Raw genomic sequence first — 72,089 nt, forward strand, 5'->3', positions numbered from 1 at the left:
ATCAAGATTGTGATTAAAAAACTGAAACTAGGTTAAAACTGCTATTAAAGAGCTCAAGGTGGCTATCAAAAACTTTATAGAACTCATTGTCTAGAGTACCCTGGCAATTGTCACCTGGCTACTTGCCATGGCATTTTCCTTGAGGAGTTTCCTAAAGCCACTTGTTCGAAATGGCCTCGATCGCCAGGCTCTCATAATTGAAGAAATAATCATAAGGGCACAGGGTAGCCCTGTGTGTATATATATATATATATATATATATAATATATATATATTACACCTTTCTAGTCAGATTAAGGTACTATTTTCCTGGGTACTACAAAGGACATATGCATAATCTATACATCATTATTCCATATTGTTTTTTAATTTTGAGCTCATTGGCATCTATGAAAATTCGTAACAAAAAGTATAAAGTGTTTAATTTCAACTCTGCTTCAGTAGCTGTAGGCATTAATGCAAAAAACAATGAACTGGTTGTCTTGCAATGCATAGGAAATGATGGTACCTATATGTACTAAAACACAGCTTTGGGATTATCAAGTTGAAAAATGACTGGAAAGTGAACAGACTTTGTCACAAGTGTCATTCAACGACTTTATTTAGTAGCCATAGCCTTGATAATCATTCCTAAAGTAAGTTTTTCACTTAGAGCTTCTCATTATGCTTACCTTGCTTTTTTTTGTGCGTGAGCTGTCGTGCAGCTCTATTTGCAGTGTATCATCGAGGGTAGTCAACGTTTTCTAGCGGATCGACTGTAGTATTGTCAGGCTTGAATAATGACTGTTTCATAGTTTAGGCTTGTGTGATACTACCATCAATAAATGCAAGAATAATATTCAAGGTCGCAATTTTTAAAACCTTGAACATTAACAAAGACTGCAATGCCATTCCCATTTACTTAACACTTGTGCTGAGCAGCTAGCATGCGCAATTTCGGTCTAACGGCATTGCAATATAATAGTCCTGTCCACTGGAGCATACCTGTTGTCGCCTTGCACGTGGTTCACCTCGAAGCAAGCTGAAAGCTGCGAAGTTCACCGATGGAGAGCTTGCCGGTTGAGCGTTCAGCGCCTCAGTACATCACTGATAATTATTCACATTTACAAAACCGTATGGGCTGCCGCAAAATTCACACTTGCTGAAGGCTTTCTTTACTCTCAGCACCGAGCCTTAGACAAGCACGACCAACTTGAGGTATGATAAAGCTAGAAGCTGAAAGTGGTCTAGGCGATGCACTTCCTAGACGAAGCGTGAATATAAAGGTGCACAGTGTCTTTCAAACTGTCGTGTAGAAGTTGACTGACAAATTTATATACACAGCTGACTCTTGGCTAGCATTTTGGCTCAAGGATATAAAGGTTTTTTTAGAAACTTAGACTGCAAGCACCGTGTGCATACGAGGAGTTTGCCCTAATGTGCGTTTTCACTCGCAACTTGCTTTCGAAAGAAACGGTTTTGAGGCAGGAACGTAGAAAATATGTGAAAAGATACACCCTTTCCAAATTGGAAAGAAAAACAAAAGGGATTTTTCTTAATGTTGCCTTATCCTGTGCCCTTAAAAAACACATATTTCTTGCATAGATGAGCTTTAAAATGACCTTTAAAATGTGCTTTTTCTCAAGATCCATTTTCATGTCATGTAATTTTCACGTTTTTGGTATTTCTAATAGCCCGATCGGAATCACGTTTTGCCCACATATTGCTTAACATGTGAAGGGCGCAGGTATCTCCTTTAAAACTTGATATCACCAGTATAATTATTGTGAACCTAAATTTAACATTTAGTATGGGCTGAGGATTCTAAGCACTCTCGCATAACAATTTTTCTTGTCCATTAAATTGTCTCGTATGCACTTTCTTGATAGTTATTTACATTCTACTGTCAATGCAGAGCAGCATGAGCCATTAATGGCTGTGAACCATAAATGTTCCGTGGCATAATAAGTTTGTCCAAAACCAAGTATATATAACACTGTCATGGCATATAACTGAAACTGTGCAACTTACCATAAAACTAATTACATATTTGAAATTAGCATAACCGGCTACATTTCCGGTGGAGGCGGAAATGTTGTAGGCCCGTGTACTCAGATTTGGGTGCACGTTAAAGAACCCCAGGTGGTCGAAATTTCCGGAGCCCTCCACTACGGCGTCTCTCATAATCATGTAATGGTTTTGGGACGTTAAACCCAACAAATCAATCAATCAAGTTGAAGCTCGGCTGCTCTCAAGACCTATGAGTAGAGACCAGATTATAGGCAAATGCCTATTTTGTTCCTTGCATTCCTATCGTGCCATTTTGATAGGTGAGTATAAATTAGAGGATAAGAAGGGCTTTTATGGTGTTTTTATATGCCTATAAATGCCTATTTTCCAAATGAGCACGTTTATGAGTGCTATTCAAGCCCAAATGTTGTTTTCGAGCAAGGTGTGAAACTGTTATTCATGTAAAAAAGGGAGCGTTGATATTTCCAAACACTATAAGGTTCAACGAAGACAAAGTTGACATGCTGCGAGCGATTGGAGGAGGAGTGCAAAAGATGCTAAAAGGTGTGCCAAAATTCACAGCTAACAATGTTTTGTATCAAGAAGCTCGGATACCCACCCTTGCTTGCAGATTTCGTATTTTAACAGTAAATACCTATTTAAAATTTTCTGAATCCACTTTAAGAAGGCGAAATTTGTATTCTTTGCCGAGCCTGGTGTCTTTTTCAATGAGCATTGGTCCCGTGTATATAAACCCCAAGTGCTATTTGTTCAAACACTTCTAGATGCTTTAAACGTTAATATATTCGAGATCACACCATCTGTCGAACCAATCGGCCAAGTGCAAATAAAATTTGACGATATCTTCCCCATGAACGCTAAACACTTAGCCTCTAAATATTTGATTGGTTTATTAGAGCAACACCTGTCTCAATTAGGTACTAATATAGTAATTGCAACGGATGCATCTATGAGTGGCGAGAAGGCAGGTGTGGGTATTTTATCTCACATTATTCTGGTCATTTTCATTACGCCTCCCATATTATACACCAATATTTGAAGCGAAATTAATGGCCGTTATACTAGCTATTCGTAAACTTCCTGCGACTCATTCGACAGCTGTGATAGTGTCTGACTCGTATTCCGTGTGTTCATTCTTATCATCGTCGTCAACATCAGCAGTACTAGAAACTTTTAAATCATTAATCCCAGAAAACATTTGTCTAGTGCGAATGATATTGGTGCCAGGCCATCGTAGTATATTTATAAATGAGATGGCTGACACACTTGCGCGAACATCTCTTGATCTTCCGATTGTGCCAATCATGCCTCCTACAGCTTATGTAACAGCAGCGAGGTTTAGAAAACTTTCCTTTCTTGAAGACTCCTAAAGAATTATGATACGGAATCCAGATTTCTCGCACCTGCACTTCACATGGAATAATAAATGGTGTCCCATGCGTAAATTGGAAGTCTTGATAACAAAATTACGTTGCCATGTACCACCTCTTAATTTCTACTTAAACAGGTCTGGTCTGGCGCCATCCCCTCTGTCTGTGCTCAAGTTGTAACGAACCTGAACATATCGACCATTTTCTTATCACATGTCACCGTTTCAAAAATCAAAAAAAAAAACTGCTTCAAAATTTTATTCAGAAAATTAGGAATATCACTTAATACTCCCAATATTTTGTCTTTAAGGGCCACTTCATTGGGACACAGCGACAGGAACATCTGCGGGGCTCTCTGCGAATTCATATACAACACAAGAAAATTACCTTGCTGAGTCAGCGATCAGCTGTCGAATTTTACTAGCCACACTACCACTTATTATTTAGGTGATAGACTGCGATGATTCAACTTTCAGGAGAATTTCATATAACGTTTCCACCTCAGATATTCAACAAATTCTATTATTTCTCTCTCCCCCTTTTTCTTTTTTTTTACATTGCACCAATTTAATTTCACAGTCAAAACACAGTAATCATATTCCCCTAGTCTAGAAAATCTATAGGTATTGACTTGCATTAACCACCGGCTTCTTGGCCTATCCCCCTTAGTGGGTGAGAGTAACAAAAGAAAGGAACAAGCAAGCAAGCAAGATGCTATTTCTGCAGCCCTAAGTGGAAGAATGTCTCAGCGTCTGCATGGGGAAGAAGGAGAGAGAATTAAAGATGGGACAAAAAAATAAAAGTGACGTCTAAGGCTGAGAACATGGTGACCACCATCTACAAATAGCTGTCCAGTGCCCTGAAGGAACTGAAGAACCCCCCTGAAAACCTGGGTGTTGCGGTGGAAAAGGAAGAGCAGGTTTTTCTGGGTAGCCGTGGGTAGCTGGAGAACGAATGAAAAACCATGGAGGACAACTCATGGAATGCCCTTGCTGATTCAGTGATGGCAAAGGTTGCCAAATTGTTATACTTTTTAGAGCGAAGCCTGGGACAGGCGCCAGCATGTTTACAATCAACGGTGTACTTAGCATACCTTTGCCATATGCTTGTTCCGTATGAGATCCATTGTCATATCTCTTTAAGTGACAAACATTAAAAAATACAGAACAGCGCTTCAAGGTTTGTCCTAAGCCATTACTCAAAAATGACAGCTGTAACAATATAAAATATTAACTAGGATGGGAATTACTATCGTCGTGTCGAATTAAACTACGGTTAAAGCTCCTATGTCAAGCATTTCATGCTAAACTCACATTTGAAAATGAATGTACCTAAACAGTCCTCTTTGCGCAATGGTAATTAACATTTTAGAATCTCGTATCAGACAATTTTTCTATAATTCGTTTTTTGTTAATTTTATGGCAGAATGAAATGGCTAATAAAAAGAACAAAGTGTGTTGTGTCAATGAAGGTGTGTTTTCTTTCACATTGTAACCCATCTGCTGTAGCGCCTTCAGGTAAAAAATGTGATGTGCACGTGGCTTTTGTTTTGTTTGTAATTTACTTTTTAAGCGACTCTCTCTGTAGGTGACATAATAAGTTGTAGTTAGACACTAGAAGCTCTTGCGTGCCCAATGAAAAGCGTTCTACTATGGTAATTTTTCAAATTGGTTCGCTACAAGCCATCACAGCATGATGCGAAGAAGCACATGACGTGTACACACCAAGAACAACATGCGTAAGCAAGGTCATGGGCGCATGACGTGCCCCAGCCTACTTGTGCGCGAACGCCGTCGATGTTGTGTTGATTCGGTGCTCTCTGTTGTGTCTTACCAGTTTCTGTGGCATGGATCAGTCAGTGCGTGTACTTTAGGAGAGGCTGGTAAAGATCATGTATTGTGACCGCGATACACCACGTATCACGTCGCTCCGCTGAAACTGCGGTCAGAGACGACGCGCCAAACACAAGGTAAGCGTTGTCAGGGCTGGCGAAGGCACGATGCAAGAACGACGAGAAGACGAACGTAAGCGAAATGGGGTAGTAGTAGTAATAGCAGTGGTAGTAGTAGGAGTAGTAGTAGTATGTAGTAGTATGTGTGGTTTTACGTAAAAACCAACACGATATGAATATGAGGGATGCCGTAGTGGAGGCCCCCGCAAATTTTGACCAACTGGCGTTTTTAATGTGCACTAACATTGCACAGTACATGGGCATCTACTTTTTAGCCTCCATCTAGATGTGACTGCCGCGGCCACAATCAAACACCCGGCATTCGGGTCAGCAGCGGAGCACCCTATTGCAACAGGTCTACCGAGGCGGACGCTAAACAAGGGCCGATTAGTGAATAGCATCTCAAGGCTATTCAAAACAAAAATAATAACAAACTGAGATTCCGTTTGCATGTTTTATTATTTTTCTTAGCGTTCGTTCATTATACTGATTTTGAAAGGGCAGTGCAAAGACACAGGAAAAAGAAAGACATAAAGACAAAAAGTTTTTCTTTTTGCTTTGTCTTTGCACTTCCCTTTCAAATTGATATGAAGCAGCTAGCCCAAATCAAAGTACTCCTCATTCATGCTACACAACAGAACACACAAATTGCACATGCCAAGTAGAATAAAGTCACGTTCAACACTCTTAATGAGGTACCATTTAAAAAGCATGGTACAATCAGGAGACGGAAATTTTTTGTCTGTTTTTATAGATACAGCTAGCATTTAACGAAATTTTGATGAAGAGCGTACAGTATGGGACGTCAGCCCACCAATGTCAACGTAAAGGAGCGACGTAAAAACAGGACCATTCCTTGCTGCACATCACTCCCTATATCTTGCGGGGCACGCCCGTGAGAAGGGCAAGTGGCATTCATTAGAAATTGAGCGTTTTTCCACAACATATTGTTTTATAAATCTTAACGGGAATTATTCGATGTACCCAGTGCAACGCTTGTCAGCTCGAAATGCCCAAACCTAATGAGGGGCCCTTTAAGGTGCTCACCGATTAGAGAGAAATTGGTCCTACGCGATTAGACCTAGCATGCCTCTCTGCTGGGGTATCAGTGATCTGGTTATTTGCTCCTGCGCTGCTCCTCCCAGCCACAACGAAACAAAAAAGACCCATGAGAGTGTTCATTGAATGGTGGACACTTGACGAACAATGCTAGACAATAAAACGCAAGACCACATACTGCGAATCCCGCAGGAAATGCACGCCTATGTTCAATCGTTAGTACCTTTCTGCTATCTTAAACATAATTTTTTTGCTTTTTGCCGTAGATAGAAGTCACCAACACCGTTGTTTTTGAATATTTCAATTTTCATAGAAATTTATTGTGCCTATAATTATGATTTTGAGGGCCTAAAATGGTGTTTTACTTGCCTGTCTTTGGTGCCTAAAACACACTTTTTTAGTGCCTAAAAATCCGGCCTCTACTAATGAGCTATAGCAAGCAAGTATTCTCCATCTTAAGTTTTGAGACCAAGATACACGAGGAAAAGTGGAGTATTACCATTGCATTGGCAGGCAGCCTTGAATTTAGATTTTTGTCCAGTTTTAAAATATCTGTGTCTACTATGCAGTTAGACTGAATGCAGTCTTTAGTTAATGGAGAAGTTGATATTTTTCCAAACCTAAAGGCCTGCCTGTCATTGATTTTTTTTCCATGTTTGACAATAAATTGACCCTTTGAATGCCTTACCCACACACATTTTAAGTCTTTTTGAACCGTTGGCAAACCTGATGACGATGATGATATATGGCGTTTTTTGGCGCAAGGGCCATCCGAGGGCCAAAGAGCGCCAGTTCATGGGACATGGAATGTGGAAAATATTTGTGATTAGCGGCTGTATAAGGGCCATAAAATTCCTCGCGGTAAGGCGGGTAAGAACATACAAGTAATAAAATCATGACCATGCCGTGAAAGGTGTGTGTGGTGTGAATAGATGACGAAAGTTGGTGATAATAAAAGACGATGGTGAATATGTATGGCTTTAGCACAAGTGCCTCACTCGTTTATACCCTTGCAACCAAGGGCCGTGAGGCAAGTGCTTACTTGTGTAGCCACCGCAGCGAAAACCTCTCTGGAGAGGTCGTGCTATGGAATACCCGGGTATATAATATGAAAACTATGAATTTCTTTTAAAAACGCTAACAATGATTTATGACTAAAAAGCGGGTCCCTATCGACGAACATTGCAGGGTGTAAAGGTATATGTTGTCGGTAGGGTAATGGAAAATGTTGTTTTCTTATAGTGTCCAATTGTTTGCACTGAATTAAAATGTGAAGAACTGTTAGTGCTTCACCACATCTGTCACACAATGGTAGATTGCCACCGGACAAAAGATATGAGTGTGTCGTGTATGTGTGTCCTATCCTGAGCCTCGTTAATGTTACTTGTGTATGACGTGATTTTGATACTGGTGGCCAATGGCCAAGGTGTGGCTTGATAACGTGTAGCTTGTTTTGTATGTGTGTATCCCACTTGCTCTGCCAGTAGTCCCCGAGATTTCGTTTGAGAGACGGCTTAAGATCAAGGGCCGGGATTGATGTGGGTGCAGTGTCGGTGCTTTCGTGGACGGATGCAGCAAGCTGATCCGCCATCACGTTGTCTTGAATCTCACGGTGCCCTGGCACCCAGCACACTACAACATGTTGGTTGAGTGTGTACAGTGTGCATAAAATGAAGTAAAGTGAGACGAGGACAGGGTTTTTTTGTTTTTTAAGACTTTGCAGAGCCGTTACCACACTGAGGGAGTCTGTATGAATTGCTGCTTTTTGTATTTGAAATTGTTTGATGTGTTTAGCTGCCACAAGTATCGCGTAAGCTTCCGCTGTGAAGATTCTTGTGCCTGGATGTAGAGGGCCAGCATCCGAAAAGGAAGGGCCAACAGCAGCGAAGGACACAGAGGAGTTGGACTTGGAGGCATCTGTAAAAAACTCAGGACGTGTGTATTTGTGTTGAAGTTCCAGGAAGTATGTTCGGATATGGGCAATAGGTGCATGTTTTGTAACTTCTAGGAAAGACACATCGCAGTCTATAATCTGCCACTGCCATGGTGGCGGGTATGCTACAGGAGCCATTAAACTGTGTTCAAGTGACACTCCAGTTTCTTCAGCTAGACCCTTCAGGCGTACTGAGAAGGGCTGCCTCATCGAAGGCCTGTTTTGGAACAGAATGGAGCTCGACAGATCATTAATAGTAGAGTATAAGGGGGGCTTTTTGTCTGCTTTCACCTTCAGGAAATATACAAAGGACATGTAAGCTCTCTGCAGATAAAGCGACCACTCATTTGACTCAACATAAAGGCTTTCTACGGGGCTGGTGCGAAAAGCACCCGTAGAAAGGCGGATGCCCAAATGGTGCACGGGGTCCAGCATCTTCAAAGCACTTTGAGTCACAGACTGATAAACAACGTCCCCATAATCTAAGCGGGTGCGAATGAGGCTTCTATACAGGTTGATGAGACATTGCCTGTCACTACCCCACGTAGTACGTGACAACACTTTTATAACATTCATGGCTTTTAAACATTTTGTTTTTAAATACTTGATGTGCGGTACGAAGTTCAACTTGTTGTCCAGGATTAAGCCTAGGAATTTATGCTCCACATTGACAGACAGACGTTGACCGTTCAGTTCATTGTCGGGTTCTGAGTGCATGCCTCTCTTTCGGGAGAACAAGACACACGTGCTTTTTCCTGGGTTCAGCCGGAATCCGTTTTCCTCTGCCCATTTGGAGACCTTGTTTAAACCTAACTGAACCTGCCGCTCACACATTGCTAGGTTGCATGACTTAAAGCCAAGCTGGACGTCATCGACATATGTGGAATAGAACATGTTGCGGGGGACGGACAGGTGCAAGGAATTCATTTTAATAATAAAAAGTGTACAACTAAGTACACCACCTTGCGGTACTCCCGTTTCTTGCACAAATGTTTGCGAGAGAATATTGCCCACACGGACATGGAATTTCCGATTGGACAAGTAACTCTCGTTTATGGAAAGCATTCTACCGCGCACACCCAGGTGAGACAAGTCTCTTAATATGCCAAAACACTATGTTGTATTGTAAGCCTTCTCGATATCGAGAAATACTGAGAGGAAGTATTGTTTGTGGACGAAAGCGTCTCGGATCTGTGCCTCGATACGTACCAGATGGTCGGTGGTGGATCTACCCTCTCGAAGCCCACACTGAAATTGGTCGAGCAGATTGTGTGTTTCAAGGAAATGTAAAAGTCGGCGGTTTATCATTTTTTCAAAAAGTTTACAAAGGCAGCTGGTTAGTGCAATGGGCCTATAACTTGAAACTGAGGAAGGGGACTTGCCCTTTTTCAAAATAGGTACAACAATAGCCTCTTTCCAGGAAGCAGGGATGGTGCCTCAAAGCCAGATACCATTGTATAGAGAGAGTAAAGTTTTTCGCATTTTGAGCGGCAGGTTTTTCAACATTTCATATGTGAAACGGGTGTAGCCTGGGGCAGAATTACTGCAAGAGTTTAGTGATGTTTGTAGCTCAGCTAAGTTGAAAGGTTGGTTGTATGCCTCGTAATTTGTGCACTTGAATTCTAGTTTCTGCTTTTCTATCTTTGCTTTGTATCTTTGAAAAGCCTTAGTGTAGTGTGACGAGCTAGACACCTGCTCGTAGTATGCACCGAGGAAGTTCGCTTGATCTTCCAGGCTGTCACCCTGTGTGTTTACGAGTGGGAGTGAGTGTACTTGTCTTCCTGCTACCCTACGGACCATGTTCTAGACTTTAGCCTCTTGTGTATAAGCATTTATCCCTGATAAAAACTTGTGCCAGCTTTTTTTTCTGGCCCGCCGACGTGTTCTCCTGCCTCGAGATTTTATTTTCTTAAAGCTCTCAAGGTTTTCATCTGTCGGCGAGTTCCGCAGCAACCTCCATGCCCTGTTCTGTTCCTTTCGCGCATTCTGACACTCAGTGTTCCACCACAGAACGTGTCGTTTGCCGGGCAGTCCAGATGTTTGTGAAATGCACTTGGTTGCTGCGTCAGTTAGAAAGGCCGTGAAGTGCTGCACAGCTTCATCTATGCGTAAACTGCATATGTCAGTCCACCTTAAGTGGGTAATCTTTTGAAATTGTTCCCAGTCGGCTTTGTTTACCAGCCATTTGGGAACAAGTGGAGGACATTTATATATTATTGGTGTACTCAAAACTAGAGGGAAATGGTCACTTCCATATGGATTATTTATGACTTTCCACTGAAGTAATGGTACAAGTGAAGGAGATGCGATACTGAGGTCTATGGAAGAGTAAGTTTTGTTGGCAAGGTTATAGTATGTTGCCTCTTTTCTATTCAACAGACAAGCACCTGATGAAATGAGGAATTGTTCAATGAGACGACCTTGTGCATCACAGCGAGAGTCACCCCACAGACCATTATGAGCGTTAAGGTCCCCAAGGACCAGATAAGGTTCAGGGAGTTCTTCTATTAAAGACTGGAATTGAAGTTTTTCAAGACGGCGGTGCGGCGGTATGTACAAAGAGAAGACTGTGACAAATAGGTTTAGAATAACTGCTCGGACAGCCACCGCCTCGAGGGAAGTTTGAAGGGGTAATTGTGTACATGCTATACCTTGACTAACTATAACTGCTACACCACCGGATGGTGGCATGGCATCATCTCTATCCTTTCGGAAGATTATATAGTTACGTAAAAAGTTTGTGTTTGTTCGTTTTAAGTGTGTCTCTTGTACACACAGCACTCTAGGATTGTGTTCATGGAGGAGTTCTTGTAAGTCATCCAGGTTTCGAAGAAGGCCTCGGATGTTCCACTGTAATATTTCTGTCTGCATATTAAAAGAAGATATGCTGGTGTGTGTACAGAGTATCCTGTGTTAAAGTGAGCTTGTTATTTCAGGTGGCAGGACGGTCGTCTGGCCCTGTTATTGTTTTTTTATTTTTCTTGGCGCGCTCCAAGGAGGCGCGCCGCTCTTTCGGTACCAAGGGTACCGTTGCATCCATTGCCTCCTCAGAGGCACTGGATGCCCTCGCATGCGAGCTGGTGGTTCGGATTTTAGGCCTCGCCTGGTGAGGGGAGGCCTTGAGACCAGAGGACCCTGGAGTTTCCGGCCTCAATTTGCTTGGAGGCGGAGTAGACTGAACTACTGCCGCCTTGAGTGCAGGCGCCACAACCGATGGCTCGCTCTGCGCTGGCCGAAGGGGTGGCGACGGCTGGTGCGGCATTGCCCCCTGACGCGCCGCATCAGCATATGTTGCGCCATAAAATGGCGACACCCTTCTTCTTGCTTCTTTGAAAGTGATGTTTTCTTTGACTTTAAGAGTGATTATTTCTCTTTCTTTCTTCCAGTTAGGACACGAACGCGAATACCCGGTGTGTTCCCCGTCACAATTCACGCAGTGAGGCGTAGTAACACAGTTATCAGATGGGTGGCCGCGGCTACCACATCTTGCACAAGTTTCCTGACCCCGGCAGTTCTGCGAGCCATGACCAAATCGTTGACATTTATAACACCGTCTTGGATTGGGAATGTAGGGACGGACAGAGAGTTTGATGTAGCCTGTGTCTATAGATGAAGGCAGTGTCCTAGATGCGAAAGTGAGTAATAAATGTTTGGTAGGTATTTCTTTGTTATCGCGTCTGATGACGATTCGTTTCACATCTGTGACATTTTGCTCTTTCCATCCTTCAAGCAGTTCCTGTACAGACATTTCAAGAAGGTCTGCTTCTGAAACAACTCCGCATGAGGTGTTCATTGATCTATGAGGTGGAACAGATACTGGGATATTACCAAATGCTACGAGAGTGCCAAGTTTTTCATAGTGGTGTTTTTCAGGCAGTTCAAGGAGAAGGTCTCCACTAGCCATCTTTGTAACCTTGTATCCTGGGCCAAAGAGTTCAGTCAGAGATTTAGCAACAAGAAATGGAGATATGGCTCTGGCTTGTTTTGTTGGGTTTTCGCTGTGCACTACATGGAATTTAGGAAAGCATTGTGTGGGTTGGCTGAAAATTGATATTTCATCGTTGCGTCCTCTCTTAAGCGGAAGACGACCTAGGAGACGGGGAAATGCAGGTGTTCCCATAGTAGTGTACTTTTTTTCGGCAGCAATGGCGACCACCCACCATGGAGTCCAACCTGGGAACGCTGAAGCACTTAGCATAAGGCTGCAGACGCCAGTCGTACATTGCCACTATAACCAAATATAACTACTCAAGGTTGAGTAATTACACAAGGTTAACCCTTGCCACCAGGAAAATCGGAAGTAAACAGAAGAGAGTAGAAGGCAGGACAGATAAATAGTGAGAGATAAAGACGAAGATGTAGGGAGAGAGAGATAGGAAAAGGCGACTGCCGATTTCCTTTGGGTGGGTCAGCCCAGGGGTGCCGTCTACGTGAAGCCGGGACCAAAGGGGTGTGTTGCCTCTGCCGGGGGGCCTTAAAGGTCCAATCACCCAGCGTCGGCTCAACCCCCAGGATCCCCTTTTCCCCAGACACGGCAAAGCCACGCACCGCTAGGCGTGGGAGGGAGTCGAAACTCCCCTGTTAGCTCGGGTCCGTGGTGTCTTGTTTAAGTGCGCAAACAAAGAAAGGGACGTGTATACGAGTCTTGAGGTCGAAAGACGTTATCACACGTGTGAAAAGGATGAAAAGAGAGAGAAGACTCTCGTTTCGGCTTCGCGAAAGCTTGAAATCGATAGATAATAAAGACAATTTTCTGGCCCAGCAGACGTCAGGGAAGGTCTCCGCAAAGCAGCGTCAGATGCTCGGAGAGCATAAAAAAGTGGAGTAGACGTTATATGGGAGTGACAGCCACTCAGAAAGCGAGACGAAGTGTGACTGTCCTTAGGTGTGAGAATCAATGCTAATTAGGTGAGTTGAGTTAATGAGCCAAAACTTTCCTAAATAACAATAATGGAAGCAAACTGAGCATTCATCTAGTGAAAGTGACACTAGTGACAGTGAACTCATAATAGTTGATTAGCGTTGTCACATGCTGATATATATTTTTATTTTCTTATTTATATTTAGCAAACTATGAGAAGGTAGCCTACGTTAGAGCCGGCTATCCCAACGTCATGACAGTAATGTACAAGAATAAATAGCGCACGGTTATACAGTCACACGTGGCAGTTTCTATCTTCTAGTAACCTTGGGCAAACGCATTCGAACTATTTTTTCTATTTTTGACAGAGTTTCACCGGACGTTTTTGCATTTGGCTTCATTCGAAGGAATGACGATATATAAGCAATAGGGCGAATGCAAGCACTGCTGCAGTGGACGAGCGGTTACAGCGCTCAACTACAATCTAGGAGGTACTTGGTTCGATTCGCAGAATCACTGACCACTTTTTTTTTTCAAGAGGTAGCCCGGCCTGACATTATGCGTGGTGGCGGGTACTAATTTTTTGAGAAGTAGGCTTTCGCACTTGCTTCTTTTACCCCCCTTTTGACCCCAAAAGCCCTGTACTGTGCTCCTTCATAAATTAAACAATTCAGGGTTCATAATTTTCTCCTCCATCCTCTCTTATCGCAAAAGTGTCCAGTGCTGAAATACCAATATCATACCTGGTATATTACTTTTCACGTGTTTGGATATTCGACCAGCAATCAGTCTTCATAGTGTTTTGAAGAAAATCTACACATGCAGTGAGCTAACTGCTTGCAGCCAAGTTGACTGCCTTTGTAGGGACACGCTTTCGTGCTAATTTGGCGGGCATCATCACATGCAGCAAGACCAAAGAGCACGAACAGTTAGAGCTGACGCAAACAGAGTGATTAGTTTGTGTCTTCTCTCCCGCTATTTGTCATGCTGCACGCTTCAGTGTAATGTCGCTGTCAATGGTTAAAATGAACTATAGCAGTTAATCGAGTTCTGCAGAGAGGGTCCCCTATTGTCCAGAATGGAACAGAACAATGGCAATTTTATTTGTGTGATAAAGAGATACCCTGCTTTTGGTTACTAGAATAAATTTCTAAACTGAAGTTTGTTTTTTATTAACAACAGTTCCAGTGCAGATGAAAGGTGCATGGACAAAATTCGTGTATTCAGCTTGACTAGGTTTGTGACCTTAATTGTAATTGCGAACCGGTATCACAGTATGCATAAATATTACACACATATACAACCACGGGGGATAGCTTGCTTATTCTGATTAAAATTGAAAGGTTGAAATAGACATATCCAACCCACGCAATGTGTACGAGATATGCCATGTAGAGTAGCTATGCTCTAAACTAATCTTCGCAGGTTCGTTCCATTTTACCCAATTTCTGGCCCATGACTGTAGGTTGGTAAATGAAACAACTTCTTCGAACACACATATTCTGTGTAAGGTTAGATTTATTTTTATGCAGTACAAAATAAATTAATATATATAATGGCTCAAAAGAGAAATAACTAGAAACAAATTCAGCCAAATCATTACCAAACTTACTCACCAATGATAAACGGATTCTCATTTAAAAGATACATACATACATACATACATACATACATACATACATACATACATACATACATACATTCATATACACACACACACATATACATATGTACACCCATACATACATACATACACTCAGGTGTAAATATTATAATGAATGGCTATAAAACAACAATTCTAATACACTCATTTTGAATATACTACAGAAAGTAACTTACGAGAGAAATCCACCGGCACTGTTATGTCTGAACACGGTGTTTCTCGAACCATCTCGCAAAAGCTTGATGCATAGTTTTCCGCTGCTGCCCAGTGACAAGCAGTTTTTATAAAAAACACAAGAATAAAGCCCTTGACAATGTCATGCTAAAGAAAAGGGCTGTGCATCAATATTTTGTACATGTCTGCAATATCCCTCTGTTTATTTACATAGCTTGGCTCATTCACAACCCACTAACAAAGCATGTTAGGACACTTGGGCTGAAAGTTGGCACAGTGCGAGTAAATTCTAGACAATGCATGAATAATACAATTATAAGCTACTAAGCTCCTTGGAGCAAACAGTGTTTATATTGACAGCTATAGGTGCCATTTCGTTTCCCCAAAACACATCTCAAAAGTAGAATCAACTTTATTTAGCTAAAAGTTTCTATTCTGGTGCATCGTGGTGGCTCAACGGTGGAAGTGACTCTTTCGGCCAAGAAAACAAAGACCAATTATTTTTCCAGTTCGTGAATTCACCCCATGCTAACATTGAGGCAGATGGTAGGAGTGCTTTTGGAGAGAGGAAACCACCACATTCCCACCAGTTGTGGCCTTGGGTAGCTACTTCACTTGGACAAAAATGATGAAAAACACTCCTCAAGAAGAATTCAAAGTTTGCACATCAACACAGTTCCCATACAGCTGCCTATTAGTCTGCTTGAAAAATATTGAGTTTACTGGTGGGCAAAGACTGTAAACTATGTGAGGTGATGCTCCAGTGCACTGCATGTATGTCTTGCTGCTGGCCTCAACTACGATGTTGCTCAGCATATATGTGTAAAATAACAACTAATACTATGCCACTGCAAAGTAATTATGTGTCATTTGCATGAAACAGGGAACACAATAAAAGAACATAACAACATTTGCCTTCACAAAGTTCAAAAAATGTAAATAAATTTCCACAGAGTTTTCACAGTTCATCTGAGGATAGTAATATTGGTTGTAAACACATTCTTACTTCCACTAACAGACTATTTTAAGATGCCAGATTCAATATTAGAGTATACCAGCACTTTTGTAGGGCTAAACAATTGTACAGGCACCTAGAAAAACACAAGTGAATGCATGCTATAGCTACATATAAAAATAAATACTTTTATTTCTAGTCTGAGTAGAGCTGCATAGATGATAAGTCACTTGCATTACATTATGAACAAACCTATCCGAGCAAAGTGTACATTTAAAAAGTTACACTTACACAGTAGATAAGTAGACTGTTGAAGGACGGACAGGCAGTGGGATAATACCCAAGCACTAAAATCTACTATTAAGATATACTAGGAGTAGTGATGATCCTTTTTCTTCCAAATAAAATAGTCCACATAGATTCACTTCCCAGAGCTTATACACTCATGGCATCATTGGTGCTATACAAATGAGTGTACACTGAAGGATTACATCGACTAAGTACATGATTACTGCATCCATGGCTTTACTTCTTGATGATATATGGTGTTTTTTGTGCAAGGGCCATTTGATGGCCAAAGAGCACCAGTTCATGGGACAAGGAATATGGGCAATGATTGTGATTAGCGGCTGTATAAGGGCCATAAAATTCCTTGCGGTAAGGCGGGTAAAATCATACAAGTAATAAAATCATGACCATGCCGTGAAAGGTGTGTGTGGTGCAAATAGATGTCAAAAGTTGGTGATGATAAAAACGATGGCGGACACGTATGGCATTAGCACAAGTGCCTCACTCGTTCGTACCCTTGCGTCCAAGGGCCGTGAGGCAAGTGCTTTGTTGTGTAGCCACCGCAGCAAAAACCTCTCTGGAGAGGCTTCGATAAAAATTCATGACATTGCCTGTCACTACCCCACGTAGTACGTGACAACACTTTTAAAATATTCATGGCTTTTAAGCATTTTGTTTTTAAATACTTGATGTGCGGCACGAAGGTCAACTTGTTGTCCAATATTAATCCTAAGAATTTATGCTCCGCGTTAACAGACAAACGTTGACCGTTCAGTTCAACGTCGGGTTCTAAGTGCATGCCTCTCTTTCGAGAGAACAAGACACACGTGCTTTTTTGTGGGTTCAGTCGGAATCCGTTTTCCTCTGCCCATTTGGAGACCTTGTTTAAACTTAACTGAACCTGCCGCTCACACATTGCCAAATTGCAAGACCTAAAGCCAAGCTGGACGTCATCAACATATGTAGAATAAAACATATTGCGAGGGATGGTCAAGCACAAGGAATTCATTTTTATGAGAAAAAGTGTGCAGCTAAGTACACCACTCTTGGCACGCCTGTTTCCTGGACAAATGTTTGGGAAAGAACCGTGCCCACACGGACACGGAATGTCTGGTTTGACAGGTAACTTTCGATTATGTGAAACATTCTTCCGCGCACACCAAGGTGGGACAGGTCTCTTAGAAATGTTGTGTCATAAGCCTTTTCGATATCAAGGAACACAGAGAGAAAATATTGTTTATGGACGAAGGCGTCTCTGATCTGTGCCTCGATATGAACAAGGTGGTCTGTGGTAGATCTACTTTCTCGAAACCCGCACTGAAATGGGTCGAGCAAATTATTTGTTTCAAGAAAATGTACAAGTTGGCAGTTAATCATTTTTTCGAAGACTTTGCACAAGCAGCTTGTAAGTGCTATAGGCCTATAACTCGAGGGTAAAGAAGAGTCCTTGCCCTCTTTCAAAATGGGAATAATAATAGCCTATTTCCAGGAGGTAGGGATAGTGCCGAAAAACCAGATATCATTGTACAAACAGAGTAAAGTTTCTCGTGTTTCGATTGGTATCTTTTTTAACATTTCATACACCACACGGTCAGAACCTGGGGCAGAAGTACTGCAGGAGTTTAGAGACATTCGCAACTCAGCTAGACTGAAAGCCTGGTTATATGCCTCGGATCTAGTGCATTTGTGTTCGAGTTTCTGCTTTTCTATTCTTGTTCTGTATTTTTGGAAAGTGTCAGTATAGTGGGATGGGCTGGACACCTGTTCGAAGTGTGCACCGAGGAAGTTTGCCTGATCTTCCAAGATATCACCCTGAGTGTCCACGAGTGGAAGTGTGTGTACTTGTTTTTCTGCTATCCTACCGACCATGTTCCAGACTTTAGCCTCCTGTGTGTATGAATTGATCCCTGACAAAAACTTCTGCCAGCTTTCTCTTCTAGCCTGCTGACACGTTCTCCTGCCTTGAGACTTTATTTTCTTGAAGCTGTCAAGATTTTCGGCTGTCGGTGAGTGCCGAAGCAACCTCCAAGCTTTGTTTTGCTGTTTGCGTGCATTTCGGCATTCAGAGTTCCACCATGGCACACGCCGTTTTCCTGAGTGTCCATTTCTTTGTGGGATGCATTTTGTTGCAGCATCAATCAAAAAAGCTGTAAAGTAGTCGACAGCAACATCAATGCTTAAAGTACATATGTCACTCCAATCTATACGAGCGATGGTATAAAACTGTTCCCAGTTGGCTCTGTTTATGAGCCATTTGGGAACACGGGGTGGACACTGAGTTGCTGTAGTTGTGCTCAAAACTACGGGAAAGTGGTCACTTCCGAACAGATTACTGACGACTTTCCACTGAAGTAGAGGCACAAGAGAAGGAGATACTATGCTTAGGTCTATGGAGGAGTAGGTGTTATGTGCGAGATTATAATAGGTTGGTTCTTTTCTATTTTGGAGACATGCGTTCGACGAGAGAAGGAACTGTTCAATCAGTCAACCTTGCGTGTCGCAAAGAGAGTCTCCCCATAGCCTGCTATGCACATTGAAGTCTCCAAGGAGAACATAAGGCTCCGGAAGTTCATCAATTAAAGAGTGTAAATCACGTTTTTGCAGCTGATAGCTAGGTGGAATGTAAATAGTGCAGATTGTGATCAGTTTATCAAAAAGAACCGCTCAAACAGCCACTGCCTCAAGGGATGTTTGGAGTTGTAAGTGTGTGCATGCAATTCCTTGATTCACTATGATGGTAACACCTCCGGATGATGTCATAGCATCATCACAGTCCTTTTGAAAAATAACGTACTTACGAAGAAAATTTGTGTGTTTTTAATTAAGGTGTGTTTCTTGTACACACAGCACTTTTGGTGAGTGTTCGTGTAAGAGTTCTTGGATGTCGTCAAAGTTTCTGAGAAGGCCCCTGACGTTCCATTATATAATTTGAGTGTTCATGGTGAATGTAAAATAGTGCTGTGTGTACGAAAAGCGAGTGGCTGTTTAGACGGAGAATTTGAGTTCACTTTACAGGGCCGTCACCAGGCCCTGTTATTTGCTTTTTTGTTTTCTTGGAGCGCTCCAAGGAGCCACGCCGCTCTTTCGGCACCAAGGGTACCGACGTATCCATTGCCTCCTCGGAGGCACTGGACGCCCGCACAAGCGGGCTGTTAGTTCGGATTTCGGGCCTCGCTTGGTGAGGAGAGGTCTTGAGACCCGAGGACTCTGAAGTCTCTGGTCTCTGTTTGGGAGTAGGCGGTGTAGCCTGGGCTACAGCCGCCTTGGGGGCAGGTGCCACAACCGCCGGCTCCGTATGCGTGGGCCGAAGGAGTGGCGAAGGCTGGTGCGGCGGTGCCCCCTGACGCGCCGCATCAGCGTATATAGGTCCATAGAATGGAGTGACTCTTCGCCGTGCTTCCTTGAATGATATGTTCTCCTTCACCTTTAATGTAATTATTTTTTTTTCTTTTTCCAGTATGGGCAGGAGCGTGAATATGCGGCATGGTTTCCTTCGCAGTTTACGCAGTGTGGCGGTTATTTGCAGTTCTCAGACACGTGGCCTAGGACTCCACATTGTGCACAAGTCTGGCGACCACGACAGGTTTTAGAGCCATGGCCATACCTCTGGCATTGGAAGCAACGACGAGGGTTTGGTATATACGGCCTGATAGATGTTTTCGTGTACCTTGTTTGAAGGGAATCTGGTAGTTTACTGGATGCAAACGTGAGTATTAAGTGTTTCGTTGGTATTTCCTTATTATCTCTTCTAATGATAATTCTCTGTACATTATTGACATTTTGGCTCTTCCATCCTTCCAAAAGTTCAGTTTCGGTCAAGTCAAGTAAGTCTGCGTCAGATACCACTCCGCGAGTGATGTTCATAGATCTGTGTGGTGTTACGGTGATCGGTACGTCACCAAACGTTGAGAGGCTGTCTAGCTTTACAAATTGTGCTTTGTCCCGAATTTCTAGAAGAAAGTCTCCGCTAGCCATTTTGGTTACATTGTATCCAGCCCCGAGAGTTTCCGTAAGAAACCTGGCAACTACGAAAGGAGATACGGTCCTGGCTTGCTTTGCGGTTTTCTCATAGTGAATGACGTGGAAGTGGGGAAAAGTTTCTATTGGCTGGTTGAAGAGATTTATGTCATCGGTACGTACCCGCTTTAGGCCGGTACGATCAGATAGTAGAGGGAATGCGCCATGCATGCCGGATTTATTTTTGTTCAGCAGCGTTTGCGGCCACCCACCACGGAGCCCAACAAGAAGACGCTGCAAGTTCACAGGTGCTGAAAGCTTGCAGACGTCAGCCGTACAACACTGCCATAACCCAATGCGCCTAAACCAAGGTAGGCTATTTGCACAGGGTTAACCCTTGCCGCCAGGAAAATCGGAAGTAAACAGAAGAGAGTAGAAGACAGGACAGATAGACAGTGAGAGATAAAGACGAAGATGTAGGGAGAAAGAGAGATAGGAAAAGGCGACTGCCGATTTCCCCTGGGCGGGTCAGCCCAGGGGTGCCGTCTACGTGAAGCCGGGGCCAAAGGGGTGTGTTGCTACTGCCGGGGGGCCTTAACGGTCCAATCACCCAACGTCGGCTCAACCCCAATGATCCCCTTTTCCCCGGACACGGCAAAGCCACGCACGGCTAGGCATGGGAGGGAGTAGAAACTCCCCCGTTAGCTCGGGTCCGTGGCGTCGATACGCACCAAACGCCTACTTGCGCAGGCGCCCCTGCGGGGATGGCTTTACTTCTTGTACTACAAATAATGCAAACACAGTTACCATTGGTGACCATGGATGCTGTGATTTCTGGCATGTAAATGTAGAGACACATGACCATGCCGTGAAACATGTGTGTGGTGTGAATGATGACAAAAGTTGGTGATAATAAGACGATGGTGGCTATGTATGGCATTAGCACAAGTACCTCACTGGTTCATACCCTTGCGTCCAAGGGCCGTGAGGCAAGTGCTTTCCAGTGTAGCCACCGCAGCAAAAACCTCTCTAGAGAGGTCGTGCTACGGTATGCCCGGGTATATGATATGAAAATTATGAATTTCTTTTAAAAACGCTAACAATGATTTATAACTAAAAAGCGGTTCCCTACCGACAAACATTGCAGGGTGTAAAGGTATATGTTGTCGGTAGGATAGTGGGAAGTGGTGTCTTCTTAGAATGTCTAAATGTTTACATTGAATTAAAACGTGAAGAACTGTTAATGTCTCACCACATTTATCACACAATAGTGGATCACCACCGAATAAAAGATGTGTGTGTGTCGTGTATGTGTGTCCTATCCTGAGTCTTGTTAGTGTTACCTCTGTTAGACGTGATTTTGATACTGGTGGCCAATGGCCAAGGTGTGGCTTGATAACGTGTAGTTTGTTTTGTGTGTGTGTATCCCACTTGCTCTGCCAGTAGTCCCTGAGGTTTCGTTTGAGAGACGGCTCAAGATCAAGGGCCTGAATTGATATAGATGTAATGGCGGTGCTCTCATGGACGGATGTAGCGAGCTGATCCGCCCTCATGTTGCCTTGAATCTCTCGGTGCCCTGGCACCCAGCACACAACAACATGTTGGTTGAGTGTGTAGAGTGCGCATAAAATGGAGTAAAGTGAGACGAGGACCGGGTTTTTTTGTTTTTTATGACTGTGCAGAGCCGTTACCACACTGAGGGAGTCTGTATAAATTACTGCTTTTTGTATTTGTAATTGTTTGATGTGTTTAGCTGCCACCAGTATCGCGTAAGTTTCCGCTGTGAAGATACTTGTGCCTGGATGTAGAGGGCCAGCATCCGAAAAGGATGGGCCGACAACAGCGTAGGACACAGAGGAGTTGGACTTGGAGGCATCTGTAACGAACTCAGGACGTGTGCATTTGTGTTGAAGTTCCAGGAAGTATGTTCGGATATGGGCAATAGGCGCATGTTTTGTAACTTCTAGGAAAGACACATTCCAGTTTATAGTCTGCCACTGCCATGGTGGTGGGTATGCAACAGGAGCCATTAAACTGTGTTCAAGTGAGACTCCAGTTTCCTCAGCTAGACTTTTCAGGCGAACTGAGAAGGGCTGCCTCGTCGAAGGCCTGTTTTGAAACAGAATAGAGCTCGACAAATCATTAATAGTAGAGTATAAGGGGTGCTTCTTATCTGCTTTCACCTTAAGGAAATAAACAAAGGACATGTAAGTTCTCTGCACATGAAGCGACTACTCATTTGACTCAACATAAAGGCTTTCTACGGGGCTGGTGCAAAAAGCACCCATAGAAAGGCGGATGACCAAATGGTGCACGAGGTCCAGCATCTTCAAAGCACTTTGAGTTGCAGACTGATAAACAACGGCCCCATAATTTAAGCAGGTGCGAATAAGGCTTCTATAGAGGTTCATGAGGCATTGCCTATCACTACCCCACGTAGTACGTGACAACTTTTTTATAACATTCATGGCTTTTAAACATTTTGTTTTTAAATACTTTATGTGTGGTACGAAGGTTAACTTGTTGTCCAAGATTAAGCCTAGGAATTTATGCTCCGCATTCACAGACAGACGTTGGCCGTTCAGTTCAATGTCGGGTTCTGAGTGCATGCCTCTCTTTCGAGAGAACAAGACACACGTGCTTTTTCCTGGGTTCAGCCGGAATCCGTTTTTCTCTGCCCATTTGGAGACCTTGTTTAAACCTAACTGAACCTGCCGCTCACACATTGCTAGGTTGCATGACTTAAAGCCAAGCTGGACGTCATCGACATATGTGGAATAGAACATGTTGCGGGGGATGGACAGGTGCAAGGAATTCATTTTTATAATAGAAAGTGTACAACTAAGTACACCGCCTTGCGGTACTCCCGTTTCTTGCACAAATATTTGGGAGAGATTACTGCCCACACGGACGCGGAATTTCCGATTGGACAAGTAACTCTCGATTATGGAAAGCATTCTACCACGCACACCCAGGTGAGACCAAGTCTCTTAATATCCCAAAACGCCATGTTGTGTCGTAAGCCTTCTCGATATCGAGAAACACCGAGAGGAAGTATTGTTTGTGGACAAAAGCGTCTCGGATCTGTGCCTCGATACACACCAGATGGTCGGTGGTGGATCTACCCTCCCGAAATCCACACTGAAATTGGTCCAGCAGATTGTGTGTTTCAAGGAAATGTAAAAGTCGGCGGTTTATCATTTTTTCAAAAAGTTTACAAACGCAGCTGGTTAGTGCAATGGGCCTATAACTTGAAACTGAGGAAGGGTCCTTGCCCTGTTTCAAAATAGGGATAACAATAGCCTCTTTCCAGGAAGCAGGGATGGTGCCTGAAAGCCAGTTAGCATTGTATAGAGAGAGTAAAGTTTTTCGCGTTTCGAGCGGCAAGTTTTTCAACATTTCATATGTGACACGGTCGTAGCCTGGAGCGGAATTATTGCAAGAGTTTAGTGATGTTTGTAGCTCAGCTAAGTTGAAAGGTTGGTTGTATTCCTCGTAATTTGTGCACTTGGATTCTAGTTTCTGCTTTTCTATCTTTGCTTTGTGTCTTTGGAAAGCTTCAGTGTAGTGTGACGAGCTAGACACCTGCTGGTAGTGTGCACCGAGGAAGTTCGCTTGATCTTCCAGGCTATCACCCTGTGTGTTTACGAGTGGGAGTGAGTGTACTTGTCTTCCTGCTACCCTACGAACCATGTTCCAGACTTTAGCCTCTTGTGTATATGAATTTATCCCTGATAAAAACTTCTGCAAGCTTTTTTTTCTGGCCTGCCGACGCGTTCTGCTGCCTTGAGATTTTATTTTCCTAAAGCTCTCAAGGTTTTCCGCTGTCGGCGAGTTCCGCAGCAACCCCCATGCCCTGTTCTGTTCATTTCACGCATTCTGGCACTCAGTGTTCCACCACGGAACGTGTCGTTTGCCGGGCAGTCCCGATGTTTGTGGAATGCACTTGGTTGCTGCGTCAGTAAGAAAAGCCGTGAAGTACTGCACAGCTTCATCTATGCCTAACCCGCATATGTCAGTCCAATTCAGGTGAGTAAGCTTTTGAAATCGTTCCCAGTTGGCTTTGTTTACCAGCCATTTGGGAACATGTGGAGGACATTCATTTATTATTGGTGTACTCAAAACTAAAGGGAAATGGTCACTTCCGTATGGATTATTTATGACTTTCCACTGAAGTAATGGTACAAGTGAAGGAGATGCGATACTGAGGTCTATGGAAGAGTAAGTTTTGTTGGCAAGGTTATAGTATGTTGCCTCTTTCCTATTCAACAGACAAGCACCCGATGAAATGAGGAATTGTTCAATGAGACGACCTCGGGCATCACAGCGAGAGTCACCCCACAGACCATTATGTGCGTTCAGGTCCCCAAGGACCAGATAAGGTTCAGGTAGTTCGTCGATTAAAGACTGGAATTGAAGTTTTTCGAGACGGTGGTGCGGAGGTATGTACAAAGAGCAAACAGTGACAAGTTTGTTTAGAATAACTGCTCGGACAGCCACCGCCTCGAGGGAAGTTTGAAGGGGTAATTGTGTGCATGCTATACCTTGACTTACTATAACCGCTACACCACCGGACGGTAGCATGGCATCATCTCTATCCTTTCGGAAGATTATGTAGTTACGTAAAAAGTTTGTGTTTGTTCGTTTTAAGTGTGTCTCCTGTACACACAGCACTCTTGGATTGTGTTCATGGAGGAGTTCTTGTAAGTCATCGAGGTTTCGAAGAAGGCCTCGGATGTTCCACTGTAATATTTCTGTCTGCATATTTAAACAAGAGAGATACTGCTGTGTGTACAAAGAGTATCCTGTGTTGGAGTGAGCTCATTAATTCAGGTGGCAGGACGGTCGTCCGGCCCCGTTATTGGTTTTTTATTTTTCTTAACGCGCTCCAAGGAGGCGCGCCGCTCTTTTGGTACCAAGGGTACCGTTGTATCCATTGCCTCCCCAGAGGCACTGGTTGCCCGCACATGCGAGCTGGTGGTTCGGATTTTAGGCCTCACCTGGTGAGGGGAGGCCTTGAGACCAGAGGACCCTGGAGTCTCCGGCCTCAATTGGCTAGGCGGCGGAGTAGACTGAACTACTGCCGCCTTGGGGGCAGGTGCCACAGCCGTCGGCTCGCTCTGCGCTGGCCGAAGGAGTGACGAGGGCTGGTGCGGCGTTGCCCCCTGACGCGCCGCATCAGCATATGTAGCGCCATAAAATGGCGACACTCTTCGTCTTGCTTCCTTGAATGTGATATTTTCTTTAATTTTCAATGTGATAATTTCTTTTTCTTTTTTCCAAAATGAGCAAGACCGTGAGTATGCGGCATGATTTCCGCCACAGTTCACACAGTGTGATGGTTCTTCGCAATTGTCAGAGTTGTGGCCTGACACTCCACATTGTGCACAAGTTTGGTGACCACGACAGCTTTGTGAGCCGTGGCCATACTTCTGGCATTTGAAACAACGACGTGGGTTAGGTATGTATGGTCTGATCGACGTCTTAATGTACCCTGTTTGAATACTTTCTGGCAGATTACTGGAAGCGAACGTGAGTATTAGGTGTTTTGTTGGTGTTACCTTGTTGTCTCTTCTAATGGTGATCCTTTGTACATTGGTCACATTCTGACTCTTCCACCCCTCAAGAAGTTCGTCTTCAGTCAAGCCGAGCAAATCAGCATCAGATACTACTCCACGGGTTGTGTTCATGGATCTGTGTGGCGTTACAGTGATGGGAGTGTCACCAAAAGTTGAAAGATTCTGTAGCTTTTCAAACTGTTCTTTTTCTCGAACTTCAAGGAGGAGGTCACCGCTGGCCATTTTGGTAACTTTGTACCCGGCTCCTAGAGTTTCTGTGAGACATCTGGCTACTACAAAGGGGGATACAGTTCTGGCTTGCTTGCTGCTTATCTCACTATGTATAACATGGAAATGGGGGAAGTTCTCAGTTGATCGGTTGAAAAATCCTAAGTCTTTGGTGCGTACGCGCTTTAAGGCGGTATGATCACTTAATAATGGAAATGCTCTATGCATGCCAGTTTAATTTTCTTCAGAAGCGTTGCCGGCCACCCACCACGGAGCCCAACGAGGGGACGCTACAAGTTTGCGGGTGCTAAAACCTGCAGACGCCAGCCGTACAACGCTACTATAACCCAATGCGCCTAGACCAAGGTAGGCTATTTGCACAGGGTTAACCCTAGCCGCCAGGAAGTTTGGAAGTAAACAGAAGAGAGGAGAAGACAGGCCAGATAAAAAGTGAGAGATAAAGACGAAGATGTAGGGAGAGAGAGATAGGAAAAGGCGACTGCCGATTTCCTCTGGGTGGGTCAGCCCAGGGGTGCCGTCTACGTGAAGCCAGGGCCAAAGGGGTGTGTTGCCTCTGCCGGGGGGCCTTAAAGGTCCAATCACCCAGCGTCAGCTCAACCCCCAGGATCCCCTTTTTCCCGGACACGGCAAAGCCACGCACGGCTAGGCGTGGGAGGAAGCCGAAACTCCCTCGTTAGCTCGGGTCCGTGGTGTCGCTACACACCAAACGCCTACTTGCGCAGGCGCCCCTGCGGGTAGAACAGTCACTGGCAGTCCCTTTATACTTGTTGGTCTTCTGTGCTCTGTTCTTGATACACTGTACATGACCGTGGAGCACCGAATCCCTTGTTACTGCTGTAACTTAGAAAAATACAGATCATTGTTACAACCATGCTACATGCAAGAGTGTATAGTTGTCAGTTATGTGCTCATATTTACAGATATTGTATTTTCAGAAGCCAATGACAAGCCTCACCACACACACACACAAACAGTGAAGACTGAAAATATATTTAATATGATACAAGAGCAAAACTACAATGTTATAGATGAAGGCATGAAACTTCTGACAGGCATAAAAAGCCAATAGAGTTTCTTCTATTACGACTTTACACTAGGTGCAAGAAGTAGACCACAAATAAGTTCACCAAGAAACACAAGTTAGACTGCATTACAACACAACAGCCAATGTTCATAACTTTAAGGCTGTCTAACATAGCCAGCTCACTATACCGCATATAGTAGCAAATGGGCAGTCTAGAAGACACAAAGAACTTGTGGATTATGAGTGTGCTTGTTGCTGACGTCTATTATTCTAAATGAAGAAAACCTTTCAAAAATGCCCTTCATCAGGGGAAATAATCATAAGCAACAAACACAACGGGCTCCTACAGGTGCCACCAACACTCACCATTATTGTTGATACCAGTGTCTTGCCGGATGGATATGCTGCGTCCTGCACAGAACACCAAAGGAGCGCTCCATGACTTGGATTGCATGTGTGCTAGCTGCATTGCTCTGCTGCTGAAATAGGCTAGCCACAGACAGAGAAATGAAAAGCCATGGCTTTGAAACACACTGAGCGTCACCTTTAGAGATCAACAATGCATACTTAGGTCAGGTACAATTTGTAGAAAAATATATATCACTATGCAATCGTGGTGAACATGTTCGGCTGAAACACAAGCAACAGCACTGAGAGAGAAAAAGCTACATTAAGTAAAAGATGCAGTTACTGGCCCTATGTCATCTGAGGCTTCTTCAATAGGTCTTTCTCCTTGCAAGTTGTGAACAGCCAGGCAATTTTCACCCACTTGCTATTTCCTTCCAGAGCACTTGATCCACAGAGGGAGTCACAAGCTCGAGAGCTCAATAAGGAATCAAAGTATTTGTGCTCGTTTCAAAGCACAAGCTTTTGAGTCTCAGATTATTGGAGTTTCATTCATAAGCTGCAGGCTTTCAGCTTTCAACATTCTCAATTATCTTGCAATTTAGTTCTATAAATGTTGAATAAGAATTATGTGTAAGAATATTACAGGTATCCACTGAAAGCAACCATGCTTGGGTTTTCAATTCGTGCACAGTAAGTGGCGTTCACGTAATCGTATGTATTAAAGAAAAACTAACCTTGCAGCCAGCCGTTAGGCAGTTTTGTGCCCTCGAAGCTTCCAAGCAGATCGCAGTCCTTCCAGATGAGGCTGCCATGCATGCTTCCACGCCACATCCGCTGAATGATAACAGTCCCAGCAGTGACATAGGCTTGCACAGTTAGGGAGAACGTGTCTTTCCTTTTTTTGTACTGGTGCTCCAAGTAATGATGAGGATTGATATGCCAGAATGTGCAACCGATGCATCCAGGACCTTAACAAACCAAAATCTGCGATCTGTGAATAGCCAAAAACGAGATATTTAAAAACAATCATTAAAAGCACTCACTTCTAATACTTATTTGAGGAAGCTATCACTTCGTTAAAGTGACCAAAATCTGCTATAATCACTTTGAAATAAACTGAAGCCTCATGTAAAATTTACGTACCGCAATATATATGTCCTACTGAAGTATAGTACTACCACAGTGGTAATCGTCTATAGAACTAATTTTCCAAAATAACATAAATTTTTTAAGTGTAACCTGGCTCCTGAAAAATAAATTCACATTAACTTTCCAACTATCAAACGTGGTCAATTGACAGGCCCTACCTCATAATCAAACAAGAGCTCCCTTGTATCAAATCACAAAAAACTTTTTATGTATTTGCTCCATAATATATGTATGTATATAACAGTAGTAGTAAATTTTTCATGCTTCAACTTACCATAGAGAAACATTACATCTGATGGGCTTAAAAACTTGCAAACGTTATAGAACTGCGTGAATTATAGTACCGGTGAAATTTAGTTCTGCAAGGTGAACTCACTGATGGCAGCATTTAGTAGCCGTCGGTGTCATGAGGAACCAAGTACGGCCAACAGGCAAAGGGCATCTGCAGAATGAAAGCTGCCAATGACAGCAATGAAGGGCTGGCCAGGCGTGCACGTTCATTGATATAGTGTAAGAACTGGCCATGACCGGCTGTTGTCAAGGCTCCAGTGCCGTGCAAAACGATGGCCAGACGAACTCGGAAACCTGTAGTTAGGCGATATTGGCCTACAACTTCATCCAAAGCAAGGCACCGGTGAAATCTTTGCTTTTTCTGGGGGCCGGAGGGAAGCTTGGCGTTCACGGGCTCTCGCTGCCACATAGAACTCTCAAGTTGTTACCGAAGAACAGTCTAGGCGCGTTTCCAAAGTAACACAATCCACAACAGAATGTAGCATCTCGCAGCTTTGGTTGATCACATCACAGCGCTAGGTCTGGGGGCCGGAGGGAAGCTTGACGTTCACGAACTCTCGCTGCCACATAGAACTCTCAAGTTGTTACCGAAGAACAGTCTAGGCGCGCTTCCAAAGTAACACGATCCACAACAGAATGAAGCATCTCGCAGTTTTGGTTGATCACATCACAGCGCTAGGACTATGGTTATCACAAAAAGGAGAAGTGACGACTTAACAAACAAAAGTGCCAAGCTGCCCCACCACAACTTCGCAGGGCAAAACAGTTATCAACGCTGTCTTTCAATTTTCGGTCACATGAGCACAGCTTGTTCACAAGTCTTGGAACGTCAACACAGCACCACTGTTCACAACGAACATCGTTCCACTCACGAACAGTACATTGCTCTCAAGTAAATATAAGCGTACGGGCTAACTAGTGGCGAAGCAAGAACCGAGCGCGTAGTTCATACGTTTCCGTACGTACTTGGGGTCACTCAAGTAACGTGTCAAAACGCTGTCAATCCAAAATGTCGCACAGCCCCCAACTGAGAGACTGGAAAGTCAAGCGAACGAACTGTTACCGGCACACAAACACACATTGCAGGCTTTTCGAGTGCTAGTTGCCGTCGATACATCGACGCCGATCCCCGCTTGATAACCACACCGACGTACAGGCTTCGCTGCGCTTCACCGTACACCATTGCACTGCCACAGCTTTCCGCACTGCTTACACGCACCGAAAGAGCTGCTGTAATCACAACACATCCGGTCAAACGCTGAGGTAACTCGTGCGAGAAGCGTTTGCTGAAAGTCGCACCGACCAATATGCTGTTTACGACGCCATGTTGTTTTCGACAACTGCGCAGCACATAAGAGAGCTCTTAGAAAGTACTTGCACTATTTTCACGGCGTGAAAAAATTTTCTCTTATGTGCGAGGGAGACGTGCACAACGCAACGTGGACAAGGCTACCAGACACTCTAGGGAGTGACCATCACATAATTCAAATAGAGGTCGAACAGGCTCACCGCTTGCTCAAGACAGGAAAAGCTCGGCTCACGGACTGGACCGCCTACAGGAATGAGCTTGATGACGATTCGACTATCGAAGACATTGAAGCCTGGTTAAACAGTATTGTAAGTGTTGCTGACGGACATACCAAAACGATACACTTGAAAGAGGACAATCCGGCAGTCGATAATCATCTCCTTCACCTATGGGAAGCTCGAAGATCGCTTATTAAACGATGGCAATGGCAAAAGCTCAACCGCAAGCTGAAGCGCCGCATCGCCGTACTCACTAGACAGGCACAGGAGTACACCGAAAACCTTGCGAGCCAGAACTGGCGGTCCTTCTGCGACAAACTTCAAGGGACATTGAGCACAAAGAAGACTTGGCGCATTCTTCGAGCCCTGATTGACGACACCCACACCAAAACTAATCAAAGAAATACAATTCAGCGGCTCATACACTACTATGAGGGCACAGAGCACCAGTTATTCCAAAAACTTCAAGCAAAACTTTGTGGCTCGGTTAGCCAGCAAGCTATCTCCATCAAGAATTCGACGCCCAGGGAGTACCGAGGAGCACCGAACGAAGCACTAGACCAGCCTTTCACGCTGGCAGAGCTACACGCAGCCCTTGCTAAGCTTATGCGCAACACGAGCCCGGGAAAACACGGAGTGACCAATAAGCACCTACGACAGCTACCGCCCCGGGCGTTGACGACGCTCCTTCGGCACTATAACGACTGCTGGAGGAAGGGCGAGCTACCACAAGCCTGGAAGCACTCAGAGGCGACCATGGTACCCCAGCCAAACAAGCCAATCTCGATTGCGAATCTTCGTCCCATTTCCCTTACATCTTGCGCTTGGAAACTCTTTGAGCACATGGTAAATGAGCGGCTCACCACACATTTCGAAGACAATGGTCACTATCCAAACACCATGTTCGGCTTCCGCCAAATGCTCGGCACACAAGACGTCCTCTTGCAGAGAAAGGAAGATATTCTTCTCTGCTTGAGCAAGCACAGTAAGTCATCTGTTCTAGCTTTGGACGTAAAGGGCGCATTTGACAATGTGAGCCACGAAGCCATTCTGCGTAGCCTGGAAGATGTCGGCTGCGGTGCCAAGAGATACGCCTATATGCTGGCTTTCCTCACCAACCGCACTGCCACTGTAGGGATTGCCAATATCTGGAGCGAGCTTTTTCAACTCCCTAACAAAGGCACGCCGCAGGGCTCAGTGATATCACCAGTGCTTTTCAACTTGGCCCTCCTTAAGCTCCCACGTCTCTTGGACGCTGTCCCTGGGATACATCACGCGTTATACACCGATGATATCACTATGTGGACAAGAGGTTCAAGCACGGGTGAACAGGAGGACCGACTTCAAGAGGCGGTTAGCATCACTGAAGGATATCTCGAGACCTGCGGCCTCCAATGTGCTCCGGAAAAGTCGGAACTGTTAGTACTTGCGGCACGCATCCGGGGTAGACCACCAAGCTACGACACTCCTGACCCACAAGTCTTTCTACAGGCAGTCCAAATACCACAAGTTGACATGCTTCGAGTCCTTGGACTACACATACATAAAGATGGGTCTGGCTCCGCTGCCCTATCCCAGCTGCAGAACACTGTGACACAGCTCACCCACCTAATCCGAAGGTTGGCTAATCGCCCACTCTAGAACCCAACGAATAACGCAAAGGGAAAATACCGTCACAGCTGCGAGAAAGCCTTGAAATTCAGCAGATCCCTCGGAACATGCATCCTCAACGTCACCGAGAAAGGCGGCTCGCCAGGGTTAACATGATCCGGAAAAAACACGGCAATGACCCGCAGGCACGACACGTGAACGCAGCCAAATATCCGAGACGTAATGCCTTCGCGATTACCGTCACGGATTTCAAGGGCGCGGTACTGGCATCGGCGACTATCCTCGCCAAACGTGCGGAAACAGCTGAAGAGGCTGCTATAGCACTCACCACCCAGACGAGTGAGGATCCCATCGTGGTCTTTACCGACTCACAAACAGCGGCACGGAACTATCTGAAAAGCAGGGTCTCCACGGTGGGGATTAGGATACTAAAGCGCATGGACAATCCTCCTCCATACACATGCATCGTGTGGATTCCGGGTCATGAAGGTCTTGAGAAAATGAAGCGGCACACACCGCAGCCCGCGAATGCGTCAATCGGGCATTTCCATACAAGATCCGAGGCACCTCCCACTCAACAACAGAATCAGAGACAAGAGAAGCCATACCACTAACGTACCATGCATTACTGCAATATTATCGGCTCGAACCCAGGTTATACCCCCCGCCACATCCAAAACTCACAAGAGACGAAGGGACTGACTATAGGTGTCTTCAAAGCAACACGTTCACACACGGCATACTATTGCACCATATGAGGCCAACGTTGCACAGCAACATCTGCCCTCACTGCAATGTGGCAGACACTCTGGCGCACCTCTTTCTGCAGTGCAAAGTAAGCGTCCCAAGACTACGAGCAGCAGCACCAGATGCAAACCAAGACCTCCTCAGTGAAGCGTGGGAGGCTGCCATCTCCCAGCTGGACCTGGTCGAGCAGCGTCAACTCGTCGCTCGAGCTCGGCGGGCTGTCCAAGCCAGAGGGTTCCTGGAATAAGGGACCCTCCCACCTTCACTCACAAGCTTCTTTCAATAAATGTTTTCTCTCTCTCTCTCTTATGTGCGAGGGGGGTGATATGACGAACAGGACAGGCGTGCCAGATGAAAGAAGTGTTTTGGCAACGTCACGGAGTGAGCTGATGTAGAGGGTATTGCTTCACAACCAATCACAAGCTGTGCCTGTCCGCCAGGCCGTCATCTGCTCGCGTTTGTCGTCTGCTTCGATCCGAGCATGCGACAGGGGATTCGCCTTCGCAACGCTATTATTCTCAGGTCAAGTGGTCGCTGCGTCGCACAAAATACATGTCACTGGCTCGCTCTACCTTTGAATGATGTTCGTGCGCCAAGTTAAATGGCTCGTAATTGATGCAGGGATGAATTCAGCCAAGGTTTGCTCCAGAATTGTGAGGGTTTGCATATTTTCGGTGTCATACAAAGTTACTAGGGTCATTTCATTCCGATTGCTTGCGATATTATCACGGTCCATATCGGTGTCTGAACAGTGAAGGTGAATATGCATGACTTGTTTGTAGTTCCATGCGTAATCACGCGCACCCCTAATATGCTTTGGTTTACAAAGCACGCTTTATCCAAATCATCCCAAAATCTATCGACAGCTGTATTTCAGAGATCGCAACCCTTAGACAGTTAGAGCCAATGAAAGTACACTAGAGCACAAACTTTATGAACCACTCACTGAAAACTTCCTCTCATTTTTATTTCCAATAGCGTGTAAAGAATGTGCTCCCATTAACCTCTTTGGTGGTAATTTCCACCAATGAGGCAAGGATCTCAAGTCGCACTTTTAATTGGATGAGACGGGGCGCAACACAACAACATAACAAATAAAGTTGATCCTATGCCATGCCGCGTTCGAATTCACCGACCATTCACGTATCACATTGGTTTTCATCCAACCACAAATCTTTACATGCGTAGTTTTATGCCATTGACGCCCAATGGAATTCTTCAATTACTGCGACTTCGAACTTATTGGACGATGGTGGTTGTCAACACCATCCACTGCGTACAAGGGAAACAATACGCGAAGCTCAAAGAGCCGAAAGAAATGAAAATGCACCAGCAGTCATCAGGCAGCCCTTAATGGGCGTGAACTAACTCAAAACCAGCCAGGGCACCACAGTATACCGCCGCGGCAGCAGGTTCTAAGTAGCCACATTGTTCCTAAGAGTGGTCCGGACCACTCTTAGAATTTTCTCTCAGCCATGCTGTTTTTACGCGCAATTTCGCTTCGTGAATCTACTTACGAGCACTTTTCGGTGACGTAAGCAAATATAGCAACTGCATCACCATCGCTAACATATTCCCGGGCAGTCAAAGCGTGCTTTATTTACAGCGGCTGATGTGAAAACGACGGCCTCTTACGACGTTTTTTCGTTTCGTGAATCGACTTACGCAACAAAATTTCTCTTGCACAAAAATGTTTTCGTCAGTGAGTTTTGTGAATCCGGCCCCAGATGTTTGTGGAATACACTTGGCTGCTGCGTCAGTAAGAAAGGCCGTGAAGTACTGCACAGCTTCATCTATGCCTAATCCGCGATATGTCAGTCCAATTTAAGTGAGTAAGCTTTTGAAATTGTTCCCAGTCGGCTTTGTTTACCAGCCATTTGGGAACATGTGGAGGACATTCATATATTATTGGTGTACTCAAAACTAAAGGAAAATGGTCACTTCCGTATGGGTTATTTATGACTTTCCACTGAAGTAATGGTACAAGTGAAGCATATGCGATACTGAGGTCTATGGAAAAGTAAGTTTTATTGGCAAGGTTATAGTATGTTGCCTCTTTCCTATTCAACAGACAAGTACCTGATGAAATGAGGAATTGTTCAATGAGACGACCTCGGGCATCACAGCGAGAGTCACCCCACAGACCATTATGTGCGTTCAGGTCCCCAAGAACCAGATAAGGTTCAGGTAGTTCGTCTATTAAAGACTGGAATTGAAGTTTTTCAAGACGGTGGTGCGGAGGTATGTACAAAGAGCAGACAGTGACAAGTTTGTTTAGAATAACTGCTCGGACAGCCACCGCCTCGAGGGAAGTTTTAGGGTGTAATTCTGTGCATTCTATACCTTGACTAACTATAACCGCTACACCACCGGATGGGGGCATGGCATCATCTCTATGCTTATGGAAGATTACGTAGTTACGTAAAAAGTTTGTGTTTGTTCGTTTTAAATGTGTCTCTTGTACACACAGCACTCTTGGATTGTGTTCATGGAGGAGTTCTTGTAAGTCATCGAGGTTTCGAAGAAGGCCTCGGATGTTCGGCTGTAATATTTCTGTCTGCATATTTAAACAAGAGAGGTGCTGCTGTGAGTACAAGGAGTATCCTGTGTTGGAGTGAGCTCGTTAATTCAGGTGGCAGGACGGTCTTCCGGCCCCGTTATTGGTTTTTTATTTTTCTTGTCGCGCTACAAGGAGGCGCGCCGCTCTTTCGGTACCAAGGGTACCGTTGTATCCATTGCCTCCTCAGAGACACTGGGTGCCTGCACATGCGAGCTGGTGGTTCGGATTTTAGGCCTCGCCTGGTGAGGGGAGGCCTTGAGACCAGAGCACCCTGGAGTCTCCGGCCTCAATTCGCTAGGAGGTGGAGTAGACTGAACTACTGCCGCCTTGGGGGCAGGCGCCACAGCCGACGGCTCGCTCTGCGGTGGCAGAAGGAGTGGCGAGGGCTGGTGCGGCGATGCCCCTTGACGCGCCGCATCAGCATATGTAGCGCCGTAAAATGGCGACACTCTTCGTCTTGCTTCCTTGAATGTGATATTTTCTTTAATTTTCAATGTGATGATTTCTTTTTCTTTTTTCCAGAATAAGCAAGACCGTGAGTATGCGGCATGATTTCTGCCACAGTTCACACAGTGTGATGGTTCTTCGCAATTGTCAGAATTGTGGCCTGACATTCCACATTGTGCACAAGTTTGGTGACCATGACAACTTTGTGAGCCGTGACCATACTTCTGGCATTTAAAACAACTACGTGGGTTAGGTATGTATGGTCTGATCGACGTCTTTGTGTATCCTGTTTGAATACTTTCTGGCAGATTACTGGGAGCGAACGTGAGTATTAGGTGATTCGTTGGTGTTACCTTGTTGTCTCGTCTAAAGATGATCCTTTGTAATTTGGTCACATTCTTGCTCTTCCACCCCTCCAGAAGTTCCCCTTCGGTCAAGCCGAGCAAATCAGCATCAGATACTACTCCACGAGTTGTGTTCATAGATCTGTGTGGCGTTACAGTGATGGGAGTGTCACCAAAAGTTGAAAGATTCTGTAGCTTTTCAAACTGTTCTTTTTCTCAAACTTCAAGGAGGAGGTCTCCGCTGGCCATTTTGGTAACTTCGTACCCGGCTCCAAGGGTTTCTGTGAGACATCTGGCTGCTACAAAAGGGGATACTGTTCTGGCTTGCTTGCTGCTTATCTCACTATGTATAACATGAAAATGGGGGAAGTTTTCACTTGATCGGTTGAAAAAGTTTAAGTCTTCGGTGTGTACGCGCTTTAAGGCAGTATGATCACTTAGTAAGGGAAACGGTCTATGCATTCCAGTTTAATTTTCTTCAGAAGCGTTGGCTACCACGGAACCCACCACGGAGCCCAACAAGGGGACGCTACAAGTTTGCGGATGCTAAAACCTGCAGACACCAGCCGTACAAGGTTACTATAACCCAATGCGCCTAGACCAAGGTAGGCTATTTGCACAGGGTTAACCCTAGGCGCCAGGAAAATTGGAAGTAAACGGAAGAGAGTAGAAGTTAGGATAGATAAATAGTGAGAGATAAAGAAGAAGATGTAGGGAGAGAGAAATAGGAAAAGGCGACTGCCGATTTCCCCTGGGTGGGTCAGCCCAGGGGTGCCGTCTACGTGAAGCCGGGGCCAAAGGGGTGTGTTGCCTCTGCCCGGGGGGGGGGCATTAACGGTCCAATCACCCAGCGTTGGCTCAACCCCCAGGATCCCCTTTTCCACAGACACGGCAAAGCCACGCACGGCTAGGCGTGGGAGGGAGTAGAAACTCCCCCGTTAGCTCGGGTCCGCGGTGTCGCTACACACCATACGCCTACTTGCGCAGGCGCCACTGCAGGGATTTTACGTTGTGCTCTAAACAGAAAGCAGCACCAACTCTGAAATTATTCTGGTGAATGAAGGGTACGAGGACAATAAACAGCACTCTGGAAAGTTACACTTGCTGATCTTATTACAATGCATTAGCAGCCAATGGTATTATATGGTGTTTTTTGGCACAAGGGTCATTTGATGGCCAAAGAGCGCCAGTTCATGGGACAAGGAATGTAGATAATTATTGTGATTAGCAGCTGTATAAGGGCCATAAAATTCCTGGCGTTAAGGCGGGTAAAAACATACAAGTAATGAAATCATGACCATGCCGTAAAAGGTGTGTGTGGTGCGAATAGATGAACAAAGTTGCTGATAATAAAAGACGATGGTGGATATGTATGGCATTAGCACAAGTGCCTCACTCGTTCATATCCTTGCGTCCAAGGGCCGTGAGGCAAGTGCTTTCTTGTGTAGCCACCGCAGAGAAAACCTCTCAGGAGAGGTCGTGCTACGGAATGCTCGGGTATATGATATGAAAATTATGAATTTCTTTTAAAAACGCTAACAATGATTTATGACTAAAAAGCGGTTCCCTACCGACGAACATTGCAGGGTGTAAAGGTATATGTTGTCGGTAGGGTAATGAAAAATGTCGTTTTCTTAGAGTTTCTAAGTGTTTGCACTGGATTACCATGTGAAGGACTGTCAATGCTTCACCACATCTGTCACACAATGGTGGATCGCCACCGGACAAAAGATATGTGTGTGTCGTGTATGTGTGTCCTATCCCGAGTCTCGTTAGTATTACTTCTGTATGACGCGATTTCGATACAGGCAGCCAATGACCAAGGTGTGGCTTAATAACGTGTAATTTGTTTTGTGTGTGTGTATCCCACTTGCTCTGCCAGTAGTCCCTGAGGTTTCGTTTGAGAGACGGCTTAAGATCAAGGGCCGGGATTGATATGGGTGTAGGGGCAGTGCTTTTGTGGACGGATGCAGTGAGCTGATCCGCGCTCACGTTGCCTTCGATCTCACGGCGCCCTGGCACCCAGCACACTACAACATGTTGGTTGAGTGTGTAGAGTGTGCATAAAATGGAGTAAAGTGAAACGAGGACAGGGTTTTTTTGTTTTTTGAGACTGTGCAGAGCCGTTACCACACTGAGGGAGTCTGTAAAAATTACTGCTTTTTATATTTGTAATTTTTTGATGTGTTTAGCTGCCACAAGTATCGCGTAAGCTTCCGCTGTGAAGATACTTGTGCTTGGATGTAGAAGACTAGCATCTGAAAAGAATGGGCCGACAGCAGCGTAGGACACAGAAGAGTTAGACTTGGAGGCATCTCTAAAACACTCAGGACGCGTGTATTTGTGTTGAAGTTCCAGGAAGTATGTTCGGATATGGGCAATAGGCGCATGTTTTGTAACTTCTAGGAAAGACACATTCCAGTCTATAGTCTGCCACTGCCATGGTGGTGGGTATGCAACAGGAGCCATTAAACTGTGTTCAAGGAACACACCAGTTTCTTCAGCTAGACCCTTCAGGCGAACTCAGAAGGGCTGCCTCATCGAAGGCCTGTTTTTAAACAGAATGTAGCTTGACAGATAATTAATAGTAGAGTATGAGGGGTGCTTCTTGTCTGCTTTCACCTTAAGAAAATATACAAAGGACATGTAAGTTCTCTGTAGATGAAGCGACCTTTCATTTGACTCAACGTAAAGGCTTTCAACAGGGCTGGTGCGAAAAGCACCCGTAGAAAGGCGGATGCCCAAATGGTGCATGGGGTCCAGCATCTTCAAAGCACGTTGAGTTGCAGACTGATAAACAACAGCCCCATAATCTAAGCGGGTGCGAATGAGGCTTCTATACAGGTTCATGAGGCATTTCCTGTCACTACCCCACGTAGTAGGTGACAACACTTTTATAACATTCATGGCTTTTAAACATTTTGTTTTTAAATACTTTATGTGTGGTACGAAGGTCAACTTGTTGTCCAAGATTAAGCCTAGAAATTTATGCTCCGCATTCACAGACATACATTGGCCGTTAAGTTCAAAGTCGGGTTCTGAGTGCATGCCTCTCTTTCGGGAGAACAAGACACGTGCTTTTTCCTGGGTTCAGCCGGAATCCGTTTTCCTCTGCCCATTTGGAGACCTTGTTTAAACCTAACTGAACCTGCCGCTCACAAATTGCTAGGTTGCATGACTTAAAGCCAAGCTGGACGTCATCGACATATGTGGAATAGAACATTTTGCGGGGAATGGACAGGTGCAAGGAATTCATTTTAATAATAAAAAGTGTACAACTAAGTACACCACCTTGCGGTAGTCCCGTTACTTGCACAAATGTTTGCGAGAGAATACTGCCCACACGGACACGGAATTTCCGATTGGACAAGTAACTCTCGATTATGGAAAGCATTCTACCGCGCACACCCGGGTGAGACAAGTCTCTTAATATACCAAAACGCCATGTTCTGTCGTAGGCCTTCTCGATATCGACAAACATTGAGAGGAAGTATTGTTTGTGGACGAAAGCGTCTCGGATCTGTGCCTCGATACGCACCAGATGGTCGGTGGTGGATCTACCCTCTCGAAACTCACACTGAAATTGGTCGAGCAGATTGTGTGTTTCAAGGAAATGTAAAAGTCGGCGGTTTATTATTTTTTTAAAAAGTTTACAAAGGCATCTGGTTAGTGCAATGGGCCTATAACTTGAAGCTAAGGAAGGGTCCTTGCCCTGTTTCAAAATAGGGATAACAATAGCCTCTTTCCAGGAAGCAGGGATAGTGCCTGAAAGCCAGATAGCATTGTATAGAGAGAGTAAAGTTTTTAGCGTTTCGAGCGGCAGGTTTTTCAACATTTCATATGTGACACGGTCGTAGCCTGGAGCGGAATTATTGCAAGAGTTTAGTGATGTTTGTAGCTCAGCTAAGTTGAAAGGTTGGTTGTATTCCTCGTAATTTGTGCACTTGGATTCTAGTTTCTGCTTTTCTATCTTTGCTTTGTGTCTTTGGAAAGCTTCAGTGTATTTGTAATCATGAACAATCACCAACTCGCCCAACTTTCGGTGTTACTGAATATCACCCTGTGTGTTTACGAGTGGAAGTGTGTGTACTTGTTTTCCTGCTACCCTACCGACCATGTTCCAGACTTTAGCCTCCTGTGTGTATGATTTGATCCCTGACAAAAACTTCTGCCAGCTTTCTCTTCTGGCCTGCCGACGCGTTCTCCTGCCTTCAGACTTTATTTTCTTGAAGGTGTCAAGATTTTCAGCTGTCGGTGAGTTCCGAAGCAGCCTCCAAGCTCTGTTTTGCTGTTTGCGCGTGTTTCGGCATTCAGAGTTCCACCATGGCACACGGTGTTTTCCAGGGTGTTCATTTGTTTGTGGGATGTATTTTGTTGCAGCATCAATCAAAGACGCTGTGAAGTAGTTGACAGCAACATCAATGTTCAAAGTACATATGTCATTCCAACCTAGACGAGCGATGGTATAAAAGTGTTCCCAGTTGGCTCTGTTTATGAGCCACTTGGGAACACGTGGTGGACACTCAGTTAATGTATTTATGCTCAAAACAATGGGGAAGTGGTCACTTCCGTAGAGATTACTGACGACTTTCCACTGGAGTAGAGGCATAAGAGATGGAGATACTATGCTTAGGTCTATGGAAGAGTAGGTGTTATTGGCGAGATTATAATAGGTTGGTTCTTTTCGATTCAAGAGACACGCGCTCGAGGAGAGAAGGAACTGTTCAATCAGTCGACCTCGCGCGTCATACCGAGAGTCACCCCATAGCCTTCTATGCGCATTAAAGTCTCCAAGGAGAACATAGGGCTCCGGAAGTTCATCAATTAAAGAGTGTAAATCACGTTTTTGCAGCTGATAGCTAGGAGGAATGTAGATAGTGCAGATTGTGATCAGTTTATCAAAAAGAACCGCTCGAACAGCCACTGCCTCAAGGGATGTTTGGAGTTGTAAGTGTGTGCATGCAATTCCTTGATTCACTATGATGGCAACACCTCCGGATGATGTCATGGCATCACCACAGTCCTTTCGGAAAATAACGTATTTACGAAGAAAATTTGTGTGTTTTGAATTAAGGTGTGTTTTTTGTACACACAGCACTTTTGGTGAGTGTTCGTGTAAGAGTTCTTGAATATCGTCAAGGTTTCTGAGAAGGCCCCTGACGTTCCATTGTATAATTTGAGTGTTCATGGTGAATGTAAAATAGTGCTGTGTGTATGAAAAGCGAGTGGCTGTTTAGACAGGGAGTTTGAGTTCACTTGACAGGGCCGCCACCAGGCCCTGTTATCGGCTTTTTGTTTTCTTGGCGCGCTCCAAGGAGCCACGCCGCTCTTTCAGCACCAAGGGTACCGATGTATCCATTGCCTCCTCGGAGGCACAGGATGCCTGCACGCGCGGGCTGCTAGTTCGAATTGCGGGCCTCGCCTGGTGAGGTGAGGCCTTGAGACCCGAGGACTCTGGAGTCTCCGGTCTCTGTTTGGGAGTAGGCGGTGTAGCCTGGGCTACAACCGCCTTGGGGGCAGGCGCCACAACCGCCGGCTCGGTATGCGCGGGCCGAAGGAGTGGCGAGGGCTGGTGCGACGGTGCCCCCTGACGCGCCGCATCAGCGTATGTAGGCCGGTAGAATGGAGTGACTCTTCGCCGTGCTTTTTTAAATGTAATGTTCTCCTTCACCTTCAACGTAATTATTTCTTTTTCTTTTTTCCAGTATGTGCAGGAGTGTGAATATGCGGCATGGTTTCCTTCGCAGTTTACAGTGTGGCGGTTGTTTGCAGTTCTCAGACACATGGCCTAGGACTCCACATTGTGCACAAGTCTGGCGACCACGACAGGTTTCAGAGCCATGGCCATACCTCTGGCATTGAAAGCAACGATGAGGGTTTGGTACGTACGGCCTGATAGATGTCTTTGTGTACCCTGTTTTAATTGATTCCGGTAGTTTACTGGATGCAAATGTAAGTAATAAGTGTTTTGTTGGTGTTTCCTTATTATCTCTTCTGATGATGATTCTCTGTACATTAGTGACATTTTGGCTCTTCCACCCCTCCAAAAGTTCAGTCCCTGTCAAGTCAAGTAAATCCATGTCAGATACCACTCCGCGAGTTGTGTTCATTGATCTATGTGGTGTTATGATTATTGATATGCCACCGAAATCTGAGAGACGGTCTAGATTTTTAAATTGTTCTTTGTCACGGATTTCGAGGAGAAGGTCTCCACTAGCCATTTTGGTTACCTTGTATCCTGTGCCAAGAGTTTCGGTAAGACATCTAGAAACTAGGAAAGGAGAGACGGTCCTAGCTTGCTTTTCAGTTTTTTCACAGTGAATGACGTGGAAATGGGGAAAGGTTTCTGTTGGCTGGTTAAAGAAATTTATGTCGTAGGTGCGTACCCGCTTTAGGCCGGTACGATCAGACAGAAGAGGGAATGCTCCATGCATGCCGGTCTTATTTTTGTTCAGCAGCGTTGGCGGCCACCCACCACAGAGCCCAACATGGGGACGCTGCAAGTTTGCAGGTGCTGAAAGCTTGCAGACGTCAGCCGTACAACACTGCCATAACCCAATGCGCCTAGACCAAGGTAGGCTATTTTCACAGGGTTAACCCTAGCCGCCAGGAAGTTTGGAAGTAAACAGAAGAGAGTAGAAGACAGGACAGATAGATAGTGAGAGATAAAGACCAAGATGTAGGCAGAGAGAGATAGGAAAAAGGCGACTGCCGATTTCCCCTGGGTGGGTCAGCCCAGGGGTGTTGTCTACGTGAAGCCGGGGCCAAAGGGGTGTGTTGCCTCTGCCGGGGGGCCTTAAAGGTCCAATCACCCAGCGTCGGCTCAAGCCCCAGGATCCCCTTTTCCCCAGACACGGCAAAGCCACGCACAGCTAGGCGTGGGAGGGAGAAGAAACTCCCCCATTAGCTCGGGTCCGTGGTGTCGCTACGCACCAAACGCCTACTTGCGCAGGCGCCCCTGCGGGGTTTTCGATATCGAGAAACACAGAGAGAAAATATTGTTTATGGACGAAGGCGTCCCTGATCTGTGCCTCGATATGAACAAGGTGGTCTAAGGTGGATCTACTTTCTCAAAACCCGCACTCAAATGGGTCGAGCAAATTGTTTGTTTCAAGGATACGTACAAGTTGGCAGTTTATCATTTTTTTGAAGACTTTGCAGAAGCAGCTCGTAAGTGCAATAGGCCTATAACTCGAAGCTAAAGAAGGGTCCTTGCCCTCTTTCAAAATGGGAATAATAATAGCCTCTTTAGAGGAGGTAGGAATAGTGCCAGAAGACCAAATAGCATTGTACAAACAAAGTAAGGTTTTTCGGGTTTCGTTTGGTAGGTTTTTTATTATTTCATACATCACACGGTCAGAACCTGGGGCAGAAGTACTGCAGGAGTTTAGAGATATTTGGAGCTCAGCTAGACTGAAAGCTTGGTTATATGCCTTGTATCTAGTGCATTTGTGTTCGAGTTTCTGCTTTTCTATTCTTGTTCTGTATTTTTGGAAAGTGTCAGTATAGTGGGATGAGCTGGACACCTGTTCGGAGTGTGCACCGAGGAAGTTTGCCTGATCTTCCAAGGTGTCACCCTGAGTGTTTACAAGTGGAAGTGTGTGTACTTGTTTTCCTGCTATCCGACAGACCATGTTCCAGACTTTAACCTCCTGTGTGTATGAATTGATTCCTGACAAAAACTTTTGCCAGCTTTCTCTTCTGACCTGCCGACGCATTTTCCTGCCTTGAGACTTTATTTTGTTGAAGGTGTCAAGATTTTCGGCTGTCGGTGAGTTCCGAAGCAACCTCCATGCCTTATTCTGCTCCTTTCGCGCATTACGACACTCAGTGTTCCACCATGGGACGTGTCGCTTGCCGGGCTGTCCAGATGTCTGTTGGATGCATTTGGCTGCTGCGTTGATAAGGAGAGCTGTGAAGTATTGCACAGCTTCATCTATGCTTAGCCCACATATGTCAGTCCAAGATAACTGAGCTTTGTTATGAAATTGTTCCTAGTCGGCTTTGTGTATAAGCCATTTGGGAACTCGTGGAGGACATTCGTATGATGTTTGTGTACTCAAAACGACAGAAAAATGGTCACTTCCGTAGGGTTAATTTAGAACTTTCAATTGGAGTAATGGTACAAGTGAAGGAGATGCGATGCTGAGATCTATGGAAGAGTAGGTTTTGTTGGCAAGGTTTTAATATGTCCGTTTTCCTATTCAACCGACAAGCTTCGAAGGAAAAAAGGAACTGTTCAATGAGACGACCTCGTGCGTTGCAGCGAGAATCACCCCATAGACTGCTATGAGCATTCAGGTCACCAAGGACCAGATAAGTTTCGGGTAGTTGATCTATTAAGGAGACGAATTATGGTTTTCCAAGACGGTGGTGGGGGGGTATGTACAGAGAGCAGATGGTGACGAGCTTGTTGAAAAGAACTGCTCAAACAGCCACTGCCTCTAGTGTTGTTTGTAGTGGTAAATGTGTGCATGCTACTTTTTGATTAACAATAATGGCTACACCGCCGGATGACGCCGCAGCATCATCTCTGTCCTTTCGGAAGAGAACATACCGACGCAAAAAATTCATGTTTTTAGATTTTAAATGACTTTCCTGTACACACAGCACTTTCGGCAAATGTTTGCAAAAGAGCTCTTGAACATCATCGAGGTTTCTAAGCAGTCCTCTGACGTTCCAATGTATTATTTGTGTTGCCACATTAGAGGTAACGTAGTGCTGTGTGTAAGGAAAAATGGGTGTGTCTGCTTCTTAAGCTAAACGTTAAAACTCAAAGAACAGGGCTGTCGCCGGGCACCGTTATTGCCTTTTTATTTCTTTTGGTGCGCTCCAGGGAGCTACGCCGATCTTTTGGCACCAGGGGTACCGTGGTGTCCATTGCCTTCTCAGAGGCACTGCGTGCCCGCATTTGCGAGCTTATGTTGTGGGCTTGGGGCATCGCCTGGTGAGACGAGGCCTTCATATCGGCCGACCCTGGGGTCTCCTTCACCTCGGGGGGCGAAACCTTCGGTCCTCTTGGGCTAGAGGTCGAAGGGGCCTCCTTTGCTGCTGGGATACCCTGGCTGCTGCAAGAGCTTGCACACGCCGTGGGTGTCGCTGTGTTGACGAGTGGCAGGGCAGCCTTGGCTGTTCCCACCGTGGGTGGGGGCATTGGCAACCGCCTGGGCACTTGCCACAGGCCGTTGTAGTGCTGCCCCCTGTTGCACTACATCAGCGAACGATGGTTTGTTTGTGGAAAGACCAGATACTTGTTGACGGGCTTCTCGGAAAGTAATGTTTTGTGTGATTTTGATTGTAACAATTTCTTTTTCCTTTTTCCATGTTGGACAGGTTCGGGAGTATGCGGGATGGGCACCATCGCAGTTTGCGCAGTGGGCCCCATCCTCCACCTTACACTCGTCTGTGGCGTGTCCTGTGGTGGCACACTTTCCGCAGGTGAGTTGGCCGCGGCACCTCTGAGAGCCGTGACCAAAACGCTGGCATTTGAAACAACGTCGTGGGTTGGGAATGTAGGGTCTCACATTCAACTTCAAGTATCCTGTTTCGAGATGTTCAGGCAGGGTACTGGTGCAAAACGTCACAATTATGCGTTTTGTTGGGATTCGCTTCTTATCACGCCTAATTTTGATTCTTAGTACTTGTGTCACCTGCTGGTCCTTCCAGGCCTCGAGGAGCTCACCTTCAGTCAGGCCGAGCAAGTCTTGATCAGATACAAGGCCTCGGGAAGTGTTGAGTGAGCGGTGTGGTCTAATTGAGATAGGAATGTTTCCAAACGATTCTAGTTTTGAGAGGTTTTCATACTAGCTCTGACTTTTTACCTCGAGGAGGAGATCCCCACTGGCCATTCTTGTAGCCTGGTAACCTGGTCCAAGTGTAGTGGTGAGGCATTTAGAAACAAAAAAAGCCGAAATAGTTCTGGCGTTCTTTTCAGCAGTTTCACAGTGGATTACGTGGTAGCAGGGAAAGGTTTCTTTCGGTTTGCTGAAATAATTGCAAAAGTCTTCGGTGCGCCCTCTCTTCGAGAGAGGACGATCGTGCAATGAAGGGAGAGAAGAAAAAAAATTGCCCGCAGCTTCCCTCGGGGGAACACTGAGGAGGATGCGGAGCATATAATTGGTTAACGGGGTGTTAAAGTGCGACTTACTTGGGTCGATGGCTAAATTGGTTAACGTGGTTGTGAAATGGGGTGTTAAATTGCGACTTACTTGGGTCGATGGCTAAATTGGTTAACGTGGTTGTAGGAGGGGGTGTTAAATGAGTGAACACGTACACACGTATGCGAAAGGACGGCGCTGGTCGAAGGGACGTCGATCATTGTGTCTGTGGATTCGTTGGAATTCATTTCACCGCGACCTTGGACGTCGACGTGCCGTACAAACCAACCGACGAGCGGCAACTGAGCGAGCGAGCGCCGACCTTGAGTATATATACAGCGCGACGGCGCATGCGCTGTCAGCTGTCGAATGTTCTCGAAGGAGAAGCGCGCGCGGCACAGATGGTGGGCGACGGCGCATGCGCGCACGTCAGCTGTCGAATGTTCGAGAAGCGGTGCGGACGGCACGGACGGCGCACTACAAAGCGCGAGTATAAGATGCTTCCGCATCTAAAAGCCATAAACTAAATATGAGTTCGGCAGCCATGCCAGCCCACCATGGAGCTCAACACGGGGACGTGACAAGTCCTAAATTTATATGAGGCATGTCAACGTCAGGCGTACACAGCCGCTATAACCAAATATATTGTGACCAAGACAGAGCACATACACAAGGTTAACCCTTGCCGCCAGGAAAAATCGGAAGTAAATAGAAGAGAGAAGACAGGATAGATTTAAAGAAGAGAAAAGACTAAGATGTAGGAAGAGAAAGATAGGAAAAAGCGACTGCCGATTTCCCCTGGGTGGGTCAGCCCAGGGGTGCCGTCTACGTGAAGCCGGGGCCAAAGGGGTGTGTTACCTCTGCCGGGCGGCCTTAAAGGTCCAATCACCCAGCATTGGCTCAACCCCCAGGATCCCCTTTTCCCCGGACACAACAAAGCCACGCACGGCTAGGCGAGGGAGGGAGCCGAAACCCCCCTGTTAGCTCGGGTCCGTGGTGTCACTACACACCAAACGCCTACTTGCACAGGCGCCCCTGCGGGGAGCAACACAAGGTTAACCCTTGCCGCCAGGAAAAACAGAAGTAAACGGAAGAGAGTAGAAGACAGGACAGATAAATAGTAAGAGATAAAGACGAAGATGTAGGGAGAGAGAGATAGGAAAAGGCGACTGCCGATTTCTCCTGGGTGGGTCAGCTCAGGGGTGCCGTCTACGTGAAGCCGGGGCCAAAGGGGTGTGTTGCCTCTGCCGGGGGGCCTAGTGTAACCTCTGTTAGACGTGATTTTGATACTGGTGGCCAATGGCCAAGGTGTGACTTGATAACGTGTAGCCTGTTTTGTGTGTGTCTATCCCACTTGCTCTGCCAGTAGTCCCTGAGCTTTCGTGTGAGAGACGGCTTAAGTTCAAGGGGCGGGATCGATATGGGTGTAGTGGCACTATTTCGTGGACGGATGCAGCAAGCTGATCCGCCATGACGTTCCCTTGAATCTCACGGTGCCCTGGCACCCAACACACTACAACATGTTGTTTGAGTGTGTAGAGTGTGCATAAAATGGAGTAAAGTGAGACGAGGAAAGAGTTTTGTTTTTTGTTTTTTAAGACTGTGCAGAGCCGTTACCACACTGAGGGAGTTTGTATAAATTACTTGGACTGCTTTTTGTATTTGTAATTGTTTGATGTGTTTAGCTGCCCCAAGTATCGCATAAGCTTCCACTGTGAAGATACTTGTGCCTGGATGTAGAGGGCCAGCATCCGAAAAGGAAGGGCCAACAGCAGCGTAGGACACAGAGGAGTTGGACTTAGAGGCATCTGTAAAGAACTCAGGACGTGTGTATTTGTGTTGAAGTTCCAGGAAGTATGTTTGGATATGGGCAATAGGCGCATGTTTTGTAACTTCTAGGAAAGACACATCGCAGTCTATAGTCTGCCACTGGCACGGTGGCGGGTATGCCGCAGGAGCCATTAAAGTGGGTTCAAGTGACACTCCAGTGTCCTCAACTAGACCCTTCAGCCGAACTGAGAAGGGCTGCCTCATCAAAGGCCTGTTTTGAAACAGAATGGAGCTCGACAAATCAATAATTGTAGAGTATGAGGGGTGCTTCTTGTCTGCTTTAAACTTGAGAAAATAAACAAAGGACATGTAAGTTCTCTGCAGATAAAGCGACCACTCAATTGACTCAACGTAAAGGCTTTCTACGGGGCTGGTGCGAAAAGCACCCGTAGAAAGGCGGATGCCCAAATGGTGCACGGTGTCCAGCATCTTCGAAGCACTTTGAGTCACAGACTGATAAACAACGGCCCCATATTCTAAGCGTGTGCGAATGAGGCTCCTATACAAATTCATGAGGCCTTGCCTGTCACTATCCCACGTAGTACGTGACAACACTTTTAAAACATTCATGGCTTTTAAACATTTTGTTTTTAAATACTTGATGTGCGGTACGAAGGTCAACTTGTTGTCCAAGATTAAGCCTAAGAATTTATGCTCGGCTTTGACAGACAGACGTTGACCGTTCAGTTCAATGTCGGGTTCGGAGTGCATGCCCCTCTTTTGGGAGAAGAAGACACACGTGCTTTTTTGTGGGTTAAGTCGAAATCCGTTTTCATCTACCCATTTAGAGACCTTGTTTAAGCCCAGCTGAAGCTGCCGCTCACACATTGCCAAGTTGCATGACTTGAAGCCAAGCTGAACGCCGTCGACATTTGTACAATAGAACATATTGCGGGGGATGGACAAGTGCAAGAAATTCATTTTGATAATAAAAAGTGTGCAACTATGTACACCACCTTGTGGCACGCCTGTTTCCAGGACAAATGTTTGAGAGAGAAGACTGCCCACACGAACACAGAACGTCCGGTTTGACAGGTAACTTTCGATTATGTGAAACATTCTTCCGCGCACTCCAAGGTGGGACAGGTCTCTTAGAATTCCAAAACGCCATGTTGTATCATAAGCCTTTTCGATATCGAGGAATACAGAGAGGAAATATTGTTTATGGACGAAGGCGTCCCTGATCTGTGCCTCGATACGAACAAGGTGGTCTGTGGTGGATCTACTTTCTCGAAAGCCGCACTGAAATGGGTCGAGCAAATTGTTTGTTTCAAGGATATGTACAAGTCGGCAGTTTATCATTTTTTCGAAGACTTTGCACAAGCAGCTTGTAAGTGCAATAGGCCTATAACTTGAAGCTAAAGAAGGGTCCTTGCCCTCTTTCAAAATGGGAATAATAATAGCCTCTTTCCAGGAGGTAGGGATAGTGCCAGAAAACCAGATAGCATTGTACAAACAAAGTAAGGTTTTTCGTGTTTCTGCTGGTAAGTTTTTTAACATTTCATACACCACACGGTCAGAACCTGGGGCAGAAGTACTGCAGGAGTTTAGAGGTGTTCGGAGCTCAGCTAGACTGAAGGCTTGGTTATATGCCTCGTATCTAGTGGATTTGTGTTCGAGTTTCTGCTTTTCTATTCTTGTTCTGTATTTTTGGAAAGTGTCAGTAAAGTGGGACGAGCTGGATACCCGTTCAAAGTGTGCACCGAGGAAGTTTGCCTGATCTTCCAAGGTATCACCCTGAGTGTTTATGAGTGGGAGTGAGTGTACTTTTCTTCCTGCTACCCTACAAACCATGTTCCAGACTTTAGCCTCCTGTGTGTATGAATTGATCCCTCGCAAAAACTTGTGCCAGCTTTCTCTTCTGGCCTGCCGATGCGTTCTCCTGCCTCGAGATTTTATTTTGTTGAAGCTCTCAAGGTTTTCCGCTGTCGGCGAGTTCCGCAGCAGCCTCCATGCCCTGTTCTGTTGCTTTCGCGCATTCTGACACTCAGTGTTCCACCACAGGACGTGTCGTTTGCCGGGCAGTCCAGATGTTTGTGGAATGCACTTGGCTGCTGCGTCAATAAGAAAAGCCGTGAAGTACTACACAGCTTCATCTATGCCTAATCCACATATGTCAGCCCAACTTAAGTGAGTAATCTTTTGAAATTGTTCCCAGTTGGCTTTGTTTACTAGCCATTTGGGAACATGTGGAGGACATTCATATATTATTGGTGTACTCAAAACTAAAGGAAAATGGTCACTTCCATATGGATTATTTATGACTTTCCACTGAAGTAATGGTACAAGTGACGGAGATGCGATACTGAGTTCTATGGAAGAGTAAGTTTTGTTGGCAAGGTTATAGTATGTTGCCTCTTTCCTATTCAACATTCAAGCACCCGATGAAATGAGGAATTGTTCAATGAGACGACCTCGTGCATCACAGCGAGAGTCATGATGATATATGGTGTTTTGGCGCAAGGGCCATTTGATGGCCAAAGAGCGCCAGTTCATGGGATAAGGAATGTGAACGATGATTGTGATTAGCGGCTGTATAAGGGCCATCAAATTCTTCGCGGTAAGGCGGGTAAAAACATACAAGTAATAAAATCATGACCATGCCGTGAACGGTGTGTGTGGTGTGAATAGATGAACAAAGTTAGTGATAATAAAAGACGATGATGGATATGCATGGCATTAGCACAAGTGCCTTACTCGTTCATACCCTTACATCCAAAGGCCGTGAGCCAAGTGCTTTCTTGTGTAGCCACCGCAGCGAAAACCTCCCAGGAGAGGTCGTGCTACGGAATGCCCGGGTATTTGATATGAAAACTATGAATTTCTTTTAAAAACGCTGATTATATATGGTGTTTTTTGGCGCAAGGGCCATTTGATGGCCAAAGAGCGCCAGTTCATGAGACAGGAATGTGGACAATGGTTGTGATTAGCGGCTGTATAACGGCCATAAAATTCCTCGCAGTAAAGCGGGTAAAAACATACAAGTAATAAAATCATGACTATGCCGTGAAAGGTGTGCATGGTGTGAATAGGTGACAAAAGTTGGTGATAATGAAAAACGATGGTGGACATGTATGACATTAGCACAAGTGCCTCACTCGTTCATACCCTTGCGTCCAAGGGCCGTGAGGCATGTGCTTTCTTGTGTAGCCACCGCAGCAAAAACCTCTCAGGAGAGGTCGTGCTACGGAATGCCTGGGTATATGATATGAAAACTATGAATTTCCTTTAAAAACGCTAATAATGATTTGTGACTAAAAAGCGGTTCCCTACCGACGAACATTGAAGGGTGTAAAGGTATATGTTGTCGGTAGGATAGTGGGAAGTGTTGTCTTCTTAGAGTGTCTAAATGTTTACATTGAATTAAAACGTGAAGAACTGTTAAAGCCTCACCACATTTATCACACAATGGTGGATCACTACCGGACAAAAGATGTGTGTGTGTCGTGTATATGTGTCCTATCTTGAGTCTTGTTAGTGTTACCTCTGTTAGACGTGATTTTGATACTGGTGGCCAATGGCCAAGGTGTGGCTTGATAACGAGTAGTTTGTTTTGTGTGTGTGTATCCCACTTGCTCTGCCAGTAGTCCCTGAGGTTTCGTTTGAGAGACGGCTTCAGATCAAGGACCGGGATTGATATGGGTGTAGGGGCAGTGTTTTTGTGGACGGATGCAGCGAGCTGATCCGCCCTCACGTTGCCTTGGATCTCACGGTGCCCTGGCACCCAGCACACCACAACATGTTGGTTGAGTGTGTAGAGTGTGCAAAATATAGAGTAAAGTGAGACAAGGACAGGGTTTTTTTGTTTTTTTAAGACTGTGCAGAGCCGTTACCACACTGAGGGAGTCTGTATAAATTACTGCTTTTTGTATTTGTAATTGTTTAATGTGTTTAGCTGCCACAAGTATCGCGTAAGCTTCCGCTGTGAAGATACCTGTGCCTGGATGTAGAGGGCCAGCATCCGAAAAGGAAGGGCCAACAGCAGCGTAGGACACAGAGGAGTTAGACTTAGAGGCATCTGTAAAAAACTCAGGACGTGTGTATTTGTGTTGAAGTTCCAAGAAATATGTTCGGATATGGGCAATGGGCGCATGTTTTGTAACTTCTAGAAAAGACACATCGCAGTCTATAGTCTGCCACTGCCACGGTGGCGGGTATGCTACAGGAGCCATTAAACTGTGTTCAGGTGACACTCCAGTGTCCTCAGCTAGACCCTTCAGGGGAACTGAGAAGGACTGCCTCATCGAAAGCCTGTTTTGAAACAGAATGGAGCTCGAAAAATCAATAATGATAGAGTATGAGGGGTGCTTCTTGTCTGCTTTCATCTTAAGAAAATAAACAAAGGACATGTAAGTTCTCTGCAGATGAAGCGACCACTCATTTGACTCAACGTAAAGGCTTTCTACGGGGCTGGTGCGAAAAGCACCCGTAAAAAGGCGGATGCCCAAATGGTGCACGGGGTCCAGCATCTTCAAGGTACTTTGAGTAGCAGACTGATAGACAACGGCCCCATAATCTAAGCGGGTGCGAATGAGGCTTTTATAGAGGTTCATGAGGCATTGCCTATCACTACCCCACGTAGTACGTGACAACACTTTTATAACATTCATGGCTTTTAAACATTTTGTTTTTAAATACTTGATGTACGGTACAAAGGTTAACTTGTTGTCCAAGATTAAGCCTAAGAATTTATACTCGGCTTTGACGGACAGACGTTGCCCGTTCAGTCGAATTTCAGGTTCCGAGTGCATGCCTCTCTTTCGAGAGAACAAGACACACATGCTTTTTTGTGGGTTAAGTCGAAATCCGTTTTCATCTGCCCATTTGGAGACCTTATTTAAACCCAGCTGAACCTGCCGCTCACACATGGCCAAGTTGTATGACTTGAAGCCAAGCTGAACGTCGTCGACATATATACAATAGAACATATTGCGGGGAATGGACAAGTGCAAAGAATTCATTTTGATAATAAAAAGTGTGCAACTAAGCACGCCACCTTGTGGTACGCCTGTTTCCTGGACAAATGTTTGAGAGAGCACACTGCCCAGATGGACACGGAATGTCCGGTTTGACAGGTAACTTTCGATTATATAAAACATTCTTCCGCGCACACCAAGGTGGGACAGGTCTCTTAGAATTCCGAAACGCCATGTTGTATCATACGCCTTTTCGATATCGAGGAACACAGAGAGAAAATATTGTTTATGGACAAAGGCGTCTCTGATCTGTGCCTCGATACGAACAAGGTGGTCTGTGGTGGATCTACTTTCTCGAAACCCGCACTGAAATGGGTCGAGCAAATTGTTTGTTTCAAGGATATGTACAAGTCGGCAGTTTATCATTTTTTCGAATACTTTGCACAAGCAGCTTGTAAGTGCAATAGGCCTATAACTTGAAGCTAAAGAAGGGTCCTTGCCCTCTTTCAAAATGGGAATAATAATAGCCTCTTTCCAGGAGGTAGGGATAGTGCCAGAAAACCAGATAGGATTGTACAAACAAAGTAGGGTTTTTCGTGTTTCGGCTGGTAGGTTTTTTAGCATTTCATACACCACACGGTCAGAACCTGGGGCAGAAGTGCTGCAGGAGTTTAGAGATGTTCGTAGCTCAGCTAGACTGAAAGCTTGGTTATATGCCTCGTATCTAGTGGATTTGTGTTCGAGTTTCTGCTTTTCTATTCTTGTTCTGTATTTTTGGAAAGTGTCAGTATAGTGGGACGAGCTGGATACTTGTTCGAAGTGTGCACCGAGGAAGTTTGCCTGGTCTTCCAAGGTATCACCCTGAGTGTTTACGAGTGGAAGTGTGTGTACTTGTTTTCCTTCTATCCTACCGACCATGTTCCAGACTTTAGCCTCCTGTGTGTATGAATTAACCCCTGATAAAAACTTCTGCCAGCTTTCTCTTCTGGCCTGCCGACGCGTTCTCCTGCCTTGAGTCTTTATTTCCTTGAAGGTTTCAAGATTTTCGGCTGTTGGTGAGTTCCGAAGCAGCCTCCAAGCTCTGTTTTGCTGTTTGCGCGCGTTTCGGCATTCAGAGTTCCACCATGGCACACATCGTTTTCCAGGGTGTCCATTTGCTTGTGGGATGCATTTTGTTGCAGCATCAATCAAAAACGCTGTGAAGTAGTTCACAGCAACATCAATGTTCAAAGTACAGATGTCATTCCAACCTAGACAAGCGATAGTATGAAACTGTTCCCAGTCGGCTCTGTTTATGAGCCACTTGGGAACACGTGGTGGACACTCAGTTACTGTCGTTGTGCTCAAAACTACGGGGAAGTGGTCACTTCCGTACAGATTACTGACGACTTTCCACTGGAGTAGAGACACAAGGGATGGAGATACTATGCTTAGGTCTATGGAAGAGTAGGTGCTATTGGCGAGATTATAATACGTTGGTTCTTTTCGATTTAGGAGACACGCGCTCGACGAGAGAAGGAACTGTTCGATCAGTCGGCCTCGCGCGTCATACCGAGAGTCACCCCATAGCCTGCTATGCACATTAAAGTCTCCAAGGAGAAGATAAGGCTCCGGAAGTTCATCAATTAGAAAGTGTAAATCGCGTTTTTGCAGCTGATAGCTAGGAGGAATGTAAATAGTGCAGATTGTGATCAGTTTATCAAAAAGAACCGCTCGAACAGCCACTGCCTCAAGGGGTGTTTGGAGTTGTAAGTGTGTGCATGCTATTCCTTGATTCACTATGATGGCAACACCTCCGGATGATGTCATAGCATCAACACGGTCTTTTAGGAAAATAACGTATTTACGAAGAAAGTTTGTGTGTTTTAAATTAAGGTGTGTTTCTTGTACACACAGCACTTTTGGCGAGTGTTCATGTAAGAGTTCTTGGATGTCGTCAAGGTTTCTGAGAAGGCCCCTGACGTTCCATTGTATAATTTGAGTGTTCATGGTGAATGTGAAATAGTGCTGTGTGTACGAAAAGCGAGTGGCTGTTTAGACGGGGAGTTTGAGTTCACTTAACAGGGCCATCACCAGGCCCTGTTATTTGCTTTTTTGTTTTCTTGGCGCCCTCCAAGAAGCCACGCCGCTCTTTCGGCACCAAGGGTGCCGACGTATCCATTGCCTCCTCGGAGGCACTGGATGCCCGCACATGCGGGCTGTTAGTTCGGATTTTGGGCCTCGCCTGGTGAGGGGAGGCCTTGAGACCCGAAGACTCTGGAGTCTCCGGTCTCTGTTTGGGAGTAGGCGGTGTAGCCAGGGCTACAGCCGCCTTGGGGGCAGGTGCCACAACCGCCGGCTCGGTATGCGCGGGCCGGAGGGGTGGCGAGGGCTGGTGCGGCGGTGCCCCCTGACGCGCCGCATCAGTGTATGTAGGTCCATAGAATAGAGCGACTCTTCGCCGTGCTTCCTTAAATTTAATGTTCTCCTTCACCTTCACTGTAATTATTTCTTTTTCTTTTTTCCAGTATGTGCAGGAGCGTGAATATGCGGCTTGGTTTCCTTCGCAGTTTACACAGTGTGGCGGTTGTTTGCAGTTTTCAGACACGTGGCCTAGGACTCCACATTCTGCACAAATCTGGCGACCACGACAGGTTTTAGAGCCATGGCCATACCTCTGGCATTGGAAGCAACGACGAGGGTTTGGTATGTACGGCCTGATAGATGTCTTTGTGTACCCTGTTTGAATTGATTCCGGTAGTTTACTGGATGCAAATGTAAGTATTAGGTGTTTTGTCGGTGTTTCCTTATTATCTCTTCTGATGATGATTCTCTGTACATTAGTGACATTTTGGCTCTTCCACCCCTCCAAAAGTTCAGTCTCAGTCAAGTCAAGTAAGTCCATGTCAGATACCACTCCACGAGTTGTGTTCATTGATCTATGTGGTGTTACGGTTATTTGTATGCCACCGAAATCTGTGAGACGGTCTAGCTTTTTAAATTGTTCTTTGTCACGGATTTCGAGGAGAAGGTTTCCACTAGCCATTTTGGTTACCTTGTATCCTGTGCCAAGAGTTTCGGTAAGACATCTAGAAACTAGGAAAGGAGAGACGGTCCTGGCTTGCTTTTCAGTTTTTTCACAGTGAATGACGTGGAAATGGGGAAAACTTTCTGTTGGCTGGTTGCAGAGATTTATGTAGTCGGTGCGTACCCGCTTTAGGCCAGTGCGATCAGATAGTAGAGGGAATGCGCCATGCATGCCGGTCTTATTTTTGTTCAGAAGGTTTGGCAGCCACCCACCACGGAGCCCAACAAGGGGACGCTGCAAGTTTACAGGTGCTGAAAGCTTGCAGACAGCAGCCGTACAACACTGCCATAACACAATGCGCCAAGACCAAGGTAGGCTATTTGCACAGGGTTAACCCTTGCCGCCAGGAAAATCGGAAGTAAACAGAAGAGAGTAGAAGACAGGACAGATAGATAGTGAGAGATAAAGACGAAGATGGAGGCAGAGAGAGATAGGAAAAGGCGACTGCCGATTTCCCCTGGGTGGGTCAGCCCAGGGGTGCCGTCTACGTGAAGCCGGGGCCAAAGGGGTGTGTTGCCTCTGCCAGGGGGCCTTAAAGGTCCAATCACCCAGCGTCGGCTCAACCCCCAAGATCCCCTTTTCCCCGGACACGGCAAAGCCACGCACGGCTAGGCGTGGGAGGGAGTAGAAACTCCCCCGTTAGCTCGGGTCTGTGGTGTCGCTACACACCAAACGCCTACTTGCGCAGGCGCCCCTGCGGGGTAAATTACTGCTTTTTGTATTTGTAATTGTTTGATGTGTTTAGCTGCCACAAGTATCGCGTAAGCTTCTGCTGTGAAGATACTTGTGCCTGGATGTAGAGGGCCAGCATCCGAAAAGGATGGGCCGACAGCAGCGTAGGACACAGAGGAGTTGGACTTGGTGGTATCTGTAAAGAACTCAGGACCTGTGTATTTGTGTTGAAGTTCCAGGAAGTATGTTCGGACATGGGCAATAGGCGCATGTTTTGTAACTTCTAGAAAGGACACATCGCAGTCTATAGTCTGCCATTGCCACGGTGGCGGATATGCTACAGGAGCCATTAAACTGTGTTCAAGTGAGACTCCAGTTTTCTCAGCTAGACTTTTCAGGCGAACTGAGAAGGGCTGCCTCATATAAGGCCTGTTTTGAAACAGAATTGAGCTCGACAAATCATTAAGAGTAGAGCATGAGGGGTGCTTCTTATCCGCTTTCACCTTAAGGAAATAAACAAAGGACATGTAAGTTCTCTGCAGATAAAGCGACCACTCATTTGACTCAACATAAAGGCTTTCTATGGGGCTGGTGCGAAAAGCACCTGTAGAAAGGCGGATTCCCAAATGGTGCATGGGGTCCAGCATCTTCAAAGCACTTTGAGTTGCAGACTCATAAACAATGGCCCCATAATCTAAGCGGGTGCGAACGAGGCTTCGATACAGATTGATGAGACACTGCCTGTCACTACCCTAAGTAGTACGTGACAACACTTTTATAATATTCATGGCTTTTAAACACTTTGTTTTTAAATACTTTATGTGTGGTACGAAGGTCAACTTGATGTCCAAGATTAAGCCTAAGAATTTATGCTCGGCTTTCACGGACAGACATTGCCCGTTCAGTCGAATGTCGGGTTCCGAGTGCATGCCTCTCTTTCGAGAGAACAAGACACACGTGCTTTTTTGTGGATTAAGTCGAAATCCGTTTTCATCTGTCCATTTGGAGACCTTATTTAAACCCAGCTGAACCTGCCGCTCACACACTGCCAAGTTGCATGACTTGAAGCCAAGCTGAACGTCGTCGACATATGTACAATAGAACATATTGTGGGGGATGGACAAGTACAAAGAATTCATTTTGATAATAAAAAGTGTGAAACTAAGCACACCACTTTGTGGCACGCCTGTTTCCTGAACATATATTTGGGAGAGAACACTGTCCACACGGACACGGAATGCCCGGTTTGATAGGTAACTTTCGGTTATATGAAACATTCTTCCGCGCACACCAAGGTGGGACAGGTCTCTTAGAATTCAAAAACGCCATGTTGTACCATAAGCCTTTTCGATATTGAGGAACACAGAGAGAAAGTATTGTTTATGGACGAAAGCGTCTCGGATCTGTGCCTCGATACGCACCAGATGGTCGGTGGTGGATCTACCCTCTCGAAACCCACACTGAAATTGGTCGAGCAGATTGTGTGTTTCAAGGAAATGTAAAAGTCGGCAGTTTATCATTTTTTCAAAAAGTTTACAAAGGCAGCTGGTTAGTTTAATGGGCCTAAAACTTGAAACTGAGGAAGGGTCCTTGCCCTGTTTCAAAATAGGGATAACAATAGCCTCTTTCCAGGAAGCAGGGATGGTGCCTGAAAGCCAGATAGCATTGTATAGAGAGAGTAAAGTTTTTCGCGTTTCGAGCGGCAGGTTTTTCAACATTTCATATGTGACACGGTCGTAGCCTGGAGCGGAATTATCGCAAGAGTTTAGTGATGTTTATAGCTCAGCTAAGTTGAAAGGTTGGTTGTATGCCTCGTAATTTGTGCACTTGAATTCTAATTTCTGCTTTTCTATCGTTGCTTTGTATCTTTGGAAAGCTTCAGTGTAGTGTGACGAGCTAGACACCTGCTCGTAGTGTGCACCGAGGAAGTTCACTTGATCTTCCAGGCTGTCACCCTGTGTTTTTACGAGTGGAAGTGAGTGTACTTATGTTCCTGCTACTCTACGAACCATGTTCCAGGCTTTAGCCTCTTGTGTATATGAATTTATCCCTGATAAAAACTTGTGCCAGCTTTCTTTTCTGGCCTGCCGACGCGTTCTCCTGCCTTGAGGTTTTATTTTCTTAAAGCTCTCAAAGTTTTCCGCTGTGGGCAAGTTCCGCAGCAACCTCCATGCCCTGTTCTGTTCCTTTCGCGCATTCTGACACTCCGTGTTCCACCACGGAACGTGTCGTTTGCCGGGCAGGCCAGATGTTTGTGGAATGCACTTGGTTGCTGCGTCAGTAATAAAAGCAGTGAAGTACTGCACAGCTTCATCTATGCCTAATCCGCATATGTCAGTCCAATTTAAGTGAGTAAGCTTTTGAAATTGTTCCCAGTCGGCTTTGTTTAGCAGCCAATTGGGAACATGTGGAGGACATTCATTTATTATTGGTGTACTCAAAACTAAAGGGAAATGGTCACTTCTGTATGGATTATTTATGACTTTCCACTGAAGTAATGGTACAAGTGAAGGAGATGCGATACTGAGGTCTATGGAAGAGTAAGTTTTGTTGGCAAGGTTATAGTATGTTGCCTCTTTCCTATTCAACAGACAAGCACCCGATGAAAAAAGGAATTGTTCAATGAGACGACCTCGTGCATCACAACATGAGTCACCCCGCAGACCATTATGTGCATTCAGGTCCCCAACGACCAGATAAGGTTCAGGTAGTTCGTCTAATAAAGACTGGAATTGAAGGTTTTCAAGACGGTGGTGCGGAGGTATGTACAAAGAGCAGACAGTGACAAGTTTGTTTAGAATGACTGCTCGGACAGCCACCGCCTCGATGGAAGTTTGAAGGGGTAATTGTGTGCATGCTATACCTTGACTAACTATACCCGCTACATTACCAGATGGTGGCATGACATCATCTCTATCTTTTCGGAAGATTACCTAGTTACATAAAAAGTTTGTGTTTGTTCGTTTTAAGTGTGTCTCTTGTACACACAGCACTCTTGGATTGTGTTCATGGAGGAGTTCTTGTAAGTCATCGAGGTTTTGAAGAAGGCCTCGGATGTTCCACTGTAATATTTCTGTCTGCATATTTAAACAAGAGAGATGCTGCTGTGTGTACAAAGAGTATCCTGTGTTGGAGTGAGCTCGTTAATTCAGGTGGCAGGATGGTCGTCCGGCCCTGTTATTGGTTTTTTTGCTTTTCTTGGCACGCTCCAAGGAGGCGCGCCGCTCTTTCGGTACCAAGGGTACCGTTGTATCCATTGCCTCCTCAGAGGCACTGGATGCCGGCACATGCGAGCTGGTGGTTTAAATTTTAGGCCTCGCCTGGTGAGGTGAGGCCTTGAGACCATAGGACCCTGGAGTCTCCGGCCTCAATTCGCTTGGAGGCGGAGTAGACTGAACTACTGCCGCCTGGGGGGCAGGCGCCACAGCCGACGGCTCGCTCCGTGCTGGCCGAAGGAGTGGCGAGAGCTGGTCTGGCGTTGCCCCCTGACGCGTCGCATCAGCATATGTAGCGCGGTAAAATGCCGACACTCTCCGTCTTGCTTCTTTGAATGTGGTATTTTTTTTATTTTCAATGTGACGATTTCTTTTTTTTTTTTCTAGAATGAGCAAGGCCGTGAGTATGCGGCATGATTTCCTTCACAGTTCACACAGTGTAATGGTTCTTCGCAATTGTCAGAATTGTGGCCTGACATTCCAGATTGTGCACAAGTTTGGTGACCACGACAGCTTTGTGAGCCGTGACCATACTTCTCGCATATAAAACAACGACGTGGGTTAGGTATGTATGGTCTGATCGACGTCTTCGCGTACCCTATTTGAATAATTTCTGGCAGATTACTGGAAACGAACATGAGTATTAGGTGTTTCGTTGGTGTTACCTTGTTGTGTCGTCTAATGATGATTCTTTGAACATTGGTCACATTCGGACTCTTCCTTCCCTCCAGAAGTTCCTCTTCGGTCAAGCCGAGCAAATCAGCATCAGATACTACTCCACGGGTTGTGTTCATAGATCTGTGGGGCGTTACAGTGATGGGAGTGTCACGAAAAGTTGAAAGATTCTGTAGCTTTTCAAACTGTTCTTTTTCTCGAACTTCAAGAAAGAGGTCTCCGCTGGCCATTTTGGTAACTTTGTACCCGGCTCCAAGAGTTTCTGTGAGATATCTGGCTACTACAAAGGGGGATACTGTTCTGTCTTGCTTGTTGCTTATCTCACTATGTATAACATGAAAATGGGGGAAGTTTTCACTTGATCGGTTAAAAAAGCTTAAGTCTTCGGCGCGTACGCGCTTTAAGGCGTTACGATCACTTAGTAAGAGAAACGCTCTATGCATTCCAGTTTCAATTTTCCAGAAGCGTTGGTGGCCACCCACCACGGAGCCCAACAAAGGGACGCTACAAGTTTGTGGATGCTAAAACCTGCAGACGCCAGCCATATAACGCTACTATAACCCAATGCGCCTAGACCAAGGTAGGCTATTTGCACAGGGTTAACCCTAGCCGCCAGGAAGTTTGGAAGTAAACGTAAAAGAGTAGAAGACAGGACAGATAAATAGTAAGAGATAAAGACGAAGATGTAGGGAGAGAGAGATAGGAAAAGGCGACTGCCGATTTCCCCTGGGTGGGCCAGCCCAGGGGGGCCGTCTACGTGAAGCCGGGGCCAAAGGGGTGTGTTGCCTCAGCCGGGGGGCCTTAATGGTCCAATCACCCAGTGTCAGCTCAACCCCCAGGATCCCCTTTTCCCCGGACACGGCAAAGCCTGCACAGCTAGGCATGGGAAGAAGTAGTAACTCCCCCGTTAGTTCGGGTCCGTGGTGTCACTACACACCAAACGCCTTCTTGTACAGGCGCCCCTGCGGGGATGGCCTCTTTCTAGGAGGTAGGAATAGTGCCAGAAAACCAGATAGCATTGTACAAACAAAGTAAGGTTTTTCGTGTTTCTACTGGTAGGTTTTTTAACATTTCATACACCACACGGTCAGAACCTGGGGCAGAAGTACTGCAGGAGTTTACAGATGTTCGGAGCTCAGCTAGACTGAAAGCTTGATTATATGCCTTGTATGTAGTGGATTTGTGTTCGAGTTTCTGCTTGTCTATTTTTGTTCTGTATTTTTGGAAAGTGTCAGTATAGTGGGACGAGCTGGATACCCGTTCAAAGTGTGCACCGAGGAAGTTTGCCTGACCTTCCAAGTCATCACCCAGAGTGTTTACGAGTGGGAGTGAGTGTACTTTTCTTCCTGCTACACTACGAACCATGTTCCAGACTTTGGCCTCTTGTGTATATGAATTTATCCCTGATAAAAACTTGTGCCAACTTTCTCTTGTGACCTGCCGACGCGTTCCCTGCCTCGAGATTTTATTTTCTTAAAGCTTTCAAGGTTTTCCGCTGTCGGCGAGTTCTGCAGCAACCTCCATGCCCTGTTCTGTTCCTTTCGCGCATTCTGACACTCAGTGTTCCACCACGGGACGTGTCGTTTGCCGGGCAGTCCAGATGTTTGTGGAATGCACTTGGCTGCTGCGTCAGTAAGAAAGGCCGTGAAGTACAGCACAGCTTCGTCTATGCCTAATCCGCATATGTCAGTCCAATTTAAGTGACTAAGCTTTCGAAATTGTTCCCAGTCGGCTTTGTTTACCAGCCATTTGGGAACATGAGGAGGTCATTCATATATTATTGGTGTACTCAAAACTAAAGGAAAATGGTCACTTCCGTATGGATTATTTATGACTTTCCACTGAAGTAATGGTACAAGTGAAGGAGATGCGATACTGAGGTCTATGGAAGAGTAAGTTTTGTTGGCAAGGTTATAGTATGTTGCCTCTTTCCTATTCAACAGACAAGCACCTGATGAAATGAGGAATTGTTCAATGAGACGACCTCGTGCGTCACAGCGAGAGTCACTCCACAGACCATTATGTGCGTTCAGGTCCCCAAAGACCAGATAAGGTTCAGGTAGTTCGTCTATTAAAGACTGGAATTGAAGTTTTTCAAGACGGTGGTGCGGAGGTATGTACAAAGAGCAGAGAGTGACAAGTTGGTTTAGAATAACTGCTCGGACAGCCACCGCCTCGAGGGAAGTTTTAGGGGTAATTGTGTGCATGCTATACCTTGACTAAGTATAACCGCTACACCACCGGATGGTTGCATGGCATCATCTCTATCTTTTCGGAAGATTACGTAATTACGTAAAAAGTTTGTGTTTGTTCGTTTTAAGTGTGTCTCTTGTACACACAGCACACTTGGATTGTGTTCATGGAGGAGTTCTTGTAAGTCATCGAGGTTTCGAAGAAGGCCTCGGATGTTCCACTGTAATATTTCTGTCTGCATAATTAAACAAAACAGATGCTGCTGTGTGTACAAAGAGTATCCTGTGTTGGAGTGAGCTCGTTAATTCAGGTCCTTCGGCCCCGTTATTGGTTTTTTGCTTTTCTTGGCACGCTCCAAGGAGGCGCGCCGCTCTTTCGGTACCGAGGGTACCGTTATATCCATTGCCTCCTCAGAGGCACTGGATCCCGCACATGCGAGACCAGAGGACCCTGGAGTCTCCTGCCTCAATTTGCTTGGAGGCGGAGTAGACTGAACTACTGCTGTTTTGGGGGCAGGCGCCAAAGCCGATGGCTCGCTCTGCGCTGGCCGAAGGGGTGGCGAGAGCTGGTGCGGCGTTGCCCCCTGACGCGCCGCATCAGCATATGTTGTGCCGTAAAATGGCGACATTCTTCATCTTGCTCCTTTGAATGTAATATTTTCTTTGACTTTAAGAGTGATTATTTCTTTTTCTTTCTTCCAGTTAGGACACGAATGTGAATATGCGACGTGTTCCCCGTCACAATTCACGCAGTGAGGTGTAGTAACACAGTTATCAGATGGGTGGCAGTGGCTACCACATCTTGCACAAGTTTCCTGACCCCGGCAGTTCTGCGAGCCATGACCAAATCGTTGACATTTATAACACCGTCTCGGATTGGGAATGTAGGGACGGACAGAGAATTTGATGTAGCCTGTGTCTATAGATGAAGGTAGTGTGCTAGATTCGAAAGTGAGTATTAAATGTTTGGTAGGTATTTCTTTGTTGTCCCATCTGGTGACGATTCGTTTCACATCTGTGACATTTTGCTCTTTCCACCCTTCAAGCAGTTCCTGTTCAGACATTTCAAGAAGGTCTGCTTCTGAAACAACACAGCGTGTGGTATTCATTGATCTGTGAGGTGAAAAATATACTGGGATATCACCAAATGCTATGAGACTGCCAAGTTTTTCATAGTGATGTTTTTCAGGCAGCTCAAGAAGAAGGTCTCCACTAGCCATCTTTGTAACCTTGTATCCTGGGCCAAAGACCTCAGTCAAAGATTTCGCAACAAGAAATGGAGATATGGCTCTGGCTTGTTTTGATGGATTTTCGCTGTGCACAACATGGAATTTTGGAAAGCATTGTCTGGGTTGGCTGAAAATTGATATTTCATCGGTGCGTGCCCTCTTAAGCGGAAGACGATTTAGGAGACCAGGAAGTGCAGGTGTTCCCATAGTAGTGTACTTTTTTTCGGCAGCAATGGCGACCACCCACCATGGAGTCCAACCAGGTGACGCTGAAGCACTTAATAGCATGAGACTGCAGACGCCAGCCGTACATTGCCACTATAACCGAATATAACTACTCAAGGTTGAGTAATTACTCAAGGTTAACCCTTGCCACCAGGAAAATTGGAAGTAAACAAGAGAGAGAAGTAGACAGGACAGGCTAAAAAACAAAAAGATAAAGACGAAGTTGTAGGGGAGAGAGATAGGAAAAGGTGACTGCCGATTTCCCCTGGGTGGGTCAGCCCAGGGGTGCTGTCTACGTGAAGCCGGGGCAAAAGGGGTGTGTTGCCTCTGCCGGGGGCCCTTAAAGGTCCAATCACCCAGCGTCGGCTCAACCCCCAGGATCCGCTTTTCCCCGGACACGGCACGGCCACGCGCGGCTAGGCATGGGAGGGAGTCAAAACTCCCCCCTTAGCTCGGGTCCGTGGTGTCGCTACACACCAAACGCCTACTTGTGCAGGCGCCCCTGTGGGGGGTTCGCAAAAGGAAAACAAATACGGTGCAGCATACGTTATTATTGACAGCGGTGGTAACGCCATAAAGTATAAGCAGATGAAACTGCAAGAATATTTCAACAACATTGAAGCTGAAACAGTCGCCATATTAGAGGCATTAAAAGAATTAAGTAGAATGGAAAAACAAAGTAAATATCAAACAGTAACGGATAGCTTATCAACATTAGAAGCATTAAAGAACCCAAACAACACCAACCCATTTATCCACAAAATCAGATTACTATTGAATCAATTGACAGAATTCAAAATAACATTAGTATATACGAAAGCACATAAGGGAATCTCAGGAAATGAATTGGCGGATCAATTGGCCAAAGAGGCCACTAAAGAGGGTACCGAATATGATATCCCTATGTCAAAAAGTTTCAACAAACAGGAATTGCGCAGACAATGCTCACAGCAATGGAACTAATACTGGAACCTGGAAGGGAAGCATTCATACACATATCAGTGGACAAAAAACACCAAACTTATCCCCCAAAACCTTCCCACTTGATTATTGGCTAACACAGGCTGTCACCGGACATGGTAGGTTTCCTTTCTACTTCATGAGGTTCAGAATAACCGGAAGCGAAAGATGTATTTGCGGAGAAGAGTCTCAAACATTTGTCCATTAGTTGGATTCATGTAAAACAGTAAAACAAGAGATGAACGCACTGAAGAACAAATACACTAATCCAAGCAAAGCCATACCGGAGATCATTGGGGACTTAGGGGCCATAGAAATCATAAAGGACATAGTTAAAACTATCAACAAAAAAGTTTTACAGGCATAATCATAACAAGGGTACTCAATGAGATTGAAAGGTAAACTACATTGGGAAACTTTAACACAATCAAATCCGTGATTCAATTTCGTCGCTGGGAGGGGTTAACGGTGCATCCGAACCACTGGACCAAGTCCACCTCGCAGGTCAATCAGTCTAAAAGGATCAGACGAGTGCCGAGTCCACTTTCAGATATATCGGGCCGATAGTACGATCGTCCAACTATGACCCTAGACCGGAACCACCATTTCTACAAAGCGAAGGTCGATGGTAGATCGAGGACCTTAGGTCCACCCTTTGATCCCAGACCTACGAGAACATCGAAGAAGTCAGCACAAAACCCAGGAACAATCAAAGGACATTCATTCTGAAGTTTGTACATAAGGCACAGCATAAGGCTAACAAATGCGATAGACCCCATTAAGCGTGGCTAAGTTCCACGCAATGAGGGCTGCCTGATTCCTAATCCTAGACCTGAAACAATAACCACCCAGGAACAATGGAGTGGAGAATGTGGAGTCACCCCCAGCTGGCATGTTTTGGTGACAAATGAACACGACCAAGAATCAAAATAACAGAATTGGCAAGGAAGATGCATTCGGACATCCCATACCCATTAAGTACCATCATCAAAACTAAAATAATATTTAAGAAAGCATAAAAAAGAATAACTGGAGTTATAGAATAAAGATGAGTCTAAGGAGGTGAAGCAGTAAGAAAGCAACTTTTCCAATAGACTCCGAAATTAACATTGCTTTGGGACCACCAAGATCCCCGGGTAAGCAAATATTATTACACAAAGACGAGGGGAAGAGAATAAAAATAAAGAGAGAGAATGGGACAAGGGGAACATTGATAACATAAATGCAGGAAGCAACGACGGAAAAGGTCTAGCTCAAAACCGCATGAGAGTGACAGCTGTTAGGTCACAGGACAACGTATATAAATTGCAAGTCAATTCCTCATTCACTACTCAACCAGACTCCAAAAGTTCCAAAAAAATATCGAGGTTCACAGAACACAACCAATTAGGCAGGCTTTAAACAGGTAAATTGAGAAACCCTACGGCAAACAAACACGGCATCTCAAAAGACTGAATAACATGTGACTAATAGTCTTTTCTCAAGCAGGAGGAATAATTGAGAAAAAAGGTCAACCCGTGGAGCCAGTGAGAAGAAGATGGAAGATCCACACACAAGACCCGAGAAGACCAAGAAGAAGAAATGTTAGTCAAGATACAAGGCACATCAACAAAACTATTGTAAAACCACATATTTTAATGAAAAATGAAAATAAATCCCGCGGATGGAGTCGGCCTGTTCTCGTGGCCGGGGTGGCGCTAGATAGTATTTCACTTTTTTTTTTTCATTCCTTTTTCCCCCTTCCTTTCTTCCCCTCTCATCACCTTTCTACCCTCCAAATCAACTTTTTGGCAGAAGCCCTATTCATTCTATTTCCATTGAATTAAGCCTGTTATACCTTGGTGGTGCAGGCTGAGGCATTTAATTTATGTTGTTCTTTAAGCCCCAATATACGCTCTGTCCCTATCTACTATCTAGCGAAACCACAGCCAAGGGAACGGGCTTGGCAAAATCAGCGGGGAAAGAAGACCCTGTTGAGCTTGACTCTAGTCTGACTCAACAATCCGCTAAGGAGTGTGTAACAACTCACCTGCCGAAGCAACTAGCCGCGAAAATAGATGGCGCTCTAGCGACGCGCCTATCCCCGGCCGTCGCTGGCAGAAAAGCACGAAATTTGCGGGTGCTAAGCCGCGACAAGTAGAAGGGCCGCAGCGGTGTGCGTTGAAGGTGTCGGGCGTGAGTGAGCCCGCCTGGAGCCGTTGCTGGTGGAGATCTTGGTGGTACTAGCAAATTTTCAACTGAGACTGTCGTGAGACAGGTTAGTTTTACCCTACTGATGACCGGTCGTTGCGATAGTAATTCTGCTCAGTACGAGAGGAACTGCAGATTCGGACACTTGGTTCACGTGATTGGTCGAGAGTCTAGTGGTGCGAAGCTACTATCCCTGGGATTACGACTGAACACCTCTAAGTCAGAATCCCGTCTAAGCACTGCAACGATATCGTGTGCACTTGCGGCGAATGCGGGTAAGATTAGCGCCGGGCGGAGCGCGGCGGGCCGCCTCGCTTATGTCCACCCAGTTGCTCGCGTCTTGGCTTCCGCACTGAGGTAGGGCCGAAGCCCTCCTGTTTTGAATAAGAACCCTTATACAAAAGCCAAGAAGCTGACACTTAAATGACTTTCATTCATGCAAGTGATCCACGACCTCCGCGAGAAAGAAAATGCCACCGTTAGACCAATACTCGTGATCACAAAGAGCTACAGATCACATACGTGATAAAAGACAAATGTAAAGGATGTGTGAGGAATATCCCAAAGTTTTGATCATTGAAGCCACGTATAGAACTAACAAGCACAAGTTTCTAGCTGCCATGTGCTTCGTGAGCGCCCTTTGTTAGCTCTACCCTGGCACTGGGCTCTTTGTGAGCAGAACTGCTTCCAGCTTGTCAACTTATTTTCGCCAAAGAAGATGCTGCAGCAAATGGAGTACGTGCTCTCGGGATCGGTGACTTCTTCGAGCGAAAGCGCATTCCCTTTGTGCGACCATTTTCGCAAGAATGTGTGTGCAGCGCTTGCGGCTTCGTGGCTGCGGTAACTGCGGGGCTGCCATTGCATCAGATCTGCTGTTCTGTGTGCAAAGGTCTTAGCTCGGGTCGTTGCCCCGATTATTGTGTCAACTTCGAGGACAGCGACATCGAATCGCAAATATTCGAGCAGTCATACCATATGGAGCTCCCCGTTTTCTTTGTCAGCGGCGGCTGTAACTTCTTCTGCAAGTTAGCCATTCTGGCAAGCCGCGTGTCGGAATGCAAGGTGAAATGCAGCAATTGCGGCGCACATGTATCTCGCCGCGCAGACATCGCCAACCTCCACTTGTCAAGGAAAAATGAACGGCCAGGAAGATTTCTTCTTTCCAAGTTAAGCACTGGTGTTAACTTCCTAACTTCTAATGATTAAATGACCATTGTATCCAGTGACAAGACGCTGCCGCACCCGAAGTATGTAAACTAATTTCGCAAAGATGCGGTGCGCCATATGCATTACACAGAGAACACGACAACTTCAAAAATGCCGCACGCCTGATGAGATCTCGGAGAGCTTCAAGTTTTTTCACCGTAAGCAACAGGAAGGGGAGTCAGTTAAATCGTTCATTGTTCAATTAGAAAGATTGCCCTGAAGTGCAAGTTTTCGTTCATGTTAGATCGAGAGCTGAAAGACAGAACCGTATGTGTTGTTCGCTCGAGAAGTTTGCGAAAACAGTTGCTACCGACAAGCGACTTGACTCTTGAATTAGCAGAAGCCCTTTCTTTGGCTGCGGAAAGCGCAGAAGACGGTTCGCAGGAGATAGATAAGCACACTGATATTGCGACAGTTCTGAACGTCAGCAAACGGCGCACATCTGACACCCTAACGAAAGAGGAAAGAAACGGGCAACGGCATTGCAAATGCTGTGTCAAGTACGGTCACCAAGCTGCTACGTGCTTTCAAAAGAGCCGTCGATGCTACAGTTGTGGTAGGCAAGGGTGCTACAGTTGTGGTAGGCACTTGGCAGCTGGGTTGGTGGCAACGCAGCATTCCGCTGACTGCACTCTCTCTTGCGTGCGCAGGTATCTACGGATCCGGCGCGAAATCACCGCGAATCCGCCGCAGCACTGCAAAGCGGTCAATAGAAGTGTGTGCTCCTAGCATGAAGGAATCAACGGACTGGCTGTATCATCACAGTGCCACGTGCCACCTGTGACCAACGCCACCTGTCCATCTACAACAGAACCTTCTTTTGGAAGCTATATAAGCTGGGCTTATCGCGGAACCCTTCACTTGGCAGCTGGGTTGGCGGCAACGCAGCATTCCGCTGACTGCACTCTCTCTTGCGTGCGCAAGTTGGTTGAATTTCCATTACTGAAAACAATTTCACTTTTCTTTTTTGCCGCACCCATTGCTGCCAAACAAAAATGCTCTCTTGTGCTGAGCTATCCAGTGACTTGGAATCATTACGCAAAGAAGTTGGAGAGTTGCGTAACAGTGTTGCCATGTTTAATGACATTTTTGAAACAATGAAGTCTAAGCAGGAAAGCCTGGTTAAAGAAAATAAAGAGTTGTCTCGAACAAACGAGCAGCTAACAAAACAGGTTGCTGAATTGCAGCAATATTCACACATGAACAATGTTGAAATTAAAGGTATTCCGGAGAAAAAAGGCGAAAGCTGTGAAGCAATTCTGCAATAGATCGCAGATAAGATTGGTTGTTCTGTGAGCCCTGCTGAGATAGATGTGGTGCATAGGGTCCCCGCTAAAGGTGGCTCGAATATTATTGCGCGTTTTTGTTCACGACAAAAAAAGGTTGAATTTTATTCAAAGGCCAGAAAAGCGCGTCTGACAACCCGGTCTATCGCCATGATGAATCAGGATAAGCCCATATTTGTCAACGATCACCTAACACCAGAAAACAAGCGGCTCTCTGCTCAGGCATCGGCACTTAAGAAAGAAAAGCAGTGGCAGTTCCTATGGGTTGACAACTGCCGCATCAAAGCAAGAAAGTCCACGGACAGCCGAGTGTACCGCATCTCTGGTGTTAGTGATCTGGCAGTTTTTTCCAAATAGCATTTAAGCATGATGATTCTGAGCCATCATGGCGACACACACTGTCCTCGAACTGAAGCAACTTCTTAGTTCGTTTGTTTCTCATATTTCAATCATGCACTTTAACACCCGAAGCTTACCGAAAAACTTTGATGATATGGTTAATTTTTTCTCTTTAACCGATCATCACTTTTCGCTCATATGTCTATCAGAAGCATGGCTATCTGCAGATGATGATAACATGTTTTCCATTCCGGGATATCGTGCTGAATTTTTTCATCGCCTCGGTGACTATCATGGTGGATCAGCCATGTTTATTTCTAACGCATTGTCATATAAACGACGTACTGATATCGCGTTTTCTGTGTCGAAATGTGATGCAGTCTGGCTCGAATTTGACGGCGATTTCCTTCCGTCTAACAAAAGAACTATCATTGGTTCCACTTATCGGTCCCCATCATCATCTTACGGTGACTTTTGTGTTGAGCTTGATAATATACTAAGCTCGTTTATTTCCGAAAATTATAACGTGATCATTTTAGGCGACATTAACATTGACATTACAAATATTAACGACGGTTCTTGTGCTCAATACGCTAACTGCTTCATGGGTCATGGGTTGACATCTCTGCTGGATTCTCCGACACGATGTGCTCCTTCTGGTCGGAACACGCTTATTGACCATATACTACGTAACGTTATGTCAGTCCAGGAGGCCGGTGTGGTGAATTTTGATCTAACAGATCATTATCCAATTGTCCTGTTATTAAAAACACAAACTAATTGCAAAAATAAAATGGTCAATGGGTGTCGTTTCGATTCTGCGAAATTCGTTGATTTGGTATCCCGCTTTGACTGGGGGAAACTATCGCAAGAACCTTGTGTTAATAAAGCGTTTAGTACCTTGACTGAAAAACTAACAGGTATCATAAACTCGTGTACATCTGTATCCATCACATCGCGTTGTACTGAGCCCCTAGAAACCCGTGGATTACTAGAGGACTGCTGCGTAGCATAAATAAAAAAGATAACCTTTACAAAAAAGTGAAACTTCAGCCGTTCAATCTGTCCCTCAGGACCCGCTGTAAACTCTATTCACAAACTCTTACTGTCCTATTTAAAAAAGCCAAACGAACCTACTATAAAAAAAAAAAGTGGTCGAAAACGGGAATGACAGTAAGAAAAACTGGAAAGTAATTAAAGAATTCTTACATCTCGATCAGCCAGATGCACTTGAGACCGAATTTTCGGATGGCACCAGCGTTCTAACTTGCCCTGTCACAATCGCCAACTTTTTTAATGAATCATTTTTCAGCAACTCAGTATCGACTGTCACTAACTTACCTTCGTTGTCTCGCTTGCCTCACTCTTTTTTCTTAAAACCCACGTCACCTGCTGAGGTTCTTTGCACTATAACAAGTTTGAAGACGACAGGATGTGGCCTGGATTCAATTTATCCAGCTAAAATCAAACTTGTTGCTCGTGAGTTATCTTCTGTGCTCTCAGAGCTTATCAACACCGCATTTCGTTAAGGCATTTTTCCTACAATCCTCAAACAAGGAAAAGTAATATCTGTATTCAAAAAGGGAGACCGAAAAGTTTTTTCTAATTATCGACCTATAACAATCCTCCCATTCTTTAGTAAGGTAATTGAGAAGCTCATTGTGAATCGCCTAGTGGACTACCTCACAAAATTTAACCTTTTGTCACATAAGCAGTTTGGTTTTCGTGCTAAATTTTCTACCAAATTAGCACTGATTAAACTAACAGATAGCATAAAACAGTCCATCGATAAGGGGCTCTGGGCAGGGGCGTTATTTATAGATTTAACTAAAGCCTTCGACACTATAAACCACTCTATTTTGTATGCTAAACTTAATTCCTTGGGAATTTGTGGGCCTACTTTAGCCCTTTTAA

At 45.4% G+C, this 72,089-nt stretch overlaps 1 protein-coding gene across 1 annotated transcript; it reads right to left on the bottom strand.

The window, feature by feature from the left end:
- Window positions 1–14,684: 14,684 nt before the first annotated feature.
- LOC142776144 (uncharacterized) lies at window positions 14,685–55,317 on the bottom strand. The gene is made up of 2 exons (XM_075879248.1): window positions 28,135–55,317; window positions 14,685–27,463 (listed from the first exon to the last, which is right to left on the bottom strand). Exon 1 carries the CDS (start codon window positions 45,228–45,230, stop codon window positions 44,850–44,852), a length of 381 nt encoding a protein of 126 aa, XP_075735363.1. The 5' UTR covers window positions 45,231–55,317; the 3' UTR covers window positions 14,685–27,463; window positions 28,135–44,849.
- Window positions 55,318–72,089: the final 16,772 nt, after the last annotated feature.

This window comes from Rhipicephalus microplus, chromosome X (genome assembly GCF_043290135.1).
Source record: "Rhipicephalus microplus isolate Deutch F79 chromosome X, USDA_Rmic, whole genome shotgun sequence".
Lineage (NCBI taxonomy): Eukaryota > Metazoa > Arthropoda > Arachnida > Ixodida > Ixodidae > Rhipicephalus > Rhipicephalus microplus.

Bases quoted from the DNA above. Each gene is read 5' to 3' on its own strand.
- LOC142776144 (XM_075879248.1), bottom strand. From the start codon at position 45,230: ATGCCCCCACCCACGGTGGGAACAGCCAAGGCTGCCCTGCCACTCGTC.